Below are 72,089 nucleotides of genomic sequence, written 5' to 3'. Positions count from 1 at the left end.
CTCGGCACGAGGACCGCAAGAGAGCGCTTAAAGGCGTTTGGGTGTCAGAAGAATTAAAAAAGGCAGTAGAAAAAGGATATTACGATATCAAAATATCTGAAGTATGGCACTTCGATCGATATACAAAGCGTGACAAACGGGAATGCAAGGGGGGCCTTTTTGCAGAATATGTCGATACTTTCATGAAAATAAAGCAAGAGTCGTCGGGCTATCCAGCCAGTGTCAAGTATAAAGAACATGATCCCATCATAACCTCCTTATTGTTTTAAAATGTCTCGTCGTATCAAGACACATGCAGTTCTTCTGAAGACACTGGCTCACTGTACAGCTCAACAGCGAAGGGTATAGCGGCACATAGCGTTCCGCAGCGTTTTTTGCTATAAAACAGTATCCGCCGGCAGATCGTGTCCAAACTGCTGATACTGTTCTGAAGCACAGCTATCGGTAATATCGTTGCTTCTCGCTGTGGTTTCTTCTTTCTGCTATTGATACTTAGTGTCACGCCTTGTAGACTATGGTTCACAATAGCATATCCTATAAAAAAAAAAATAAATAAAGATCATCTAATAATACATTTGTATCCACTCATATGCTTTCCCCCCATGGAGGTGGAAAGCATCTCGTTCCATGTTCCTGCTACTACATCTATCAACTTCCAAACTCACAACCAGCGATCTCTGCTTGATGTACCTTGATTTTGCTGAACATAAAGAACAGACTGTATGCCATGAACACAAAAATGCATGATATGTTTTACGCCTTCATTAATTTATGATACAAGAGCCAAAGAAAATATCAAATAGCAAAATTATTCGCGTGCACAATGTATTGAACATCTACACGTCTAGTTGCACTACTGATAATCCCCATTCACTCTGCGAGAGATTCAAGACTTCACCCCCCGTCTGTGTAATAAATATTCATAACATAATCCTCGCCTGCCTACGAAAAAAAAGGCGGGATCCGTGCCTGCGTACGTGGCTTCTTGATCCCATCCCAGGGCACGTGATCGGAAGCAATGCAATGGCGGCTTCGTTTGAAACAGAAGTGAAGCTCTTGATGAGTTGCCTTAGAGAAAACCAAGGAGCTTCAACAAGCTCCTTGGAGGAAACGGAGGGTCCAAAGCGATAAAGAGGAAAGCGATAAGGTTTTGTTTACTGTGTGTGGATGGAGAGGAAGGAGGTAAGAAATTGTACTATATCGGCCCAGTTGGACGTGATTCAACGACCTCTGACAAAGGGTTGATAGACGCCATTTGCGAATGCATCATTAACGGTAATATCAAAATTTCACCAACACAGAAGTGAACTCTGTCTAAACATACACAAAAGTTACAAAAGCTCTCTGATCGGTCCACATCATTACTGAGAAAGGAAGAGACTTCTAACTCATCGCGGTGGATTTCTCTTACCCCTATTGATGAGACTCGTGGTTCCAGCGGTGGGAGCACTAGCAACAGCATTTAACGGAAAGAAATGATCTGTAGACAATCATGGAACACGCACGGAAAAATGGTCCTTGTTCCGCCTGATATGTTACAAACACTGCAAGCAGCTTCTTCATCGTCATCGAACCACCACTGAAATGAACTGGATGAAAAGATGCGCTTGGTGTTAGAGAGGAATGATTTGGACGTTCATGAGAAAGCTTAAAATGTATTCGCAATATCTACAGAATTTTTTAAAGTCGGGTGAAATTGCGAGGAAACCATTGTCTATTGACGTTCGAGACATTTCGTCCGCAGATTCCCCCGACCAACCATCGACTGTGACAGAAACTGAGCCCGAACATGCTGAACCTGATCCGCTTGAACTTGAAATTATTCGACATATTCCAAAATCTTACGTCAACCGAGCCTCTCATCTTCTACAGAAACTGAAAACCAATCCTAGCATTTGTTGGACTTCTGCGGGCCAGCTTGTCATAGATGGACGCCCAATTCGTGGGAGTAATATATATATTTTTTAAAAACTTATTGTAGCCTTAGACCAGGCGTCCACTAGGGCGCGGACAAGACGCGGACAAGACCCGGAATGCAAATTTGGTATTCCGCACTCCTTCGGCAACCTGTCCGCACGTTCCTGAACGTGTCCGCTCACTGTCCTAAACATGTCCGGGCGTTTCCGCACCTTCCGGAGAGAGAAAAATTTCCGCGTCCAAATTTTGATCGAGACCAAAATTTGGATGCGGAAATGAACTTCCTGACACATTCGGCGACTTGTCCTGACGATGTCCCGAGGATGTCCCGCTTGTCCGGAACCCTTCCGCTCCTTCCGCACACGCTCCGGAAAGAATCCCGCGGTGTGGGGAAGCTTCGCGAATGAAAGCGGAAGACACCAGGAATGTTTTAGGACAGCGCGGAGCGGATGCGGATCTATATATGCAAGTGTCCGGAACCGATGCGGAAATTTTGCGATCCAGACACGAAAATGTCGACACTTTACGCGAGCGTCACGCCAATGAAACGCAAAATGAGCAAGAAGGGAGGTGAGGCCCCCATGCAAATATCCCCATCACAGGCACACCTTTCGTCTAGTGATGAAGAACAGGTAAATCTAAGGAATTTCCGGTCCCAGAAGGCAAAGAAGAAGGTAGTATAAGAGACTGTGCCAAAAGCAACCAGAAAGAAGTGTAATCAGCCCACTAACTTCCTAGTAAGTTTATGTTGTTTTGATCTTTTCAGAAATTATTTTTTATCTGAGTGACTTCCCTGGTTCCTATTTCTTACTATGGTACATTTTCCTTTATGTTGTTTTCGTATTTTATTTGCAAACAAACTAGGTTGTCCCATGTGACAGCCCAGCTGAAAAATCACAAAAGTAGGTGGAAGTACACTCAGAAGAACAAAGTATAGAATTTTTAGCTAAATGTTAATGTATTATATAAACATGAACAAGCTGTTATTCATACGTAAATGCTTTCTAATGATACAACATATTAGAACAAAAGACAAATTCATCACACTAAAAGGCATGAATTCAATTGCAAAGATATACCTGTGGTCTCATTACAATGTAATATCTTTGAAGCCCAAAATAACAATGAAAGCTAAAGATGATGGAGGAAAATGAAGAATTTTCTGTCAATTCAAAATTCAAGTGAAATGAGAGAAAAAGCAATAAATCATGAACTCGAAAAAGTATTTCTGTCTTTCTTTCTTTTTTTGCTGAGTGTATAATTATATTTAAGTACACATTAAGCATCACAAATCGTTCCAGGAATCTTCTTTACTTGAATGATTTTCGTAGTTGTTATTACCTAATGATTTTATCTTCTCTTTTTGTTTTTGTTGCAAATAAACTCGATTGTCCAATTTGACAGCCCAGCTGAACCCCCCCCCCCTCAAAAAAAAAGTAAATTAAAGTAGGTTAAAAATATTTCCCCATTTTTACACTTCATTGACAATAGGCTAGTAAGCTCTAAGCATGAAAAAAAAAAACTTCTCGGACTTGAATCATTGCAAAATGTTCAAAAGTGATCAAAATAAGAGAGATTTAGAGATGCACAAGGGTGAAAATGAGAGAAAGAAAAACAAATTGAATGATTAGGATTATTTTGACATGCTCTGCAGAAGTATCAGACAAAACATGTATATACTTCAAGATGGATAAAGCACAGGTCTAGAAAAAGGGAATAAAGAATATGTATACTAGTATAATATATATATATATATATATATATATATATATATATGCAACCCCCACACCCCTAATTGTCTCTAGGGGCCGACCAATGTTGTACAGAGGCGGATAAATTTTGGTCTGGTCTGTTAGCTTCTCTCTGTACTGGTCGGGGGTTAGCTAATCACATAGACACCAATCATCAACAAATTTCCAAAAATCAGAAAGAGACTAAATATTGCTTCACAACAACAGTGAATATAAAATGTGGGAGAAGGATAGAATTTACGTTCAAAAAAATGTCAATGCTGCCAACAGCATATTTATTCACCGACCTGCCTTCTCGTAGGTCTAAAATATAGATACTGATTACAAACACCAATTACTTTCAATTGAACACATCATTTTAATATCACTCTACTCTTCTACACCTGTGGAGACCTTTACTTCTTTAACACTTCTTAAGGGAAGGGGAGGGGTTTTGTTAGTAGGGATATAATGATGTTAATGGGTGTGGCCACTTATCTCGACGTCGGCATGGTCGCGGGATGAGGTTCTCGCCTGCATGTCGATCGAGCTCGTCCAAGGGCTGGGGCGTCTGTTAACCGGTCTGCTTTCACTGCTTCCTTAAACAGTTCGTCACCATTGCCGTCCACGTTAAGGCAACCTGACAGGACGCTTCAACATCTCTGATGACACGTACCAGTCGACTATTTGGAGTTCATTACACCCAAGATTGGTGTAAACCAAAGTTCTGTCTTGTCGTGGTATAAAGTTTCTCAACTTGTTGTTCACCGTTTAACTTATTAACTCTTGGGCAGTCCAACCATGATCCTCGTCTCATTCACAGCGTTGATAGAGTTTAGTTCATTAATATGGAGGGGAGCATGATGGATAAGGAAAGGGGATCTCCTATTACTCTATCTCAGATGTGGTCTCCAACTATTCATGGCCCTTCTCTATCTCTGCCGGTCTCTTTAATCACGCAGCTCCTCTGTTGTGTCCCCTCTCTTCTATCAATTATCTAACTCTCCTCAAACATGGTCTTTTATAACAAATTTACTATTGGCATCCTTTCCCTAAAAGTATTTCATTGGCTAAATCTTATTTTGGGGTGTGATCTTCACTGGAAATTAATTTCTTATTGGTCAGATCTTCCATTAGCTCCTCCCATTCGTTTCTGTGAAACTCCGTTTTCTCTGATTCATCTCAATTTCTGATTAATTCGCCCACTGTCTTTTAGTTTCTTTTTTTCCTTCTTCTCTGTACCCACTGGTCAAGACTTTAATTGTTTCTTGGATAATAAAATCATAAAACATATGAATGTTAGTGTCCTTATGACGTCCAACGTCATCGTCATCATATTTCTGAGTTGTTGTCCCTGAATTTGTCTTTGGAATTCCTGTCTGACCCACTCCACTAAAGTACATCAGAATAAAGGAGAAGTTGTGGCTGGAGAACGACCTTCTAGCCCAGCGAGGGTCATTCATGTTTTAGGGATCAGAGGGCAAAAACACGTCATTCCCGTAAATTGGACAGGGGGCTTTGGGGATGGAGAGTGCGGAGAACTGACCACTAGCTGGAGAAAGTAGCCAATGTCAAACTCATAAATTCCTAGGACCAATAACTTTTCCTGGGAGAGGAGAATTGACAAAAAAAAAGGAAGTCTAGCTGGAAGCAAAATAAAGGGTTTCATAAACTCCAAGAAGGGGAAAAGACTGATTCATACTGACGTCACAGGGTGACTTGGAAAACAACTGTAATGCTTCTGTTTTCTTTAACTTTCTATCCTCTTCTATTCTATTCTTTATTATATGTGCTAGTAGCCATCTGGGCTACATATATATAAGTAACAGAACTGCAACAAAGTTCATGCTGTATTCACCAACGGTAAACCGTTGGTGAATACAGCATTAACTTTGTTGCAGTTTTGTTACTTATCTTTTTATCTTGCCAATACGTGGACTACCTTATCAACATATATATATATATATATATATATATATATATATATATATATATGTAATGTATATACATTTTCATTTTTATGTATATTATATATATATATATATATATATATATATATATATATATATGGTTCAAAAAGTTTGCGAATATATCATCCATGTGACTGTAGGCAGAAAAAAGATTGTCTTCCCAGATGAGAAAAACTATAACAAAAAATGAGTCGTCAGCCGACATGCAGACAATCCTATTCTTCGACTTTTGGTGGTCACATTTTTATGAAATAATATTGACCAATCATATATAATATCAGCAGCTACTGCGGAATCACAACAAGGAGCATCAATGACGGCTATATCTACAGTCAAATGAGGAAAAGTCAAAGTCAGCGCCAAATGTATACCTTTCCATTTTCCTGGTATTGTCCGCAGTTTGTCCGCATGCCTAACTTGTGTTGTCCGGAAGGCATCCTGATTGTCCGCGTTCATTCCTGGTGTAATCCTAGATGTTTCCGCGCTGCCCGGCTACGATTAGCATATTCCGAGGTATTTCGCGCTCTTCCGGAGTGATTCCTAGGAATGTCCGCAGTCAGTCCGCGGACAGTCCGCGGACAGTCCGCGGACAGTCCTAGGAATGTCCCAGGACAAGCCGATTCACAAAGTTATTCCGCGTCTGTCGCGGACAGGATGCCGAAATGACAAAATTTGCTTCCGCAACCCTTCCGGGGCTTGTCCGCGCCCAAGTGGACGTCCGCCCTTAGGAAAATTCAGCTTGCCATTCTAGAAGGCAGGAACTTTGTTTGCAGCAAGATTTTGCTCATCACTTTAAGGCCGGGAGAGTTCTGCCTTGAAAGTGTGCAGGAAAAGGTTCAGGAGGAGTTAATGACTCTGGATGACCATGTCATCCTCGACTCAGGGAACAAGCAGGCAAGACTTAAACGTAAAAATTCAGTGAATGATGCAGTCAAAACAATTTTCAGGTCGGAATGGTTGCGAAATTTTAAGGGGGCAGGAGTCAATTTTGTAGTATACATATAGGGTTAACCATTAAAGGTTATCTGAATCTGACCCTTGCATGCTGGTTGATGTAGCAGTCCTAATTTTGTTGACTATATTGCATGATTAATCTTTTTATTGTTCAATTCTGTTTGTTGTTTGTTGTTTTTTTGTCTATTTAGAGTTTGTTCATCGAAGGACACCAAAGCTTTCAGAGCAGCATATGGCAAGCTGGGAGAAGTCAGGGCCAGACTGCATTCGTCGATTCCCATCATGGCTTGACTGCAACTGCAATAAAACAGATTCGACATGATGTGTCTGATAATTTGGGACTCAGAAACTTTGTGCTCATAGACCGGTTGCCAGAGAGGCACAACATCAAACATGTGGTGCTGAAATAAAAAAAGAACGACCTGGATCACTTGTTTAAGACTCCGTTTACATCGCCTGACCACTTTTAGGCCGGCCCAAATTGCGGTACTCGGTGTGCGTTTACACAGAATTTGGGCCGGCCTTTATATAATTATTCTGACTGCGCTCTGCATGAGTATGTGAACAATGATTTCATTGGAGCCCGCCCGCGGGAAATGCGTAATGTTCGCTGCATTTTAATTTCACGAATTTCGTGAGCGCCAAGATTCGCGAAATTAAAATGCACGCGAAAGTTCTTGTCTACACTATATGCATTGAATGCCAGTGGCAGTTCGCGAAAATATCATGCCGCAAAAAAGGCCGTCGGCTCCAATTTGTGAAAAATTCATGCCGCGAATATATCATGTTTTACAGTATTGTATACATATGCAATTCTGTGAACGTGTTCGAACCTCTATCATATCGATTCAGATCTGGGTACAGCACGGATAAGTTTTACTTACTGGTCTTTTGACGGAGAATTACAATGGATAAATATCAGGCCTCGGTCTCCGAATATCACCGTTTGAGAAGATGCAGGAGAGTTCGTTTTGAAGAGGATCGCCGGCGACATCGTCAAAGTGCACTGATGCTCGTTTATAAAATGCAATCATTCTTGCATGTACCGTGGATCGCGGGATTTGGTGCAAGTACCGTTCAGGCCATTTTTGGCTTCCAAGTCATGAACGAGGAATTCACACCTCAGGATTTCCGAGAAAACTTTAGAGTAAACAGATCGACTTTTGAGTTTTTGTGCTCAGAGCTGGATCCCATAATCGGGAAAAAGGACACAAACTACAGGTCTTGCATAACAGTGGAAAAGCGAGTCGCCATTACTCTCTGGAGATTGTCGACCAATTGTGACTATCGTACAATCGGACATCTTTTTGGGGTGGCGAAATGCATGGCCTGCATTATTGTAAATGAAACGTGCAAGGCAATAGTGGATGGGCTGCTGCAGCGGTACATTTGATTCCCTAAAGGAGATAGACTCCAGGAAACCATAGCAGGTTTCGAACGAAAGGGATTCCCCCAGGTCGGAGGTATCATCGACGGCACACATATCCCAATTCTTGCCCCTGAAAAATTCCACACTGACTATTTCAACCGCAAAGGATGGCACTCGGTGATCATGCAGGCTGTATGTGATGACAAGAACAGGTAGATATTTTCCATCTTAGCGGCAGCAAAAAAAAAAAAAGAGATAAAGATCCTCAGCTCAGATACCCAGTAGGCTAACGGCCTAAGCAAATTTTCGCACCCCTACCACCAAGGGGGGGGGGGGGGGGGGGGGGGGGGGGGGTGGCAGCGCTCTGGCCCCAAAAGCCCCTGCCCCTCCCCCCCCCCCAATGCGCCTATGTAAAGACTTGTATCAAATGCCAATTTGTAAGCCAAAGTTCGAAGACTAAAGAGCAATGTGATGGTAATACAAAGTTTATATTTATATTTTTTTATAATCAGGTTCACTGACATACTGATTGGATGGCCAGGAAAATGCCATAATGCCAGGATACTTGCTAACTCATCGCTGTACCAGAGGGGTCAATGCGGGGAGCTCTTTCCAGATGTAAGTAAAAGTATATATTTTTCCTGAAAATGCTGGGGAGCTTTAAGAAGAAAAGAGACATGTAGACCTCTACTGTGCAATACAAAAACTAGCAGTTTTGATGAGTCAATCTGTTGGCTTTATCATAATTATTTATTTTATTATTTTTATTATTTTTTTTTAGGGAGGGGGTAGTTCTACATAAAGAATTCATTATGATCTGTGATGATTCACAGGAAAAGGCTATGGAATCAAAAATGGGAATGTATTAAAAACACCAAAACTAATTTATAATTTGCCCATTTATGATGAATATTAATGTGGTTATATCCACTGATAATATCATAATGGGAGTGAAGAAACATGCTTGGCATATTTTTAGACATGATATATTTATTGTTTAACTTTCATAATTTCAAATGTATTTTTTTTTAAATATTATGAATATTTTGCATTTGTATACCCACCACAGATGACAAGAAACATTGATGGAGTGGAAGTCCCAGTCTTGATATTGGGTGACCCAGCATATCCATTGCGTCCCTGGCTTATGAAGGGATTTTCCGTCAATGGTCGTTTGTTTTCAATTGATGAATAAAAGCAAACAAACAAATTGATTTTGTAACTTTTGGATTACTGCACTTCATTTCTGCTGAGTAAGTACTATGACTGCACTGTGCATTGAATGGCAGCATGTCATATACTCAATTCCTGTGACCCAGCGACCTACCTGGACCCCGACTTCGTGGACCGGGTGGTGGCGACTCAGGACGGGGGCAATGCCTGGAGGCTTGCCCTGGGGATCCACCCCAAAAAGGCCCCCACATTCACCAACCAACATTGGCGGGCCCTCTTACACCATCTGACTCAACCCTGGGTGATCGGGCCCAGTGAAGTCGGATTAGACTTCACTGTGCCCCCCCCGGCAGTGGCCAGAACAGGAGAACCTGCTTAGGGCCCTCCTTGATTTGGGCACGAGAGGGAGGATCCTGATCCTCCACCTCCGAGGTGTGGGTGATCAGACGGGCGTCCATGCCATCAGCCGGCGCCATATCCAACGAAGCTGCCCTGGGGACCAACGGAGCCACCTCCACTCTTTTAGTGGAGATAGCCTCCAGGTTAGGGCCTGGACGGCCCGATTTCCCCACTGCTATTTTGGGGTGTCGGCGCTTGTCCGGTCCCTGCCAGATCCCCAGCGGACGGCAGTGAGGGAGATCCCCCTAGACCGTCTCCTGCTGGAAACCGATGCGCCCCACCTCGCCCCTCACCCCGGTATGCGTTACAACATGCCATGCTTCCTGGGTGATGTGGGCAGACTGGTGGCCGACATCCGGGGTCTCCCTCTGGCCCGGCTGATGGCAGTGACAACTGCCAATGCCCAGCGTCGTACGGGTATTAGTAGCGTTAGTTTATAATGGTCTGTAATGTAATGTTCAAGGGAAAATCACCCGTGAAAATTGTAGAGTAAGATTTGAATAGAATGATAATGTTATAAGAAAAAGGGAAAGTTACCCTTTTTGTAGGATAAGGTTAAGAAAGGGAAAAGTTACTTTTCAGAAACAATGATTATTCACTGTGCTGTTTTTTGCAGCTAATGGTTAATAATAGGTAGTTTATATATTTCCTTCCGAGGTGGGATGGTAATATTTTCACGGGTACCTGTCATGGTCGGTTGGAGGCTTAGGCTGACACCATATAATTTTCAGAACATACCTCCCAAGGGTCTCTGGGTTGTGGGCTTTGTGTGGGCTTAGCCGGAAGCCCTTTCATGTATTTGAGGGGACTAGGTCTGTTTTCAGGCTGAGAAGTCTGCTCGACGTACTGAGCCGGACTGTCCAGAGAATACGTTCCAAAGTGGAAGGTCACTTCACAGTCGGTCCTGTGGACGCCCCTCTAGACGACTAAGGGCAGATATGGAAAATGTTAGCCTTTACGGTTGGGATATCGAATTATGAATTTGGTTACAGTATGTGTTATTAGTGAAAGTCACTTGTGACAGTTTTGGATGTTGCCCCAACTGCTGATAAGCTATTGGCTCCGGATGCACGCCGCTGGGAATATATATTATATAACCCCGGCAATTTGAAATTAAGAATTATATTGCATGTAAATGCAGGTTAGGTTGGGTATTGTTTAAATACATTAATGGTAAAATTGAAATTTGTAATGAGTGTTATGGGAACTCATGTGGATATATGTTTACGTGGGTTTCTTTATAACGAAATCGGAATGATGACGTAGTTATATTGAAAGATTTTCGAGTAAAAGATATTGTTGAGATATTGGAGATCAAGAACGGAAGGATCTCTCCGAAATGACGTGGGTACGTTTTCTCACAAATTGATCAGTAAGTGGAAAGTTGATGGGAATTTTTTGGAGATTATATTGAATAAGTTGGTGGAGGATATTTTTAAAGAAAACAGCAGGGTTTTAGAGCTGGGAAAAGTTGGCCTTAGCTTTGTTGGCCGGGGGGTATGTAGTGAAATATAATATATGATTATGTATCCCCATGTGCGGGTGCACGTACGTGCCCGTATAGACGACACGGATGAACGACCCCGAGGTGTCAAGGGACGCCCGGACGGATCTACTAAGCAGACCGACTGACACTGAGACAGAGAGACGACCCCCCATCTCAGACACTGACCGCCAAATCGCCAACCGGGCTGATATCTACAAGCCAAGACAAGAGGTGAGTAGGCAATATTGGCCATTTCACAACACTAGTAACTGATCAGTGGGAATGCTGGAGGATGACTGTTCCAATCCTTGTGGGATTCATTTAAGAGTACATTATCTATTGTTGTGTGAAAATTATTTGCTTCAGAACGGTCTCATATTCAAGTAATGTGCAGCTCAATGCCCCGTCACTGACCAGGCATGCTAACCTGGAAACATTAAACTGCACATTACTTGAATATGAGACCATTCTGAAGCAAATAATTTTCACACAACAATAGATATATAACGTACTCTTAAATGAATCCCACAAGGACTGGAACAATCGTCCCCCAGTATTTCCACTGATCAGTTATACAGTTCGTCACAAAAGTCGAGAAATTTGGAGGAATTTCTGAACCCAGAAACAATTACGGTCGCAGAGGCCAGAGGGAGGACCGGGAGCAGGAGCAGATTCACACTGCTTTCCAAAATTTTGGAGGTACACAGCAATAGCCACTACTGAAGTGCGAGGTTTCGCACAGTCTTGGTCTCCACAACTTTGCTACAGCGGTGAGTCATCAGATAGGAAAAACGTCAAGCATGTTGTGTTAAGGTCACACACAAGAGATTTTGACTCTATGTTCAAGTGGCTGATGAATGACCTACAAGACAAAGGATGTGACTGCCAGAAAGACCAAACGACTACATGATCCACTCTCAAGGACCGTTACGGACGAGGATCACAGCTGGCTACCTGATCAGTTCAAGTTGTGTGGCCAATCTAAAGGGATGTACTGGCTGCTCTCCCCTGAACCACTTCATCAACAACTCCAAGTGCCATCCGTTGAGGAACTGATTCTCTCACCACCATTCCTGAGCAAGAACTTGGACATAAATCTTCTAGAGAAATTAAGACTCACCAAGGAACAGCAGAGTGCCATGGAAGAAGCAACAAAAAGGCCAACAAAACAATCCTGTATGGCATCAACTTCGAAAGGGTAGACTGACAGCAAGCAATTTCAGGGCAGTCCTGAAAGCAAAACGAGTGACGCCATCATTGATGAAAAGGCGTATGGGCACCTACGACTTAAGTGAGTTTGTAATTTATAATTGATGGGTGAAGCCATCAGTTGTGTGATATCACAGGACACTGGGTCATAGTGACCAAAATTCAGCTTGCTGTTCAAGCTCTCTTTCACTCACTTGCTCCTGTACGTTGTAAACACGCACCCACACATAAAGCTTTATGTTACTCTGGTCTTCGACGCTGCACCACTGATAATTGATAGTATAGAAATAAGCAATTTTACCATTTATCAATATTGAGTTTAGGGTGTTTTATCCATTTTAATGGCTGAAGAAGAGGAGTTGTCTATCAACAAAATCAAGTTGTGGAGCTTGAGCAATTTTGAAAGACTTTCTCCATAAGAGAAATTTGAAAGTCAGTGGAAGGATACATGAGCTTGTTGCCTTAGTTTTCAGAGCAAAGAAGACGACCAGGCTTGCTGAAATTGAAATTGGAACAGAAAGCCTCAAGCCATTCCACAAATGAATGAAAAGTAACAAAGAATATTTCAAGCATTGCAGTGTCTTGACTGACAGCCAGGCCAGACCAGACTGGCGACCAAAAGCAATAAAGTGAGCTAGTGAGGCATACACAGGTAAGATCAGGTAGTCCTGGCAGGCAGTCTTAGATGACCTTCGGTTAATTAGAAATAAGATCATATGTCAATCACTATAAAATGTATGTCTATCAAATGTACAGGCCTGTCAGTACATATACAAGCCAGATCATCAGTTGGCTGCCAGACCTCAATAAAGTAAGGACACACTGCAAACTTGCTCTAAATACATGTAGTAATTCTTTGTACTCAAATGTGAGAGAAGAATACTTCAAGCATGAAAAAAAAATCCACACAATACCGTACAAAAGCTACTGAAAACCCTGGTCTACAACAAATAGTGAAATTACAACTCTGTAAACAAGGTGCATAGTTTGCAAAACAGGGAAACCTCAACCAAACATCATTGATTCATGAATACCCCGTAGAGTTATTGGATTTCATTTGAGACTCCTCCATCGATGTTAGGGATATTCTTTAATATACTAAACAAAGATGTGACTAAAGCAGTGCAAAATGTCAAAATGAGGGCTTCATCAACTATGGAAAACTTCAACACCAATTTTCTCATCACCATCACATCTCATCTCAATGATCTGCTATCAGGTATGGCCAGATTAAAATTGTATTCCATCCTGAAGAAATTAGGCAATTGGCTAGTACGATTTAGATTTTGACACTTTTAAGACACACCCCGCATTTGCCCTGTTGCATTGTCAGACCAGTGCTTACAACTTTGTACTATTACAGCTGTATTTCTTTGTAAGTGATCTCAGAGATGAAACTGACCCTAAGCATAAAGAGTTCATACAGATGTGAATGTGTAGTGGACTCAAGAACTAACAGTCTACTTTCTACCAACCATGGTAACACCATGTGTGAAATCAGGAGCTTTACACTGAATGTTACAAATACCCTCTTTGAATGACACTTTGAAAGACACTTAAAAGAAATGGTTAGGAGTAACAAAGGTCCATTTTGTACCATAAGAGAAAACAACGTAGTGAGAGATGTGAGAATCAGACTCCATCTTCACTATATCCACACACAAAAAAAAAGGATTATAAAGAGGCATTTACCAAATGGGTTAGAGTTGGTAATGGGCCTACCCTGCCATACTGTCAGAAGGACATGAAATGAAACCATCATTCTTTTGTACTTTTATCATTACAGACTGGTAAACTGTATTTTGTTAGTCATACAGTGCAAGGTCTTCTACTGATGATTGCAGAGACAATTATGGAGATAGCTTTTGACATTATACCTGACCAACATCATTTGGAATCTGTGCAAATGGCGTTACAGATATTTTTGTGATTAAACAAGCGGTTTTGATCTCATCGTAAATCAGACCAAAGTTCATTGTCAGCAAAATGTAGTTTTTGGACTACAGTAATTGTACACATTCTAGAGGGGGACTTTGCAAATTGATACAAAAGCACAAGTGTTGATGAGACTGTTTTGCTAATTACTGTCCATATTCAAATAACTTCAGTAGATCAGATCTATTGCAAGATGTAATATATAAATCCCATTATCATAATGAGGGAAAGGGGGTGCTGGTGAGGCTTGTCAAGAGAGAAAGAGTACAATGTACATTATAGGGAGATGCTATAAACAAAAAAAAAAAAAAAAAAAGAACATCATTCCATAAGACATTGCTGCCTTGGACCACAAATAATAGCGTGGTACACACGGATTGGCATCTATTGCCTGAACAGCCTAGGGACTGTGTCTTTCAAGTTTTACCCTGTTGAGGATGAGTCCCCGAGTATAATTGGCAGGTGCCTGTGAAAAAAGGCGTGTTGTGGCAAAATCAGCCCGTCCTCAACAGGTTAAAGAGCGTGTCAGAGAGCAGTGTAAGATGGTCCTGTGCTTCTTTAATTGTGTGCTGCATAGATGAGGTCTTCGAATTCGGATGATGGACATCTTATTCCTTCAGCTAATTTTTTTCATTTTTAAAATTATGCTCTGAAGCATGCTTTCCCACTGTACTCACATCTAAGACATGTCCTGCAATTTGAATTGCAGCCTTAATTTTACTCCTATTATGGGTATGCTCTCAATTATTCCACGCATTCATTCATCCACATTTTTACGAGTCTGAGCAAAACTCTACAATGAAAAAAAAGCTGATGAGGTTTAAGGAACCTGATGCTTGACAAAGGTACGTAATGATTGTGACACCACATATTTACAAGAGCTTCCAATAGAACTTTTCTAAATCTATGCACAAAAAAAGAAAAGAAAATAAACAAGATCTAAATTTTGCACACTGCCCCTACTTTTAAATAATGTAGTACTTAATGCAACTTCTAAATACTCTCATGAATAAAAATATCTATGAAAAGAATGTCATTCATCTACAAGAAGCAAGGTGTTTGTTTTTTTCTTCAGCTGTTTGGTCTTTTTGTAATGCATGCATGGTTACCCTATGGCCAGCTTAGATCCCTGTACAGCATACCAGTAGTGGTAAATATCCCTTGGATTCATACATGTAATACAGGTACCACATTTTAATAGGCTCCTAACACATATCACAAAACATCACATGAAAGGCAATTGAACTAAACATACAATGTATGCTTGTACACGTATGTTTGTTGTACGCTTGTGCACTGTAGCATGAGACATATACAAGTACATGTACTATAATAGCTCACTTCCACACACTCTAGATAGCTAGACTTTCCTGGCAATTGAATACACTGTATTATGCTGTAAGAGTGGTGTTATCATTTCATTTATGTGATTCACCCTGCTAGCATAATACAGTGTCATACACTGTATTCTGTCACATAAACCTTGAATTGTAGTTCTCCCTTTACACCAATACCCTGTGCAGATTAAAATCAACTAAAGTTTAAACAAATATGTGAAAAGGTAAAGATCATGTCACCAAGTAATTAAAGGAAAACCCCTCAAATCAAGTCATGCTAGAATGCTGGCAACTATCAATTCCCCCTTTTATTTTGAGGGAGGGCCAAAAGGCAGACACTTGATGCAAAACAAAACAAGGAAAATTCTGCATTATGACAAATGTGCGGAGAACAAGATGTGGGGAGATATTATCTAGACTGTGCATGTAAAACACTATTGAATGCACTCTGGGAGTCACAGATGATAATAAAATCACCAAGATCCTCCATAAATATCTCCCAGGAATAAGTACACAATACAGCATCCACAACTCTCATTTCTTTTGTACACTGGAATATATGGCAGCAGCTTGGGTGCCAGAGAAATTCAAAAATACCCATGCACACTTGTACTGTATGACAGAATACCTTGGTAAATGCTACATGGAGCTCCAGTGCATGGCTGAATACAGTGGCATCCTAAATTCTCATTTCTCTACCAAGGCAAATAGCAGCAGCACCATCAAATCACTTGTCACACACAGTAAAATGGTGCATTCAAGTCACATAAATTTCAAGAGAAGTCAAGCAAAGTTGTGCGTACATATTGTCATTTCAAGAAGACTACGAGTTCCCATAATTCTATCTAGAAGTAGTTTACTTCTGACAATGCCTAAAAAAGGTCAGTCATTATCAAATGGTGGTCCTAGATACAACTTACACGCCAGACCACAGTTGTGAGCTCGGAGTGCCTTCGGCATGGGGGACCCAGTTGTCCATTCATTGGTGGATGGATCGTAGATCTCGGTTGAAGAAAGCGATTGGTAGTTATCCATCCCACCTGACACAACAACCTTACCTTGCACCGATGAAGCTGCAAAGAGATGTCTCTCTGTGTTACACATAGGCACAGGCTGAAGAATCGCATTGTGCTCCACATCATACACCTTGATGCCTTGCCTGCCGAAGCCACTCATCAGGTAGATCTTGTTCCCGTGCGCTACAGCAGGGAAGTGGCAGCTCGGGATGGAGATGCGAGTCAGTATGCGCCAGCTGTTGAGAGTCGTGTTGTAGCACTGGATGTGCTCATAGGCCATGTGCATTTCTGTGCTTCCCCCAACCACGTAGACCTTTTCCTTGATGGACACCACAGCAGGATCTGCAACTGCTTGTTGCAGAGAAGTGACAACTGTCCATTTGTCCTGTGACCTGACATATTGCTCCACTGCCCAGTCCATGCCATTTTCATTTTCTCCTCCTATGACATACATCTTTCCGGCTTTTGTTGTAGTGGCACCATGCAGCTGCCGAGCGCCATTCAAATCTGCTCCCTTGGTCCATGTGTTAGTACTCGGGTCTAAGATCCAGCAAGCACTTGTAATTGTTCGATTAACCTTCCCTCCAGTCACATAGATCTTGTCCTCTAACACTGATACAGCAAAATTGCTGATGCTATGAGGGAGCTGGGCAAGATTAGCCCACTTATCTGAATCAGGCGAATAGTACACAACGTCTCTTATGCTAGAGTAGTTCTTGCCATAACCACTCACCACCACCATCACCTCCGCATAGGTTGACGGACGAGGCATAGGGCTGAGGCCTTCAAGGTTTGACTTACACTGGTACTGCTGCTGCATGGATATGGCTGCAAGAATGTGCTTTGCACTTTTGCTGTGGTCCCCGATGATGGGATTGGACAGGTGGCTAAGGAGGACGTTGGGCTTGATGTACACGAGGCGGACATTCCCTAGCACCTGGTGAAACTGCTCAGCTCTGTCATGGCTAAAAGCACACCAGGCCATGCATGCTTTCAAGATGACCTCTTCCTTCTCCACATTCAGGTCGTCAGAGGAGACATAGTCTACCAATTCCTCTGTGGAAAGCCTGAGGAAATCCTCCTGCTCACTGACAGTCACAAAGTTCTCCTTGCAATACCTGGAGGCAGCATCCAGTAGATCTTGGCAGGAATAAGTCTCGGCCAGATGTTTGATGCCCAGACACGTGGAAGGATTCAGGTGCCGCTTGAGGAATTTGCAGCATGCATCCACAATGCTCTGGTACTGAAGATGGCAGGCTGCCTCCAACAGCTCCTGAGCGTTTGATGTGTTGATTGTCAACTGGGATGTGTAGGAAAACTCAATAATCTTGTCCACCACCTCAGCACCCATGCCCTCCAGGGTCACAACCCCTTTGACTTTTTCCAGGAAGTCGTTGCTGAACATTGCATAAAAGTAGGGGCTGCTACATGCAAGGATGGCTCGATGGCAGGTGAAGTTACTGTTCTCCACTTGGACGGTAATGTCAGTCATGCTGCCTGTCTTCCGCATGTCATTCAAGAGGCCAAAGACCTTTGCAGGATGTTTTGCCTCATAGAAAACATACTCCTGCTGACTAGCACAACTTGCACTATGAACTATGGCAGCCATGATTGTCTTTGTTCCTCGGGTGCATAGAGTCCTAGCTGCCTACGCTGAGCTGTGATGCACTGTCATCTGGCACCTGTAGATGAAGTACAGTACAGTAAACTCAATTAACACACACACACACACACACACAAAAAAAGACAAGTGAAGCTGTATATCTATTATAAATCATTCAGGGTGGTCCACAACATGAAATTTGAGCATGTTGCAAGCTCTGAATGTGAGAATATCATGGGGGGAAGGGGGGGGGGGGGGGGGCTTGTCCTTGCGGCCAGGGTCGGTCTAAGGTGTACTCTCTGGTGCTATCTAAGCTGTACCTTGACATGGGATTATTTTATTCTCATTTGCCTTGGAGAAATATTATTCGACACATTGTGCAATTATTTTGCAGAATACAACCTTTCCTCTCTTGTGAATGAGGGACATACCAATTTTTGGCATTGAGAAAAAGTTTATGAGGAAGAAGAAAAAAGCAAACAACAACAACAACAACAATTCACTAAAATCTTGGATTATTCACCTTACATGACAAAATCAATTAACAAAGCAATAAATTTCTCTTCATCATCAACATTAGTACACCCCATCTGGTTAGCCCATGTATTAGGGTGTTTGACAGTATCCAAAAAGGAAAAAAAAATCATATTGCACACAGGGGATACCGACAGTACTTAATTCGATTATGCCAACCACAGATTGCTTACACAAGAGCACTTTTATAGATGAAAGAAATTTCCCCACACTGTAAGACAATGGAAGAAGCAATACATACCAAGTAGCAACTCAAACAAGGTATGGATGCATTCATTTGCATGTATCTCGGAATTGAGGACAGGTGGGGTGAGAGCCAAGAAAGGTATGAAGGCAGACTGTGTGTGTATGAAAGTTATGAAAGGAACTAACTGTTGGCACTTTGCTGCCTGTGTTGTGTGCTAAACATCTGGGGACAGGGAGGCAATATTTGGTGACTTAATTCCCATTGTGCTGCTTACTGTACACCCAATGTTTTGAATCATGTTTTGTGCACAAATTTTCTAAATGGTTTAATGTATCTCAAGTTTTGCATATACATTTGTATGTGTTTTTCACATGTTTGATTACATCTTATTTTGAGTCTATTTTTCTCTGTTCATATTCAACACAAAACAATGTCTTGAATATGAACAGAGAAAATGGATTGTGTGGGTTGGCCTTTGTGGAAGGGACCAAGTTTTTGCACAGGTGGCCATGTTGCAGGTTTTGAACTATGAAATTTACCGTACCTAGAATTTTCCCTGAAGGCCACACCTTGCTTTTATAGTGATGAAAGTACATCACTGTAAATAGTATGGTGGGAGAGAAGGAGAGTCCAATGGGACTCATTTATAAACCAAGTTTAGATAATTGTCTTTTGAAGCATAGGAGTGTGGGGGCATCAATAGCCATCTGTGGTTAGTTTGTTCCGGCCACTGACAACTCTCTGGCTATAAGTTCTTCCTTTTAGAATGTCAAGGCAGTTTCTTGTATTGGTTAGCTTTGTGAATGACCTCCTCTTCTATCAATTCTGGCATTCTCGAAGTAGTTCTCTGGTTTGCATATATCAAATTGTTTCATTATCCTGCAAGTTTGAAGGAAGCCTTGTCTCTCTCTTCTTTTCTCCAGAGTAGTTACAAGTTTCAGTTCTGCTAGTCACTATGGCAGATGTTGAATGTTTGGGAGGAGTTTTGTGGCTCTTGCCTCTAGTTTGAACTTTTTCCAACACCTTTTTAAAAGGAAAGAGGAAACCCTAAACACAAACCTGCAGTCATGCAGGTTGGCCTGTTTTATTTGACCACATTCATTGACAGATCTCATCCATTCCAGTGAGACTTAGAAAAAGTGCAACTTGTCATTGTTGTCTTTAAAGTTAATGTGCTCAGTCATGCCTGCCATTTATCAGCGCAAGCAGGTACTGATGGAAAGGACAATAGTTCTCCTTTCCTTACAATCAACATTGCAATCTCCATACCGTAGTTGATAATTATGAAACAAAAGCCCTCTAAAGTTGGATTACTCTTTTTTTTTTCTTATATTATGCACTGTAGGCCTAGAGCAAGCCACCCATTTCGTCCATAACAGTAAACACCATCCAAAATTTGAATTTTGGACGGCATTATGATCAGATTATGGGCGGCTTGGTCTTGATCTTTATGATAATGTTACAGCTTTGGTTGGACCACATGCACATACGCATTTAAACTCTGGAGTCTTAGGCCAGGTGATTTTTTCTTTTAGAACCAGTATCCATGGCGACGAATGGCCAGCAATAATCACACTTTGCTTAGCAGGACTAGGAGGTATGTTTACTCATAGATTATTTACCGGATATCAAAGGCAGTGCATACAACCACATGCGCGTGTCTTAAATTACCATCTAGCCACAGCCATAGCCATGGCCCGAGTCACGGGATATACAGTCTGTAGCCACACTTGTATCCATACACACAAAGAAGATCGATATTGCATACAGAGAAACCCATAATGGCCACATCAACACACAATGTAAAAACAACTGCAAAGCAATGAAGCACAAATAACCTCATTACAAGACAACCAGGCCCTAGATGTCTGGGACCCCGTTTACAGTGCAGGGCTGGGCCGAGCCGCGGCCGAGCGCGGCCTCAATTGCGGTACTCAGCCCCGCAGTTTTGTCCATTTACAGTGCCGGGCTCAGCCCGGGCTTTTAATTCAAACCTTTCAATATTTTGTCGTAACAAATGACTATCATTGGGAGCGCGCCGATTGCAATTTGGTATAGTCTGGTTTCCAGACCCTTTGCCAACTGGACCCTGCGACGAAACCGCCACCTTTACAAAGACCAAAACCACCTTAAATTATACTAGTTTTCGGCGTTAAGGGCGTCAATATCCTGAATAGTGAAATAGTACGGGCAGAGGGTCTAGAAGCCAGACTAAATTTGGTACTGCATCAGGCCCAGTTTGCAGTTACATCACATCACGCATCCAGCACATACAGACAGCGCGCAAGCTGTGAGATTTTGAGATTGCGCACGCATCCTCCGGTGCGTGCACAAGCTCGCTCTCAAAATCTCACAGCTTGCGCGCCGTCTGTAGACTCTATGTGCTGGATGCGTGATGTGATGTATTTGAAACGTCGCGTCGCGGGATTCCAGAAAACAAACTGGAAAATTACCCACCTACTCTATCAGTGTGGAATAGTAATTTGGAATATATGAACAAGATCAGGTTAGTACTGATGTTATTTTTCTCATTACGAATTTTTGTAAAAAGATGTAAGACTTCACTCTTCGGCTTCACGAGGCTGATACGTGCGCAGAGAGGTGAGAGCCGCAGAAAAAAGCACCGAAAATATTTAGTCAGATCAGGCCGCTAGATGCGGCAGTCTTGCATTGTGCGAACACGCTGGCGCCTGTGTTTTGATGGGTCGCTCTGCATCGGTTGATTAAAACTTGTTTTTTGAAGAAAAAAACAGAATTTTTTCTTCTTTTCATCATGGATAGTGGACATGTGTGTGTAACAAAAAATCACCGTGCAAAGTTGTAACAATGTATACGTCAGATGTGAGATGAATAAAAAGTGAATGGGGGGGGGGGGGGCTTCTTGAGGCCCCCCGGGATCGGGAGGAGGCCTCATGCCTCATGAGGCGGGGCAGTGCTCGTACGCGGAGGCAGTCCTCGTGAGCGGGTTTCCCAGACTGATATCGCCCCGCGGCCCCAAGGGCCTGTCATGGCCATGATGGGTACCCTGGCCATCCCATGCTCATGAGCATGCCCCACCCTCACTCCCCCCCCCCCCCCCCCCCCCCCCCCGAGCGAATTTCCCGGACTTGCCTACTGTACTATTATTAACTTAAATCATTCCATGCTTTAATTGTCGGCACAATTGCCGAATTGTCTTAGTGAGTCTTACCCGCTAAAACATGTCTTGCTTGGTCGATTGAAAACGAGCCGCCCGCTCAACTGCTCAAGCCTCAAATTCACTGGCCGGGCACGGCTAAAACTCACTCTGCTCTGTCTTCACGTTAGACGTCGCGTTTTATATGTTCAAAAGCTCCGCTCCCGAGCTCTAGGTCGACCTGCGATCTGTTCAGATACTGCATACCGTGGTACTCTTTCAGCACTTTTGGTTTGCGCTGGAAAAGCTTTTCAACTGAAAACGCAGGTACACATACATGACATTCGTGTCGATGGTACACGACGTCGTTGGAGTTGTGTGTATCGACAACAATGGTGGTGCAGCAGGCAGGCGAACAACAGAGTGCATGCACACCACACTCACCTGCAAATGTCAACATCATTGCATGCATGGCGAGGTCAACAGTAGTGCTCGCTTACCATGCGCCACACGCAAGTTGAATGGGAAATCACGTGACCAGCTGTAGAATCTAGTCAAGACGCGTACGTAAAATAAAACTCTTCTACTTACTATTTATAGGTAATGTAGCCTGTAATTTTCGTAAATCAAAATAATAACAATGTAAAATAAGTGTTATTAATTGCTTTCATTTCAAATGATTTCATTTTTATGTTTTTTTTTTTGACGTGTGACATGGGTATACATAATTTATATCTTTAAACGTCTTGATTCACGGATCTCCATTGCCTAGTTCATCGTAAACAATATGGCTGAATTTTCGACGCTTTTCGAAGACGGCGTCCGAGCAAGAAATGTCTTCGTGCCCGATAGGCAAGAAGAACATGATGATCAGTACGAGGAGGAAGAAGAGGAGAAATATGCATTCACCGATGAATCTGGACCAGAAGAGGACACGTCCCTTCCATTTAAGGGGAAGGTTTATCTCGCTCGTCGCAAGAAACCCGATACCTGGCTCACAACGATAATTGAGGTAGTTATAGACAAGCCAGGAGGCCAACTACTAGTATTACCCGTATAAAACGTAACCCCCCCCCCCCCCCCCCAGGCTGTCCACTGGCACTGCACTGTACTTAAAGTGTTACGTGTAAACCATTTTTACTAACGTTAGTAGTAAATGGAGCTACACATGTGATGTAGCGTTAGTTGGGTATCCAAAACATGTTTGACACTTAACTCACTGTTCAGTTCGGGAAACCCACTCACAAGGGGGGCCCCTCCTTATAAGTAACCCGTCCCCCTTATAAGTAACCCCGTCCCCCTTATAAGTAACCCCCGGGGCACCCCTTATAAGGAGTCTACACGCTTTTTTGCAATGCAACGCGAAAATGAAAGGACTGCGGCAATTCGCTTGATTATGTCCATAAAGCTTCACAAGTTTCCTAGTTACTCACGAAATTTGAGCAAAATCGGTTTGAGGCATCATATCTAAAATCATGGATTTAAATGCGATGTCAAACGACCCATGCGAATGCTGAAATGCGAGCGATTACTGGCGTGAGTGTCGCCAGGCGCGGCGGCGCGGCAATGCTTGAGTGCAGACCACAGATATAAATAGGTAGATTGATCAAGCCCATTCACAACCCATGCGTAGCTTTATAGCCAGCTGCGCGCACATTGCATGCCGCCATTTTGTTAGTCTTCTGTTACGTCACGGCTTGCGATGAACAGGGCCAGGGGAGGTAAAAAAGAAGAAAAAAAAAGTCAGCGTAGGCCTGCGCTATGCTGTAACCCTGCAAACCCTGTTCTGCGCACGCAATCCGTGACGTAACAAAAGACTAACCAAAATGGCGGAGATCGCGTGCGCTGGCTATGCTTTCAGACCCCACTTGATCATTCTACCTATATAGTTCTGTGGTGCAGACGTGGCGACTGAGTGCATGCACACCACACTCACCTGCAAATGTCAACATCATTGCATGCATGGCGAGGTCAACAGTAGTGCTCGCTTACCATGCACCACACGCAAGTTGAATGGGAAATCACGTGACCAGCTTTAGAATCTAGTCAAGACGCGTACGTAAAATAAAACTCTTCTACTTACTATTTATAGGTAATGTAGCCTGTAATTTTCGTAAATCAAAATAATAACAATGTAAAATAAGTGTTATTAATTGCTTTCATTTCAAATGATTTCATTTTTATGTTTTTTTTTGACGTGTGACATGGGTATACATAATTTATATCTTTAAACGTCTTGATTCACGGATCTCCATTGCCTAGTTCATCGTAAACAATATGGCTGAATTTTCGACGCTTTTCGAAGACGGCGTCCGAGCAAGAAATGTCTTCGTGCCCGATAGGCAAGAAGAACATGATGATCAGTACGAGGAGGAAGAAGAGGAGAAATATGCATTCACCGATGAATCTGGACCAGAAGAGGACACGTCCCTTCCATTTAAGGGGAAGGTTTATCTCGCTCGTCGCAAGAAACCCGATACCTGGCTCACAACGATAATTGAGGTAGTTACAGACAAGCCAGGAGGCCAACTACTAGTAACCCGTATAAAACGTAACCCCCCCCCCCCCCCCCCCCCCCCCCAGGCTGTCCACTGGCACTGCACTGTTAAAGTGTTACGTGTAAACCATTTTTACTAACGTTAGTAGTAAATGGAGCTACACATGTGATGTAGCGTTAGTTGGGTATCCAAAACATGTTTGACACTTAACTCACTGTTCAGTTCGGGAAACCCACTCACAAGGGGGGCCCCTCCTTATAAGTAACCCGTCCCCCTTATAAGTAACCCCGTCCCCCTTATAAGTAACCCCCGGGCACCCCTTATAAGGAGTCTACACGCTTTTTTGCAATGCAACGCGAAAATGAAAGGACTGCGGCAATTCGCTTGATTATGTCCATAAAGCTTCACAAGTTTCCTAGTTACTCACGAAATTTGAGCAAAATCGGTTTGAGGCATCATATCTAAAATCATGGATTTAAATGCGATGTCAAACGACCCATGCGAATGCTGAAATGCGAGCGATTACTGGCGTGATTGTCGCCAGGCGCGGCGGCGCGGCAATGCTTGAGTGCAGACGTGGCAGACCTGAATAGTGAAATAGTACGGGCAGAGGGTCTAGAAGCCAGACTAAATTTGGTACTGCATCAGGCCCAGTTTGCAGTTACATCACATCACGCATCCAGCACATACAGACAGCGCGCAAGCTGTGAGATTTTGAGATTGCGCACGCATCCTCCGGTGCGTGCACAAGCTCGCTCTCAAAATCTCACAGCTTGCGCGCCGTCTGTAGACTCTATGTGCTGGATGCGTGATGTGATGTATTTGAAACGTCGCGTCGCGGGATTCCAGAAAACAAACTGGAAAATTACCCACCTACTCTATCAGTGTGGACTGAGTCTGCCACTCAGTCGCCACGTCCGCACTCAAGCATTGCCGCGCCGCCGCGCCTGGCGACACTCACGCCAGTAATCGCTCGCATTTCAGCATTCGCATGGGTCGTTTGACATCGCATTTAAATCCATGATTTTAGATATGATGCCTCAAACCGATTTTGCTCAAATTTCATGAGTAACTAGGAAACTTGTGAAGCTTTATGGACATAATCAAGCGAATTGCCGCAGTCCTTTCATTTTCGCGTTGCATTGCAAAAAAGCGTGGAGACTCCTTATAAGGGGTGCCCCGGGGGTTACTTATAAGGGGGACGGGGTTACTTATAAGGGGGACGGGTTACTTATAAGGAGGGACCCCCCTTGTGAGTGGGTTTCCCGAACTGTGTTGACAGTGTTTTGCCTGAAACTTGACTCACATGTTAAGAAAAATTTTTTGGTAGAGGGTCTACTCTGAATTCACAAGTCAGTGTGCATTAAAAATGCGATTTGTGGTACACGCTCGCTCCAAGAATCACAAGATAACTGCCACATTAGCGTAAACTGCTACGAATGTGACGTGTGGGTTGTTATTTTGACATAGTCTACTCAGTTGCGCCGTACTTTTGAAACCAACACCCTTTACCTTCGATTGACAGTACCCAGAGCTACCAAGTCTCACACATTCTGCGTGAGACTCGAGCATTTAGGGTCTGTCTCACAATCTCACGCATGGCACCCATTTTTCTCACGCATCTGGTGAAGTCTGCAATTTGGGCCAAAAATAAGGAGCATAGCTCAAAGGATTGAAGTGATAGTTGCAATTGAAGGTATATTTCCCTTTTGCCTTTCAAAATTAATAAAAAATAGTCACTAAAGTATGCACCAGATTGCATCATTAAGAGCTAATAATTTAAAAAAGCTCCCTACCATTGGAGGGGGACACCCTCCTCGTTCGCGTGCGCATGCGCGCGAGCGCCGAGATGCCGAGTCATAAAAATCTCACTCATAAAAGTTTTTTGAACTTGGCATCTCTGCAGTACCGGTACGTGTGAAATGCACGTAATACCTTTCCAATGTGCATTTGTAATCTACGGTATCATTGTTTTGCTGTTGATCTTTTTTTATTGTCGAGCTGAATTATGAGCTGAAGTTAGAAGCCTAAAATAATATAGCCTCCGAAAACCCAGGATTGCCAAGAATTCCATAGAATTTCCTGTCTTTCTTAAGTACACATTCCCGTTTGTCATGGTAAGTTTTGACTTGTTACTAACTTCACAGAGGGAAGACTCAAGTGCTCTTTTGTTGTGCGAGAAATGTGAATGTTGAATTTTCTGTAGGCCTATATCATTCATAACTTTTTCTAGATGTTCAAAGTTTGAAGGGATTGTCTAATTTTCTTCAACTTTCAGTTTCACTGATGTGTTCAACTTATTGCTGCATTCACTCAATCCACATTCATTGTAAATGTCAGTATTTTGGTATGATTAATTAATAACGTGCTGAGCGGCTCAAAAACATATTCGCGGATTGTTGAATTCACGCTGCACAATTGTCAATCCATTCACAATGTGCAGAGAAAATATGAAGATATTTTCACAGGTTTTAGAATTCTTGCTAGCCAGAAGTACCAGTAATGCCAATTACACAAAAATTAATATACCGCTAAAATGTCCACAATTACAGTGTATGAAGGTGAACTTGTCCTTTTACTGGCATGTCTCATGGTGTACTGTAGTCACTCAAATACACAGGTAAAGTTTAGGCAGTTGAACAGAGCAATGTAAATAACCCAAGAGCTTAATATGTTTCACACCTCGGTGCATCCAGAGTTTGCTTATATTATTCAAATGTTTACATGCCTTTCAGATCTTGGTGGTTATTTTTGTGGCATGGTTCATCTACTTCTCCTACTACCACATGGACAAGCTGCAGTTCCATGTCACCCACTTCTATGCTCACCTTGGCCAGCCTCATGCAGCCCACATGGTGGGCCAGAGATACCTTTGGGGAGAAGGAACCCACACTGATGAGGACAAAGCCATGGAGTGGTTCAGGTAATTAGTGTGACTGAAGTGTGCATGCCTATTGCCGGTAAAGTGCTTTATCTTGCTGTGCTGTGCTCTGTGCAGTGAATGGGGGGGGGGGGGGGGGGGGGGGGGAACCAGGATGATTAAACTCTGGGACAAAAAACAGGAAGATTAAACTTTGGGACAAAAAAAAAATGGGATGATTAAACTCTGCAGCAACCACAATGAAGGGATTATCAGATTAAGCTGAGGTCTTCCACATTCATTAAGCACATTCTATTCATCAGTGATTCCATCTCTGCACACAGTAGCACTGTCCTTTCAAATGTCAGAGTTCAAAGTGAGAAAGTGAGGGTGTGTGAAGGGTTTTTAAGAAATGAAAGGAGATCTGTAAGACCTACCTAATTAAATCAAACTGGAAAAAAAATGCTCTAGAAACACTGCAAAGAAAAAAAAAAAACAATCTCTGATTTGTTACTTGATCCCAAATTTTAGAATTATGTAGAAGAATTGTTCTTTCAGAAAATCTATAAAAAAAAAAACCCTGAAGACTGACTACTTGGTATGTTGATCCATGTCATCTACTTTGTGTCCTCATGTTGAGTCAAGGCGAGCAACTTCTTGTTTGTTTTGTGATGCACAGTCATATTTGTACTTCTTCTTTTTTTTTTGTAAGTAACAAACTGGACAGGAAAAGTTTTCTAAAACTAAAGAATACTAAATGAAATGCAAACACAGTGCTAAATATCTGAACCGGTACCATATATCACTTTAACAAGCATTGCTACTGCTTCCTGAATGCAGGCTTGTAGATGAGTATGAATTATTCTTCAGGGGTATGCTATTGTCAAAGTAATGGAACTTACCAGAGTTATATTTCTCTTTCATCCTTCCACCCACACTCATATGTCACTCCTTTTTTTTTTTTTTTTTTAATGACAATGTTAGATGAAAGGCGAGATATCTTTTAGCTACTGATTTCCCAAGTTGTACATTGTCAGTCAACTAGTCAGCCAGGTTGCCATTTTTTAGAAGTTCTGAACTGTGAACCACTGTCAAATGTATACATAATGTACAATGTACAATTCAATGCATGCATATTTTAATTTCACTGGATTAGTAATGTAGTTCATTCCCTTTGACATTATACTCAAAGTAAACTCAACAGAGCAAAAAGAAACACAACACAACGAATGATTATCGTAAGTTTAGGGATAATTTGGCTGCTTCACTAGGATGGTTCAATATTCCAGCTTACTCCTTTAGTCTTATGTCAAGTCATTCTTTTTTTTTGCTTCATGTATAGATATGCTGCTGACAGAGGGCATGCTCATGCGTCTCATAATCTTGCGATTGGTCATCTCCATGGGTACAAGACTGATGTCAAGAATAAGGAGTAAGTGCGACAAGTGTTGTCCACATGATTGATGTAAAGCTTGCGTTTGATTTTCTCTGTCTGTCCTCTGTGAAGTCAATATTATAGTTGTATGCTTAGGTTTTCATGTTATTTCCATGTTAGAGTTAGATGAACAAAGTTACAGGCTTAGATGTCATATTGTCATGTCATTTGCCTTGCAGTCATTTAAATCTTTGTACATATGTATGTATATTACACATTTTGTCTGTCTCTCCACTTTTTGTTTTTGCATACATGATTGATTTATCCGTGTACTTCATACAGTGCAGGATTGTATTTCTTCCATATCCTTCTCCCCCAAAGAGTGACATTTTCATTTTTATTGTTCTTTACTCATAAATTGTTAGCCTGTTGGTATGATGGCACAGCCGTGGGTGTAATATAGAAGAGATTTAATGCTGCACAGTGCTGATTAGGTGTCTGCCTGTTTTTCCGAAACATACATGACTGTGTACTCACTCTGTCTCCTTCCAGTGAAGCCCGCACTCTGCTGGAATATGCGGCCGACAACGGTGTGCACGAGGCGCATGATGCACTCCACCGGCTCTGCCCCCACGGCCAGTGTTAGCTGCATGCAGACTCCTGAGCAGCCATCAAAAATGGAGATCATCCTTCCTCACAGGCAGTTTTTCATGTTATCAGAGCTGAAAAATCTCTCTTCTGTTGGACAAATTTGACACAGTTCATCTTGATAAGTCAATATTTATCTCATTGTAGAAACCTGACGTTAACAGATTGCACAATTTATCTATGCTCTATGAAATTGCTACTCTTCTTTGAGTTGGCAGTTTGTACTTAGTGTAAAGCAATCCACACAATGCGAATTTGCCTACCTTCTAATCGTGCTGTCATGACAGTCAAATATAGCAATGGTAAATTATTGTTGAATTACAGTGTATTAGCAAAACAATTCTCATGATGTACAAATTTGTAGGTATTTTGTGTTTCTTCAGGGATACTGTATGTGTACTGCTTTTCCATATGAGGAAAAGTTTCTCTGCATGGAAATTATGTTTATCCTTCATATACTGCACATATTTTCCTCTGTAACAAGTATTTTTCAGAAAAAGCCATTTGCAAAGTTTTTGAAACTTCAAGGAAATTGTTAAATTCTGCTGTTTTACAATTGACAAGAGGCATGAATGGATGTACATTGTATTTGACAAGAGTGCTATGAGGTCCCTCTAGCTGAAATGTTTAACAATTACAGCACTGAAATATAAAGTTTTTTCTGCTGAAGAGAAAACAAATTGCATCCATGACATGATGTACTACAGAACCTTACAGGTGTTAGGTAAGAGCATGTTTGCTGATTGTTTAGTGGGTTTTGCATTTTTTTCCTCTTTTTTTTTTTTTAAGCATTCCATGATGGCATAGAAAAATAATTTTAAGACGATCATAAAGATTGTGTTAACAATAACCTTATTTATTATTTATAGCCGTGTCCTGTGAGTATAAGAGGAGTTTCTCTGTATATAGTATGTGTTGTGTATTCTTATTACATCAAATGTCTTTCAGATAATAGACACCTTGATATACTTATGTATGTATTACATTCCAGTTCCCTGTACGGATCAAATGTACTTTAAGTGCGCGAGTCAATATTTGTGTACTCTTTGATGTGAATATTCTTTACAAGTGACATACATTGTATGTTTACATTTTCAGCGATATTATGTAGAGATAATATGCTTAGCCAGGAAGTCAATTCGTAATTTGCGACTTGAAAAAGAGTTCTACTAAAAACAGTTCTTCTAGAAAAAAAAAATACAACATATAAAACAAACGAACAAACAAAAACCATGAATAAAACTTACTGCATAATGTACATGCATTACTTTACCTCGCAAGTCATAGTGTGGCACTAAATCACCTGACAACCACATTATTTGTTTGTTTAGATGTCCATGAATGGCCAAAATGCTTTCTTTGAAGTGATTTTAGCATCATAGGAGTGTATGACATAAGTTTAGACAATACATGATGCCATAGGGTATGATTTTCCTTTAATCGTTGGTGTGTTAAGTAGCAATGTGCCTTTTGACAACAGAACTGTACATCAGTTTGTTTTGAGTTTGTGCAATAAAGTTTTTGCCAGGTTCTAGTGAATAGTATTAAAAGTCATCTGCCTTTAGTGGGTCCATCATTTCTTGTGTGCACATCACCGTTTTAGTGATTGTATTCTCAATTACACATGTGTACAATGCGTTGGATGAAAATGATAAGGGCGTTAAGTTGCCACTAAAGCCAGAGTGTTTGAGACAACTTAACGCCATTCTCATTCAATCTGTACATATACTTACGTACATTGTACATAACAGTACGGGGACCATGAAGTGCTGCAAAGAGATTTCACAATAGTATTTAACTGTAATCAGTTTGAATGCTTTACTCATGAAAATAAGATTGCCAGTTCTCAGTTCAGTTGTATAGTATACTGATATTTGGATATAAGATTATTATCAGTAAAAGTGACAGATAAAAAAAATCAAATAAATACATAAATGCATTAAAGGAAATGCACTGTAATGCACTGTGAACATTGAAAACAGTGCATGTTATATAGCTATATATTAGTATGTGTGTGTGTGTGTGTGTAGTAGTAGTATTCCAAGTGAATCCAATAGCTGATACTGTAGAGCTACAGTGTAATTTTGTTTCCTGTTTATTAGTTTCCAACTGTGGAAACTTCAGCGATTATACATGTATTTGCATATTTTATAGATACCTGTTGAAAAAGGGCCCTTTGTATCAAAACAGCTTACCTTCAATCTTGTGATCTGCATGATTGTTGGTGTACGGTGAGCAGCCATAGGAAAAGCTCCTTCAAAAGAAAAATGCATTTCCAGCCTTCAACGTCAGCCTTTTTCACACTCTAGCAAAAGACAACCTTGGAGTTGGAATGAGCGCACGTGTGGTATAGACTCATTTTGTCTCACCTCCCTGACTCATTCAACCCCTTCAGCAAAGGCGTACGGTGGTCTACTACCCTCAGTTTGGCGTGTTCCCCTCTCACCACAACTCGGTAGCCTTTGACAGCCCCCAAATATTGCACCTAATGTGAAACTCCTCCGAAACTTAGCAACTAAAAAACATCTTCAATGTACAGTGTTATCACATACAGTAGAATGCTTCACGGCTGACTGGACTCCCTGTGGAGCTCAGATGTTCGTGCATATCTGGCTACCCACCAAGCATAACGCTTTCAAAAGAGTAAACAGATTTAATTGAAAGGATTACTGATGTCCCTTCGAGGAGTCGAGGTGATAGTGAATTTGAAACCTAATGGAAAGGACAACATTGTGTGCAATAGACCGTTTCTTTCACCACAAAGCTAGGAGACCAGCCCCACCCATAGCAAGTGCTGATGAATGGATTCCAGCTTACGTAACTTGATTGGAGAGAAAAGAATTAAAAGCCAAGAGTCTATTGAACTTCAACAGGAGATTAACTTTGAATGAATCACAATGCCCTTTCAACTTCTACTTCCATACGGTGGTTCTCGTCAAAGCCTGTTCAGCAACTGGTTTGTGGTGTGTTTCTGACAGTGGATGCAATTTCTGCTTTGTGCTCTTTCGAGTGTACAATATAACTTGATACACACTTACGCGCACAGCACTATGCAAAGACGTCAATTTCTGCATGGTCATATTTCTTAGGACTATTCTTTCGTATTTCTGACAAATGAAGTTTCATGGTAGCATCCAGAGAAATTGACCGAAAGATCGGTCTGTATTTTGTCGGGGATATGTTCCGCGGAGACTGTGTCTTGCTTCACAGAATCCCTTAAATGTCAAAAAAGAAAATGATATGACGGATTTTCTGTCTACCAGAAAAAAGCACAAATTGAAAATACATGGACCTGTGATCTGAAAAAAAAAAATCCCAATTCATTTAGTTATACAATCTTACCTTATACTTCAAATTCAAAAACAAAGTTGATGGATGCATCGTTCACGGCTTCAATATCAAGTTGTCCATTTGTCTGCCGTGATCAAGTTAGGTGTTTTGTCAAAGTTATATGTAATTGTATATAAATAAATAAATATATATATATATATATATATATATATATATATATATAGTGCGAGAGATAGTTCCCTGGGTCCCAAACGTGCGCGGTGCCTCATTGTCGGATGCATTATACTGAAAGAAATTAGACTGAGGCGGACGTTGCTCTCGATCTTGAGTCTCCCTTTTATTCAGTCAAGCTTTCGGCCAGTCATTAGGCCTTCCTCAGGATCTACCAACAGAATACATTGTAGTTATTATCTGAATAACCTGATGTGTCATAATGATATGTAATGCAATTTCATATTTTACCAATCTTCTGAATTATTTCCTTTATATACACAAATCAATCATTCAATTCAATACAAAAATCCAATCTAGCCTCATTATATCGTCAAAATAACATCATATATCCAAAAATATATATATGTATATGAATAGATTCTTATATCAAACTGTTGAAAATAATCACAATAACCATATTTTCTCATAATTCTAAACATATCAATTACAAACAATCTTATACATATATATTATATTCATAATATGTCTATTTGCATTGCGTATACAGTGTATATGTATACATACACACATACACACACACTCACATACATATGCACACACATACATATTCACATACATACACACACACACACACACACACACACACACACACACAACTCCTCTTAATATTATACTATCTAAATCAACATATCGTATATATCTTTTATATTACCAAATTATAATAACCTTATGATGCAGGACATCACGTCAAATGATACACGTCTTATATGCAGGTAAATACTATATAGAATGTTGTTGTTTGTTATATTTAACAGTTGATATATTTTGGTAGTGGTTAAGGTTATTATAATTCGGTAATATAAAAAATATATACGATATGTTGATTTAGATAGTATGATATTAACAAGAATTGTGTGTGTGTGTGTATGTGAACATATATGTGTGTGCGTATGTATGTTGGTGTGTGTGTATGTATGCATATATACGCAATGCAAATATACATATTATGAACATATATGTATATAATTTTGTTTGTAATTATTATGTTTAGAATTATGAGAAAATATGGTTATTATAGGCCTATCAACAGTTTGATATAAGAATCTCTTCATATATATTTTTGGATATATTATGATGTTATTTTGATGATGAGATGAGGCTAGATTGGATTTTTGTATTGAATTGAATGATTGATTTGTGTATATAAAGGAAATAATTCAGAAGATTGGTAATACAGTGTATATTGAAATTGCATTACATATCACATAAGGGAGGTGAGTCACCTCCCTGCATATCATCATGACACTTCAGGTTATTCAGATAATAACTATTCTGTTGGTAGATCCTGAGGAAAGCCTGATGACTGGCCGAAAGCTTGACTGAATAAAAAGGAGACTCAAGATCGAGAGCAACGTCCGCCTCAGTCTAATTTCTTTCAGTATATATATATATATATATATATATATATATATATATATATACATGTGTGTGTGTGTGTGTGTGTGTGTGTGTGACGTGTGTGTGTGTACTCGCATACTAGGAACATATAGAGACATATATGACAACATTTCAATCACTCATTTAAAAGTAGCAGAAACATATACTGGTATTGGAACAAATGTGGTATCATGGAGTGTCAACTAAAAGTTATTCGCTACATATTGTTGGATCATCGATTTTGTTGTCTTCATTGTTTTGAATCAAGAATCAAAGTATAAGACATGGCTGATGTTGCGATCGTCTGCAAGTTAATGACTGCGGACAGATTGAACATCAGTTTTGGCGAATGTATCAAAATCAGCTGAATCACAATCAAAAGCTGTATTTACCATGTGTGTTTTTGTGTGTGGGTGTTCATTTAAACATTACTGTACAACCCCGCAGAGATACTGAATATAAAACAGTATTAAAAGTATACATCTCATGACTTACCCTTCCCTGTAATAACTGTGTGTTAATGCGCAAACACTGTTGCATTATAATCAGTCAAGACTTGCGCCAGAAAACAAGCGTACATATTTGCTAAAGTACCCATGCAGGTTGTTCTAAGAAATTAGAAATACAAATGTGGGAAAATGAAAACAAGTTAAATTTGTAAATCTGAGACGTGAAGGGGTTTCATTAAATAACTAAATTGTCAGTGTTAAAAGTGACAAATTCTTCATATTGTGCATAATTATTTATCATTACCCTTTTATAATATTTCAGCCCGGAGTACATTTTCAGAGAATCTTCTGCTTCTTCCTTTTACCGTCGTCTTTATATATATCACCGTCATCATCTTCTTTTCAGCATTCCAACAAAACGGGACATTGCTTCTTCTTTTTTTTTTTTTGTCTAATGTACATTTTCAATGGAAGATGAGTCTCTCTGTTCAACTTGATCTTGAACTCCAGCATTGCCTTTTTGTTGCTGATTTATGCTGCCTATATAGAATCCGCTCGATTTAACAGGGAATAGGGAAGGTACATTTACTCATCTCTTCAAAACCGAAGTTTCAACAAAATGATCGATTTAAAGCAAGCAACTGAGAATGGGGCTGATGACATCGTTGGTCATGATCAAGGCCATTTGTTTGTATAGAAGGAAGAAAGCGATTTTGTCAAATATACGAATCTAGGCTACCGATCGATGCATAGTCAACACACTGATAACTAAAAGTTTACAATGTTTAAGAAGAATTCTGTGTGGGGAAATAACTCCAAATGATTTCATACATATCATTATTACAGATAACCATGTGTGTACTTTCCAGAATTCTTTCCTATGTTCAAATGACATAGAATGAAATAAAAAGGACATCAAGAAGTAAGATTGATCACCTTTATAGAAATTTCCTGACAAGTGTTTGTCAGTTCTCAATGAATCTCATTTTATAGGAGGAGCATCCAGTATGCTAAACAATGGAAGTGAACATTTTAAGCACTAGGCCATTACAAATGATTAGTGCTTTTTGCGCATTCACTGAGATACAATTAAAAAACAGAAAGACAGGAACTTTTGCAATCCTAATTGCAATTGAGTAATCCCTGATGTCGGTAAATGCGATTGCTCGACGCAAGAGAATTTTAACGCTTTCTGCGATGATGATAATGAAAACACGATCATACTATAGTTGCGAATTTGCCAAAGGTATTGTTAAATGGCAATAATTGCAGCAGCAATAATGATAGTATATGACAACATAGTATGATAGCAATGCACGCACATACCGACAGAATTTCTCCATGTTCTCGCACTATCTGTGCAAAGTTTCATTGACTGTTTCTCCTGGACGAGGTAAAGTCTTTATAAACGTTACTTCCTTCTGTCACGTGATCAAAAGTTTGTTGTTGTTTTTTTCACGTTCAGGAATTGTTTATGACCAAAGGACCTGAAGTGTTTCTCTTTTTTTTTTACCCTTCAAATTGTCGCAACTTTCTGCATCCGATCACTTTGACACTGTTGCTCTGATTCCATCAATATCATCGAATACGATATTTCCTTTAAGACAAATATGTTCCTCAAACATATTTGTTACCATATTGATGGAAAGTGCAAGCATCATCGTTTCCATGACAACAGCATAACTATATACACGGAATAGAAAATGAAGATCAAAGCCAAACGATGAAAAAAGCCTAGAAAAAGCCAAAATCAAGGAACAGCGCTGCGATGGCAAAGACAACCCTGTCGATTGATATTTTTGTTGAGCAAACTAATCACGTTTCGTACAAATATGATTCTGCCCATTTATTTGCTTCATGCCCTCAATGCAGCATCAAGTCCACAAGAAGTCCTGGGTTGAGCCAATCGACAGCCAACAGCTGCCTGCACTTTCACGTTTGCTTGCTTGCTTGCGGCGGCGAGCGTAATGGAACTGATTTTATCGCGGGAAACTGATTTGAATTAATCCATTACGTCTGTTCTCACATTTCAAAGTTATTCTTCAATCAAGGGACAGTCAGAGAAGAACAAAAAATAAAATCAGCGGGCAGACACAGATGGACAATTGGTTATTATCTAAAGTGTGAACAATTCAACAAATGTTTTGAGCTTACAAATATGTAAATCGAAGGAATATTATCAATTAAACTGTAGAACTGTCTACGCTGAATCAGACGATCTGTTCTGCGGACGATATCTTGATAGTATCCGAGTGATTCGGTGCAAAAGTCTCAGTTTGCCACTTTAAAACATAAAGAAGGAAGCACTGGTTGGCACAGACGCGATGGGAACTCCAACACGTTTCTGTGCCAGGCATGCAGACAACAGAAATATGCTTCTGACATTCTTGTATACAACTGCACATTATTGATTTCAATCGGATGTAATTAGACTTTTGTCCTGCTCGGTTGACGACGTGCTTTATTCCAGCAATTCTTGCGTTGTTCGATTCTACGATACAAAATTCTGCAGAAGGGAAAGAGGAGGAAAACCAGGAGGAGAAAAAAGAAGGAAGAAATGGGTTGCAAGAAGAACAATGAGACAGAGAGGAAGGAAAAGAAGAAATTAAACGTTGGGCAATGACTCGATAGTTTGCACTATAAAATCTATTTGTCGCGATCACTGAAATTTCGTTCTGAGGATCACATTCTATAAACATTTTGCTGCAGCTGAAGTTTGATTTCGCCATATCACATACGGATGAACGATGGTGCACTGAGGGTCTTTACGCTTTTCGGGATAGCCTAAAGCATCCGCTGGATTTACGATGTGTCAGTTTCAAATCATTTTCCTCCTACTCATTTTGAATGTAGGACTCGTGGTTCAGATGCCTCCCGCTGTACCCCGTAAGTTTTCATTAATTTCCAAAGTGTGTGTGTGTGTGTGTGTTTGTTTGTTTCATTGATTATGGCAGGTGATTTCAGTTATCCACATACGAGAGTCGGTGATAAATAACAAGTTTTACACAAATTCTCGAAATTTTGAGTAGAGAAAAAAAAAATCTGTGTAAAATGCATGTGGTCATCGGTTATAGGCCTATTGGAGTTTGTATATTGATGGATGCATGATTGTGTGTTTATGTGGGTGTGTAAAACTCTGGAAGTTTGCTTTGTAGTTCAAATTGTAAATTTTAATTTCTTTCTTCCCTTTTCTGGATCAGAACAAAAATGAATATCACGTCGTCAAAATATTTCTTAATGAGTCATCGAGCTTTATTTCATTTCGATCTTATTTCAATGTATGGTTATTTCGTTAATACACGTGGTATTCTTTTTTAAAGAGCTGTTTCACTGAGCAAATTCCATTTTTATCTGTTTGTGAGAATTGGAAGCAACGGCTCTTTATACCTGAATGCTTCTCCTTTATCCGTTATAACGTACTAACATGTTTTTACAACAACTATTAACTACAGCGATGTCATGAATCATTGTTTTCGTGTTGAAAAGTTATCTATATAGGCCTACAGTTTGTGTAGGATGATTAAGACTGATATTCAGGTATACAGATAAATACATAATTTTGCAATCACTCCAAACAAAAGTAGATGGAAATGGTTAAAAAACGTGATGTAATGACAGATGGAAGTCCAATGATATTTTCGATAAGGTTTATTCTTTGTTGTTGTTTATTTTTTGTTTCGTGTTAGCCTGTGTGAGTAGGCCTACATGTTATTTCTTTCTTTTTTTTTACAATATCGACAGCTTGTAAAAGAGCACTATTAGCGGGATTTCTTTACCAAGCAAAAAAGTGTCTCTCCTTTATGCGTTGGTCAATACAGGAGTATGCGGCCAATTCCGTGCACATGATCCCGAGCAATTAGGCGACACCTGTCTGCGAGATCAGTTTGTCATCAAAGAACTCCGGGTGCGATCGACGACGCGGTGCGCCGCGGCCTGCCTCCGCAACCTTTCCTGCCATTCCATAGACGTCTTTGAGGACGTCGGGCAATGTTCGGAGCCAAGATCTCGGGGGAAGCGGTGCCAACTGAATTCTGTCTCTCTATTGACACATCCAGAAGGGGCGGTCTCCAAACCGATTGGATGCTGCCGACACTACGCGCTCTGGACGGAGGAGACGTCCGAAAGAAATTTTCGTCGAGGTCCGGGAAAATCGCCGAGCGCGGGAGCGAGAAAGGGGGCGGGATCAAGTTCAAGCACGGTAGCACCCGACACATCGTCTGTTTCATATCCGTGGGCTCGTGTGAGTGTGACACACTGGAATGGCTATCATACCACCTACCATGGAATCACACGCACCAACAGGGAATTGGCAACGCCCGGGGTAACGCCGTCTACAGAATTACCACCAACCCCAAAGAGAGATGAGACCGATGGTGAGACAGATGATGACAGTAAGGATGATGACAGTAAGGATGATGACAGTGATGACAGTGATGACAGTGATGATAACGATGAAGACGACAACTAAAGGGTAGGGATGGGTCATCCTGTATTACATGTCTAGATGATGTAGGCCTAATACAGGGCGACTCCTATTATAAAGTCTCAAGGACCGGCCAGTTTCTTTCGTTAGAAGAGTTGGTTATAACCGAACTATAAAGTATGTAAAGATTAACTCATACATAATAATTTGAGTAATTTTGAACTTCATTAACCGTGTTCGTTATAACCAGAGTGCGCAGTAGAAGATACGTTACTGTTACCAAGGAGCTTGACTTCTGACGTTCACATTTCCTCTTTTCGTTTAGTGATGTAGTTTCTTCTTTATCTCGGTCTGTAAGCCTCTCGAAATGATTACCATGATATAGCATGTATTACAGAAAATCATCAGTGTGCAGTGAATTCATTTTGTAGAACATTTGCTCATGCCTTATGTGCTTCTTGTATCAAGGCAGTGCCAAACATGAAAAAAAAAAGAGAGATAACTTAGATTTTGGATAACGGCTTCAGTTATGTTTTTCATCATTGTCATCATAACTGGAAATGATGATGGAGATGATAATCACTGTAGTAGTGTATAATCATCACCATCATCATTATTGCCATCATTGTTTCATTTTTTACTTAATATCAATAACAATGTGACAAAGGCATAAAACTGATTACACTTTGATTGAACAGTGTGGTAAAAACATGATTTGTTTGGGAATTGCACTGCCACCATAAAAAAAAAAGATAAAAATTCTCATGAAGACTGAAATCAAAGGGAACAAGATGAAAATATCTCCCCCTAAATAAAAAGAAAACAAAAAGAGAAAGATCATTGGCAAAACTCGTATGCCAACCTGACAATACTTTGATGGACCTTTGGTCATACACTATCAGTAACAAAGGCCATCTTCAAATACAGTTTAGAATAAATGTATGCAGCAATGACATACACGTGAATTCTACCACTTAACCCACACAATCAATGTGACATTGACAAAATTAGGTGAAGGAAATATGCCTCATTTGGCTATTGATCTAATGGCACTAAATTAGGTTAATAATGTCTGTGGAAATCAATGCAACATTCGTATCACTGTTCGTATTCTATGTTGATGACAACACTGGAATAAATGAGAGGGACACAAGTACCCCAATGATTGCTATTACACATTTCGACATTATTACATTATTACTCAATCATGTCATTCTTTGTGCATGTATACTGTATATGCCATATATATATATATATATATATATATATATATATATATATATACAGCAAGTCTAATTTTTGCAAATCGGAGACTTCCCAGAAGAGAAGAAAGGAGAAATGTACACGTGTATGTGTAAACGTTGCATTCATGGCAGGATCAAAGCTCATATTTCCTCATGACGTAAAATTCATGAATAGCATCCGACACACGAAACTCATGAAATTATAAAAACGTTGTGAAGCATATGAAGTGTGCAGTATCAGTGTTGTTTATCTGGTTCTATAAACTACAAGTCACATCGATTTTTACATTTCTGCACTGAGAAGGAGCTGCTCGTCTTTCCAAATTCCTGTACAATTACATATTGCAAACACGATCCTTGGCATTAGGTATCTACAGAGTTTAGAATATATACAATTGATTATTTTTTTTATTAACTGGTAACACAAGGTCAAGGTATACAATGAATGCACTTTACAACTCTTAACAATGTGTCTAAAATCTTTGAAACATGATTGCAATGAGAAGACATTCGCTAAAAAGGCACTTGTCACAAATTATGTGACACAATTCTGACAAGTACTTCATCCATATCAGTATAAAAACCATTCCATCTTTCCATTATGAAGCACATGATATCTGCGAATGCTTTGCAACTTAGAAACATTCAAAATACCTCAACAAAAATCATTAAATGTGGAGTTTGCAATTAACCTGCTGTCATTGTTATGAACTGACAGCACACAGTGAAGGTGCACAGAATCCTTCCCGGGCCAGTCAATACAGTTACTTCAGATATGTCCTAATTAATCTGTTTGTCAAAAGAGCTGTCAAGCCATTCTCAAGCTGCAGTCCTTTGTATGACTATTGTATCACATTGTATACTCTATACATATTGTTGCAGTTCATTGCAAACACAAACAAAACAAATCAAAACAATGTTTTCACTTGCACGGCTACTGTATAAGCTGTTATTTTCGTGAATCACAGTTGGATCACGAATTTAACAACACGCGAAAATGTCTTGATGCACTTGGGTGATAGCGCATTTCATTCGCGTCGGCATCAGTTCATGAAAATAACATCTTGTGACCTCTTCATTCGCGAAAATATCTGTACATGAAAATAACAGCGTATACAGTATTTGGCCATGGTCATCTAACCGGTGCCGTATATAAAGACAGTTTGGCCAACTCGGTTTTCGGCTTATGAGTTTTGAAGCCTATGATTGGGCAAAATTGGTCGTGTGATCTTTGTGGAGCCATGTCATTACCAAAATACGCTCATACGCAGTGCCAATTGTTCACTACCCCTTATTTGGTAGGTTTTCATTATTACGTCTGAGCGTACACTCTAACCATGTAATGTGTAATACGCTGGGCAACGACATGGTGTCCAATTTACGAGTTGGCCAGACTCTCTTTATTAAATATACGCCACTGCACCTTACATTTCGCCACCATCTCTCACACATTCAATAAATCCTCAATGTCTGATTCTATCATAACAGTTGGTATTACTTGTATTCTCTACTTTCCTTTGCATGAAATCAAAGCACTGGTAAATCTTTTGCCACTACTTAAGTATGGGAACTATATCCCAGAATGATTGTTGACAAATGCTTTTCTGGAAATGACAAGGTAAGAGGACATGGAATGGAACATGCACATATATATAGTATCTATATTGTAAAAATACAATTCAATATCACTGACAGATGCTACTAGTGTATTGCAACATGCACAAACATTCTTTGGTTGCCAAAAATAGTGTACACTTTGGTCGAAACATGAAGGAGACAGAGATTTAAGAACGTTGGAGTAAAACATAATCTCATGAATACAGATCTCCATAGTAAGATTCCTCCTTTGATCTGCATTTTAAGGTCACAAGGGGGAGGCACTGGGAGAACAAACAAACAGGAGGGAATAAATAAATCGCTGAGAAATGTACATATTTCAGCTCAGAAGCAGGCTCTATGATCTGGAATGAAAACTACATGTCTCCTAGATCTTCTATTGTTTCAAGATCTCAGTGGCTACAGTCACCTATGACATAATAGTCTGGTCATGTTATTTCTTTAGAGAGTACTCTAAGCAAGCAAACAGGTATTTAATTGTATTTCTAGGATGGATTGCTTCCTGTTGGGGAATCATAACAAGTAAACTTTTACAGCTGCAGCTGCACTGAATTAGGCAGTTTATCACTCCAAAGTTTCATCCTCCTTTACATCACCAAGATTTAAAACTTCTCATGCACACGACAAAGCTTGAACACATTTCACACTGGATTTCAGCGCTTGCATCAATCCATATATCATAACACTTGTAATCAGATCAAGATGATTGTCCCAGCTCATCACACATAAAGTCTACCGTAATTAAGAATGATAGGACATGGGCAAGGGTAGCGATTTTGATTTGATTGAACTTTGGTGACAGTTTTCATATTTGCAGCATTATGAAATGTAGTTGCCCTCAACTACAAAACATTACACAGGTGTCATAAAAAGCAGGCTTCCTTTAGCTTAAGTGCCAGCTTACACTGTTAATATCACTCAATTCACAGTCACCATCCATCAGTTACTTAACATTAAATACCAATTTCTCTTCAGATGAAAGGTGCTTTCACTATGCAGAGGAAATAAAAGTCTACTTTTGTCATTTCCCAGGACTATATATGTGCACAAATTGAGATATTTATTGGGTGAATGTTTTCCTGTAGCATATGCCTCATTAACAGGATAATTATTTACCACATTTTTAAACATATCAAGACTAAGAAAAAAGATTTTTGTCGTTTGGAACTGCATCTTAACAACTTAAATCACTCAAAGTGAGTGTTCTATGACAAAATTTAAAGATATTCATTCACATGAGCCTGATTTGAATGTGCATAACTATATGTTGTGGATGCTGATTTGTGTTTAAGCCTCATAATGTATAAATCTATGACTAATCTTTGAAATGTACCCATATCTTGATTGATTCATTATGATCTTGTGCAGAATCAATAAATCCATTTAACTAGGTTTATCTCTCAAAATATGCAGTAAAATACAGTTACAAAGTGATAATTTGTGCAGTGAAATTCTCTCAGAGCTCGATGTATCAATTGCAAGATATCTTGCCAAAATGGCTACTAGAAATTAGATAAGGAATTCCATTCTGAGAAGGTTTAAAGACTCGCGATGCCTGCCCCCAAGGAGAGTACTGCAAACAGGGATGGGAAAAGGCTCACAGTGGACCGTTTTCGAGGAAGGAAGTAAACATGTGAAGTGCCTCGGCAGGCTTATCAGCCGGCACCATATGCCCCGCCCCTTTCACCGTCACCAAGGAGAGATTCTCGAACTGCTTGAAGAATCCGGCGATCTGGCCGTTGACCTTCCAGGGCACTCGCTGCTTCTGCACCTTCAGCCCGAGGGACTCGACAAACCACTCATCACCCAGGAAATTGCATGCCATGTCCGTGTCGCCATTGTAGACCATTCCACGGTACTTGGTCAGTAAGGTCTGGTACTGGTCGAACATGGTGTTGTAGATGGTCGAGTATGGAAGGTTGCTGTAGAAGAAGAGAAGTAATGCACATGAATTGTGTGTGTTTAACCCATTGAGGACAGGCTGATTTTGTTACAACACGCATTCCCCATGGCATAGACACTTGCCAAAGTATACTTGGGACTCGTCCTCAATGGGATAATCTAAGCACCACCAACTAGCATTGAAATGCTCACATTTTGCATGAAATTGTCACAGAGTAAATGCTGTGTTGATATCACAGACAGCATAAATCTTGGAGAATACACACACACACACCTACAAACACACACTTGTGCACAACTTCATAAGGCACATACACCAACACTTGCATAAATCAACACAAAGACAAAAAAAAAAAAAACAATGTTTTCTTTTCTCCTTGGATTCCGAGTAAATGACAACTACACATATTTTATCTTAATTATTTCTAGCCATGGGTGTATTATCAAAAAAAGCATGTTTATCAATCATCTCTGCCATTGAGTACTGCTGTTTCTCTTCAGAGCAGTTGCTTTATAAAATCTTCTTAACAATTCTCCTCATGATGGTAATATTCCGCATGCATTTATGTGCATTTTTTTTAATATATAACATGCTATTGTGAACAACAGTCCACAAGGCATGACACTTAAGTATCAAAATCATGCATACAATACTGTGCACTATACATGACAACCTCATGGCCTAATTAAGGGTTTACAGCAGCTTTAAGGAGGAATAATGATAAAAAGATGATAGTGGGGCCTAATAACTAATACACTATACAATCTGCAGAATGTGGTTATGGATGCGACTCTTGCAGGACTGAGACCCTTATCATATCCAAGGAAAGTGTTTGACAAATGCAAAGCAATACATTCTGGCTGGGACTGAATTGAGTGGTGCATGATATGTGGCAAAATATTCACCTGCAAAGTTCCCAAGATGGTGCCTGGTCAGAGATGTGAAGGGCCTTCCGGACACTTGGTAAGTTGAGGTAAGCAGTTTCAGCCGTTCGGTTCACACATGGGGGCATCAAGTCAAGACCCTTGCCAGCTGAAGATGCCTAATTTTGATGGATTAAATTGAAACGTATGTTGGAAGGAGAGGGCATGAGGAAAAGGATTATATTTATAAAAACAAACAGCGTCAGAAAACTTTTTGATAATTGAATCACCAAACTGCATTAGCGTATGGGAAAACCACAGTACTATAAAAAAGGTTTCTTTCGCGGTGGTTTTATTTTCGTGCTTTGAGGTTGAACCGCAATTTAACATCATGCAAAAATGTTTTGAAAAGTCGCACGAAATTAACCATGCAAGGAAATGTTTTGAACTCGCCGCTTGTTACAACGCTATTGCGCACATGCACACATGAAGATTTTGCGCATTGAGTGTATTGATGGTCAACACACACAGCAATACCGCGCAATGTAGGTCAACTCCTGTGCGCGTGCAGTCATTGTACTGTTAATTACGAGTAATTGGGAGTGTGTTAAAACAGAAGAATTCATTCATGTACAGCAGTGTGCATTTTAAGAATGCATACAAACACTGTTAATCTCATTCACGTCATGTTCTCTCGCGCATTGTCTATAGTACTACTTCTTGCCATATTTTACACAAGATTGGATAATATCAAGGAAATTTATTAGGGATATTACAACTTTACAATCATGTTATAAAGTGCTCAAGAGATGGGATTCCAGGTAAGCCTGCATTTAATTTCAATTTCTATTTAATAAATAAAAGAATAATTGGATTATAGTTTGGGTTTTCATGTGCAAAATAAAACAGTTTTTATATTTGAAACACAAGCGAAAAAGTCGGCACCGATGGAAACCGCGAAAGCATCTGTACGCGAAAGAAATCACTTTTACAGTACTTTTTTTTTCTTACTGCCTGGAAAATACAAAGCTTCAGTTATCATTGTGGCATATAATCGAGTGATTAAAAATCTTGCATTAACAAAAAGTATTATTTGGTACAGGCAACAAATATCAGCTTTCTCACACAAGCATATCCATAGTAATCAGTGTAAAAAAAGGTTACATGAACCTCGGGAGGCAAGTAAGGCTCAGGCCCCCCACTTTTTTTGCATAATACATAGGAATACATATAGGATTTTATCAGTTGATCCCCCATGTATTTTTAGCCTGGAAGTGGCACCAGAAAAATGTGAAGTCTTTTCTTTCTTTTTTTTTTTCTGCTCATCAGATGATTCAATCTGGAAGTGGCACCAGAAAAATATAACTGGGCCCCCTCACTTTTAAAAATGTAGCGCCAGCCCTGATTGCAACTGTAGAAGTAGTAGTAGTAGTAGGTAGTATAGGTAGTAGTAGTAGTAGTAGTAGTAGTAGTACTAGTAGTAGTAGTAGTAGTAGTAGTAATTCTAAGACTAGCGGTAGTGGTAAAAGTGGTAGTAACAGTAGTAGCATTAGAAGTAGTAGTTGTCACAGTAATAACAGCAGCAGCAGTAGACATAGTGGCAGTATTTGTAGTTTGTAGTGGTGGTGGTGGTGGTGACACTAGTGGCAGTGATGTCGTGTCCTTACCCGGTAATACTTTGGCGGGGTGGTTGGGAAATGGCCCAAGACGTGCATCATGTCAAACTGGTAGCGTGTCACAAGCGGACTCTTTCCAGATGGCCCCGAATAGCAATCAGCATAGAGGGAGTACTCATTCAGCCCAATGTTGTATACAATGTTCAGAGACTCACCAACCTGGAGAAAAAAAAAAAAAAAAAAACATACAAAGGTTCATCTATAACCGTGGCCGCACTTTGCAAAACTATTTTGCTTCCCAGTATAACCACAAACTTTTCAAGAAGTTACCAGTGAAACTTCCCACGAAACTTCCTACGTGCACTCAGAGAGTTTCTCACTTCTTGCAAAACTATGTGTAGTTTTGGGCAGTGTGACCGCGCATGGCTGTCACTTTAAAAAAACTTGACACAGGAGTAGATCAAATTCATGTTGTTTAAGCACGCTGCACATCCTCTTGCAGACTGTTGCATTTTTTCATATTCACTGAAGGTGCAAGGTTATTTTCCTCCATGGAGAGTACGTTTTACCATGGACCTACAACAAAAGGTCCATGGTTTTAAAGACCAAAACTACAGATGATTTTGTGTCACTGAACTACACATACTATTGTTGGTAGTATGACCACATGCTCAAACTTCTGGAAATTAACAGGAAGTTAACTCATTCTATGATCAGCATGGCTCTGACTCTAGAAATGATTACCAGAAGCATGATAAACTTGGTTTGAGAAAACAGTTCTAGACAGTCTTTTATCTGAAGCCACTTTTCACAAAAATTCAAACTCTGATATTTGTTATCACTTTTAACAGTGAAGATCCATATGACTAGTAAAGTATTCAAATTTTTGTTCCACATAACAAAGGCTACATCAAATTGATACCAAATCAAATGCATTGCATCATTTTCTTATCATCTACTGTTCACGCACATGATGAGGGACTTTACATCCTCACTTATCAAATTAATCAAGGACAAGTATATTCATGGACAGCTTTCATATTGTTCAGGTTCCATGGAATTGCTCTAAAAACAGGAACCCTCCCCCCCCCCCCCCAACATAAAGCACAGCCAAAAAGCCCAGCTTGATAAGAAGGTTAAAGAAGCATATCAAAGATGTCATATTACATGATATACACAAAGAGAGAGAAAGAGAGAGTATACGAATAAAAAATCACTTTCATATAAGATAAAAAATAGCACTGAATTACATTCTACACCTTGCTTTGCAAACGAATTGCCTCTGACAGACTGGCACTTACGTTATCATCACTGCTAGATGAGGTCTTCCGATAAATTATTATAGGTGTCAATCAATGTGACAAGAAAATACACACAAATGTGATATTCATAAATCAGTATCTATTTTTTTTTAATCAACTTTTACTAAAAGCAGATCCTAGTGGTCTGAACTGAATGTCATTGTTTTTTCCAATTTAAAATTGGTGCACAGGAGAGTGATACAGAGTAAATATGTGACTTACGTATGTGTAACACGTGCTACTCGTTGTCTTCGAAAAAACACACTTGGTTCCATTGCAGCAGTTTTCAGTCAGGCTCTTCCATAAGCTAGTAGAAGGTGTGTGTGTGTGTGGGGGGGGGGGGAGATATCAAAGTTCATATCATATAAATGATAATATCTAAACATGAAGAGACAGTAAAGCATGTAGCTTGCATACTGTAAAACAAGGAATGCTCACGTGCATTTTGATTTTGTGAATTTCGCGAGAACCAAGAATTGCGAAAATTAATATACATGCGAAAGTTCTTGTCTCCACTATATGCATTGAAAGCTAGAGGCAACCCGCGAAAATTTCATGTTGCAAAAAAGGCCGTTGGCTCCAATTCACAAAAATGTCATGCCGCGAAAATATCTTGTTTTACAGTAGACGGATCCATTGTGTTATCAAATGCTACAAATAAATTGCAATAAGTTTCTATATCATGTGAACAAAAAACAAAGGTGGGTAATTTTTTCGTAGTTTTTAGTATTACATATTGTTGTAACCTTCTAATCCAGCCATGACTGCACCAGGCTGGAATTAAAGATTTGCAAATTTATTTTACAACTTCTGAACAACTTCTCCAAATTTCCTTAAAATTCACTGGTGTGTGCGATTAATTTTTCGACACTAACTGAATCTGACTGTACAGTGTGGTAAATTCCCCTATACTAAGCTGTAGCCTAGATATATGTTAACATGACCCCAAACAGTATGCTGTCAATGATTGTACCAAGTTTTCAGATAATCTGATACAAAGCACTACATTCCCTACCCTGCAGTTGCTGTTCATTTTTTAATCCCCCTTTGTTCCATACACTATGGATGGCAAGTCAGTGTACACGTACTGATCCTTGACTTCATATCCAATTTTCTCAAGTAGCATTCCTTTATGTTTACCTTTCAGTCACATACATGTATTTCGGTGGGCTAAGAACAGCCAAGTTTGATAAACAACATTTCATTTTACAGCTGAAAATCTCCTCTTCAGAATCTGGCATTGACCAAAAATTGTGAACTGTTGAGGTTTTCGAGGTGCTGGGCCAGTTATGTCTCTTGTGCAGAAATATGACACCAGTCATAGCAATTTACTAAAATGTATGAAGAGCTTTATGTGATCACATTGTGAGATAAAAACAGCTCCTGGAAAAGGCCCTCACTGGATTCTATTTTCATGACTCACTAGCATTCCATTCACCATCATTTTCTGACTATTTCTGAACAGATATCTCATTTGACTCAAATATCTTTATCTCTTCTTGCTTCTCATATATTGCTATCAATCATAATACCAGTAAGTATCCTTTGCTCCAAGGTAAACATTCTCCTTTTAGTCATGTACAATAGAAAGACTTAAACACTATCACATACATTGTACTTCTAAGGGTACATCTTATCATCTCATTTTTGGTGCAGAATCAAGGTTTCCACACAAATTTCAGGGAGTTTTGGGCAGTTGATAAAAGCAGAGCTGTTTTGATTGATTATAGAGCTAGAAACATGTTTCTGACATGGCAAAAAAAGTGTGATTGCAAACATGTTTGCGCCAAACACAAATTTCTGTAGGGTTGATAAACGTGTTTACAGCTCAGACCTGCCCATCCCAACCACTGCCAACTACACATCTCCGCTCCTTGGGTCAAACTGCAAAATGGAGCTGCACAATGACAAGGCCTCCCAATCGACTCACGACAGATTTGAGTTGATAAGTGCAACAACTCAAGAAATGCAATCTGAAAGACGTTTGCAAATGCATTTTGACAGTGGGTATTGAATCAGGCTTCAAACATTGGAAAGTTGATAAACACAGCAAAAGGCAATCCTCCTATATTTTACAAGCATGTTGACAGTCACTTACTCAAGCCCGAGGAGGCCGTGGTAGTAGGCAAAGTAGATGAGGGAATCTGTATTGGTATCAAAGTTGGTGATTCCATTCCCAATAGCAAAGCCCTGCAATGGTTAGGAGAACATGCAGATGTTTGAGTATGACTTTTGGCCTGTGAAGGAATAATTTTTTTTTTTTTTTTTTTTTTTTTTTTTTCAGGAAGTCATCATCTCTAAAAGCTGATGAAAGCAACTTCTGACTCCTTCGGATGAGAAAAAATGTAAATGTCTGTTATCCCAATCTGAGATTCCTTGACTTTCTCTTCAAAATACCTAAACATGAGAGCACTGAGAACTCAAGCACAAACCCTCCCTACTTGCTCGCTTTTAATACATAGTTGAGCATACACATTGGAGTATTTCTTGCTCTCCACACTCAGCACTGAAACACCCTATACACATACATATGCCACAACATTATTAAGAAAGTATGCTGTGAAAGCATAACTTTAATCCATACCACATACATGATTTGTACTATTTATAAATCTGAACAGAGAGTATGCTGATATTACAAAGTGTTTTGTTTTTGAAGTCTTTGATATTTCACACTTTACAAGTGGAGCATTGCTGAACATGTTACTGGGCAGGGAGCTACATAAGCACTTGCCCGATTGCCCTGGGCAAGTGAAAATCCAATTCGGGCAAGTGTTTTGGAACAATGAGAACAAATGATTGCCCTAATTGGGCAAGCAAAAAAGATTTAAAGCCATCTTTTTTTCACTTATTCCCCCACTAAACCCACAAAGTCAACCATACAAAAGCCCAAAGACAATTGGCTGTTTATTGATGCAACACACTTTTATATTTCACTGCAACAGCTTTCCATTACTTAAATGAAGAAGCCCTAATGCAATGCAATGCAATGCAGCAACGGCAACACTTAATCGGACCAAGTTTGTTACTCCATTGTTAGCATGCGAATCAATGTGTGCTGTTTATTCAAATGACTGTGCTTTACTAAGCCCTTGACCAACACATGATTTTCTATATTATTTCCTTATATCTTGGACTTTCTTTTCAGGCAAGTAAAACTAATATCCGGGCAAGTGTTTTGCAGCAAATTTGAAAATCTCCTTGCCCCAACTGGGCATGTGGTAACATAAAGCTATGTAGCACCCTCCTGGGTATTGACTGAATATTATATTATTTACCTTCATATTGATGGTCGCATTCCCTTGAAGGATACGAAGAGAGAGGGTGGGCACGTAAATTCCCGCATAGCTTTCGCCAGTCACATAAAACTCATTGGAAGCATACTCGGGGAATTTCTTGAAGAAACTCTGCAGCGCTAAGTAGTTATCCATTGACACCTGGTCGGATGTTTCCAGAGAAATAGAAAAGACAACAGATATAAACAAAAGAAAAATTTAAAAGAGAAAGAGTGAGAGAGGAAATTAAAAAAAAAAAGATAAGGAAACAGATAGAAGAATAATAGAAAGAGAAAAATCGAAGGTGAGAGAAGGTAAACAAGAAACAGGACAAAACAGGAAATGAACACCAACACAATGGGGCAATAAGCATGCTTTCACATCTTTTGTTCCTTTTATATGAACAAATTGCACAGCACAAATAAGAGAAAGTACTGCAGTCCATAACAGTCCACTTAAAATAGCTCTTCCTCTTTGTTTTCAGTATCGTGACCTACTTGAGGCACAACTACAGTACGTTCTTGCATCATAAACGTACATTGTGAGATATTGTACATTGTGAGGTATTGTGAGGTACATTACCAGGTATGTACTTGAGATGTACCTCATATTTCAAGGTTAACTACGTTCTGAGACTAAGACAAGAAAAAGATGTAACAGTCATTAAACACAATCTTTCCTCTAATCTTTCCTTTTCAATGGGTTTCGCTTTCACTTTTGCATATGCAATTGTCCATGAAATACAATTACTGACAACAAAACAACTAAAAGTGTAGTCTCAGAAACACACATCATGCAAATGATTTACCTTGTCATCATCAGTGGCATACTGTTTGTCAGGAGAGTAAGAGTACCCCACCCCAGCAGGAGCCTCAAGGAAGATCATGTTGGCCTTGGTGCTCCAGCTGTACTCGTTCATGTACAGAGTTTCACCATCGGGATTCACCTGTTGGGATAGTAGGAGAGTTTATTCATCGATGCGGAGCTCTTCTAGACTGGTTTACTAACATATTCAAATTTCATGCATGATGCCTTTCTGACATTTCTTCTTTTTGACAACCTGTAAGCTTGCCCAACGTTTGCCCACTGTAGCAACAACTAACGTACACAAAGAGGAGTCCAAGTATTGAAAAGCATTTTTGATGTACGGGTTAATAGAATAACTTGTTATTACATCAGGACGGAATGTACATCCATAGGTACAAATTTATGTTAGTAAACCCTTGCATTATAGTAGATCTCAATGGAAAGTCCTCAAAATTTACATGCAACCCATGTGTCACTAGCTGAACAGGAATTGCAAAAAAAAAAAAAAAACTGCTTTTAATCATTCACAATTTCCAAATATATGTTTGGTCTGACTTTGATTTTTTAAAATACATGTACCGATATGTTGTTCATTTAATTCTACAGTAATTTGATTTCTACTACGAGGAACACCCACATGAAAGGGACCGAGCTCGGTTAGCATGCCGTCCATGGAGCTGCAACCAGGGCCCCCATTCATCCACAGAACCACAGGGTCATTAGCCGGGTCATTCTGAGACTCCACAAACCTGGTAAATAGAGAGCACAAAAAATAATGACTCAACTGCTATACACAATTATGGGGGGAAAACCCAATCATCTGTAATAAGCTCAGGCAGGGTGTCATTCAAAGCCATATAACAATTATGTTGACTATTATGACTTCTTATCCTGTATAATAGTATAATGCTTGTTTAGTTTGTTTGTTTTTTATTGTTCACTTGGTAAAACTGCAAATGCCAAATAAATAATCATAAAAATATTACTGTGATATATTCATCATTAAATTATTAAAAAGAGCAACATCTAAAAGAGTGGAAAAAATGTCACTGAAATCAGTCAATAAACTAAAAAATTATGGAACTTCATCAGTTGACACATTTCCTAGAAATGATACCATCGGTCACCGGTCAGAACCACATAATAATTGTGTGCATAGTAGATGAAATGATATCACCACCTGTGTTCCCCTCTATTGGTTTCTAAATCTCTTGAGAATGATATTCACAGAGATGTTGTTTTTGAATTTTGCATAAGAAATTTGTAATTGAAATAAAGATATCATACATCCCATGAAGCATCATCATGCATGTTTTTGATCAGGCAAGCTAGGCAGACAGGTATGCTGTGTCCTAGACCAATGGTATCTGTCTCTACACAGGGGGCTTCTTGTCTGACATTGGGACATGTATGGTCAGCCCCCCTCCCCCCCCCCCCCCCCCCCCCCACGGTGACCATACATGTCCCAACGTCAGACAAGAAGCCCCCTGTGTAGAGACAGATACTTCCAGTCTAGCTGGAAAGAGCCTGTATTCATGCATTGTGTGCACTCGAGCTTTGCGCTTATTATATTCATTGTGAAATCTGGATAATGTGACATACATTTCATAACTGACATAAGTATACATTTTCAAATTGGGACTAAATTTTACAATACAATTTCTTAGCTTGGTTGAATAAGACATTGAGAATGATCAGATGATAGTAAGGGCATATATAAGAAATACATGTAGCTATAACCCAGCACACCCCCATACATTCCATAATGAATAAAAGAATACATATGAAAGGTGAAGATATCAGTAGTCGTCAGTAAACAGGGTTCCAATGAGTTTAGAGCACATCCCTGATGTCTATACTTGCTGACTGACCAGGCCATGCCTAGTGCAGTGAATACCATTTTATATTTCATCTTGAAGTCTTGGATAAATCAAACTTTGATGTCTTTGTTATGTTTTTTTTTTAAATTAACAGGTAATCATTAAATTTCCGAGGATTGGCATTCACTGCAATGATTTGGATCATTGCGGAAGTGATGTGACAACAAAAATTGCGACAACACGGTTTAGACTTTGTCGCTATGATAAATGAATGGTGTGGACCCTCAAATTGCAACATGCTGAACGGCTAATTAAAGAAAAATGCAAACTATAAAATAGTGGGGGAAAATAAGAACTTACCAGTAGTGGAGCTTCTTTTCCGCCGATGCATTCAGGTAGCCTGAGAAGTGACGAAAACTCGGCTGGGTCTTCAGGCCGGGGAGATTAGTGACTTGGTCGGGCGTGTACGCAGCGAAGCCACTGCTCGCGATGATGGAAAACAACGCGATGCCAAAAAGTAGACTCATCTTTGTTTCTTTGAGCCTTCTAATCTATCTCCTCGTCCAGTATTTTGTACGTGACACACACTACCTTTCTCTCTCAGCTCTCGTCCAACTCTCGATCGACTCGGCATAAGATTTATTTACCTGCTACAAGTCATCAAGATTCGGAGTTCTTGATCTGAGCTTCCTTTTCGCTTTCCTATGGGCCTAGGGACTAATGAGCATGGCCATGGTGGAGAGTTGAGTGTGCGATGCCTATGCGATTGTGCTGTCTCTAATCACATGATCCCGTTTTACAACAAACCACGTGCCCTCCCACCAGTCATGTGACACTATACAAACGATAACAATGGAACGGCTTGAAGAGCGGGTCTTTCGTCGGAGATTTATGGATATTCCTTCCACAATAGCATATCAGAAATTCAGCTGAGGCGAACCTACGTATGCACATAACTGAAAGATCTGGACAAAGAACTAGAGTAATCACGATATAATGTAGTGCATGTTCAACATAAAAAATGTGGCTCGTTCTTGCTAATGGCTGCGGATGCTAGGTACCGGTAGATGCTAGTACAATGTACCGGTAATTCATTTTCATCTCTCCCCTTGACAGAAATCGCGTTCGCCGTGTACGTATCAGACCCGTTCTTCTGAGATGGGGTCTTCCTTCCAATATAGCACGTATCAAGCGATCCTTTTATTCTTGTAATCTTACTTTTGCTCAGAGTCGCTTTTATTTGTAAGTTACTGCGTAATGTAATCTGAATGCAGTGCAATAATTACATGCAATACAATAATCAAACACGTCTGTCATGCAAAAAAGGTACAGTACGTATATGGAGTTTCAAAGTTATGACATAAAATCAAAGAATCAGCTGCTCACATGTCGAAACATGTCTATCGTGATCACAAGTGCTTACTTTTTTTGTTATTTTGATTCCTATACGGCGAGTATTATTTATTTGCAAATATTTATGCCTTTGATTTAAAACTTAGAAGGTAAAAAAATATAAATTAAATAAGAAAAATTCCACATCAAGTGCAAATTACTGCTTGCGAAGATTTCAAAATGGGATCTCAGACCGGTTTGTACGCACACACACACAAAAGCACACACACACACACACACACACACATATATACATATATATATATATATATATATATATATATATATATATATGTGTGTGTGTGTGTGTGTGTATACTATATAACATATATATTAATTTTTGTGGTTTTTGGTTGACTATGATTTGGCGACTACAGCAGTCCTACCTATTGCTTAACTCCTTCTGAAAGTCATAATTGCTATGTGACGACCGTTTTATATTTTGTGCAGTATCTGACACATTTATGAGTATACAAGTCATTCTTTTTGAAATCATTAAGTATGCACATTCGTTTGATTATTAGTTCAAAGAATATTTTGTTTGTGTGTAATTAGGATACTGCCGAAGCAATGAAATCACCGAATTACTCACATTGGGTTTGCATAATCAGTGGTTGCAACAGAGAACAGATCAGTGAAAACATTGTGAAACTGAAACTGAAAAACACAGAAACTCATTAGTAACTAAAAAGTAGAATAAATGGGTTATAAAGATAGCTTCAAAATAGCTCTGCTACAAAACAAAGACGATTCAGGCGATTTGAAATTGGGTTTATTATCCCTTTTTATCATCAAAACGAAAACGCATTCCAAACCTTCCCTCAGATATTTCAGATTAACATCTTTCATTGTTTTGCCAACCCATTGCAGGAGTTGTCACGTTTAAATCCATTTATAACTTAGCCATACAAATCATATACATGTAATAAAATCTGATCGAACTCCCAAATGACTTAAAAAAAACTGGACGTTTACTATATAGTAGCTCCATAAATGTGAATGTGTTTACAATATCAATTTTAGCTCATCCATTAGGACGGGATGGCTCAAATTTCAATACTTTATTGATGCTAACGATGTATAATAATCACATGTATATTCATCTCTCTCTCCCTCTCTCTCTTCTCTGTATGTATGAGTGTGTGTGTGTGTGTGTGTGTGTGTCGTCCGTTCCCGAATGCCTTTGTCATACACTATTAATGTTTTAGTTTTGTAGGTGGCATAATAGGTACCTATAGTGCAGAGTTCACGTTTTAAGAGATCGCATTTTCAAGAGACAAAAAAGCCACAACTCGGCTTCGATACAAGTTTACAGGTGTATGGGAAACTAAAAAAAAAAATAATAATGGTGATTGCAAAGGTCAAGCAAATTTGGATAAATAAGATCATATGATTGAGATACATATTTTCATCGGTCGTTGAACTCGTTTACTGACCTGTATCACTGCAAAGATGCATTGAAAGCTTAACACAATAACTTGTTGTAATCCTATAATTCATATCTTGGTGACGATGCATAATGATTGTGCAAACAAAATTGGTGCCTCTGCAAATTGCAAATGGGTATTCAACTACTCTGGACATCGTGACCTTTGAAATCATATACGAATGATTATCTTCGATATCTAGTAAAACTCTGCCGACCGATTCATAACGTCAACTTATCAAATCTAACACTATACGATATAGAAACAACTTTAGAAAGACAGAAGGGTGCAACGCAACCATACAATTTTTAATCGTATTACAGTGGTCAAAATGTAAGGCACAATGATGATTGCATATATGTATAATGCATATGTTTTTGTGTTAGTGTATGCTAGTTTGTTTCTTGTTTTGCTTTCCCTGTTTCACACACACACACACACACACACACACACACACACACATATATATATATATATATATATATATATATATATATATATTACAGTATGTAGAAATATATATACAGATATATACATTATACTTTATACATATAATATATTAGAACTGTTCAGATACCAAATCAATGGCCAAAAGAAAAACGGCGACACCACGTTAGGAGTTACCAAAACTTTGCTGAATCCCATGTATATGTATATATATGGGATTCTATAGGATAGTTAAGTTCATAATTGATTGTTGTGTAGGCGACTAGATACACCCCGTTATTGCCATCTACAGGGTCTTGTATACAACCTCACCCTCCCTTATACTTAAAAATACATTAATCGTATTGACACACTTGGTGTTTGGTTAGTTTGACTAGTTAGTAATACAGTATGATAGCTGTACTAAAATATTGCATCCTGACGTTCTTATGGGGTTACTGGATGATAATTATCCTCGTTTCGCCATTGTTTTATGTGAATATCACCATAGGGAAGGAGGAGATGGTAAGAAATGGCTGAACAAAGGTATCTGTAGTCAAATATACGATGAAGTTTATTCGAGGCACGATCCTATTCAGTTTTTGGGAATAACAAAAGAGTTGTACAGGAGGGTTTTGCATAAGAGTCCCGCGAAACTTTCAATATCGAGGGATCACGCCCCAGCTCGTTAACCTGTATATACACTACATTATAGAAACGGATACAATTTAGACAAGTTCTTAAAAACACAATGCATAACGAAAATCAAGCGATATTTGTGCAAATACACGGTGAAGCTAATGTGAGGTATGCAGGGTGCCTGTGTTTCAACGAACATGGAAATAACAAAATATCGTTACAACGAATAAATATTCAGGTCCAAAAATTATTCAGATTCATGAAATTCTTTTGTCAAAATATTGTCATTGCAACTGATTGACGATTTGCTCTATATCGACGTAAATAAGCACTGAATTGATCAGTGTTTTTAGTAGGAGCCGTGATAAAAAAGAAATTATGGGAGTACGTACTCTTGCAGAATTCGAACCTACGACCTCCTGATCTCCGGACAGGCGTCGTCTCCACTAGAACATCGAGCTTCCGCTATGAAGACATCAAGTGCAGCGTGTACTGCGTGATTATTCAAATTCCTCTTCCGTCAAGATATTGTCCGGAGGTCAAGAGGTCGTATAGATTAGAATCTTGCTCGAGTACGTATGCCTATGAGTAAATCTTTTATCATGGTTACTGCTAAAAACACTGATCAATTCTGTGCATATTTACGTCGATATAGGGCAATTCGCCAATCCCCAAATTATCATTAAAGTCTGTTGTTAAATTCCCTTCGATATTAAAGAATTTTGCTAAAACGAAAGAAAACTGCGGGTCTCGAGGACTTCGTCACAACGGGAGTCGGCTATCGGCCCATCCAGTTAACCTCGCTAAGTAGAATCCAAAGGAACCGCAGAAACGGCTCAAGTAAGTTTCGACTTGAAAAATCAGTCCGTGTTTTCAGCCATATGGAATAAAAGTTTTTTAACTTGTGCGAGGTCGACGGTTATTATGCGCATCAATGCGAATAGACATAAACATGCATGAGTTTGATCAGAGGATGCCCACTGGAGAAAGCTCCTTCAGATTCCCTTGCTTGCACGAAATTGAATGATATCTTTATTGTTTCCCCTTCGTCGTCATTGTTTCGGCAATTAACCCATAATTCTTCCAAAGTTACAGGTGTTTTTTTTTTCTTCTTCAGAAAAACCGTTGCATCGCAGTTAATGCATAGAAAACAGCCATGATTTAAAATTGTTGAATCAAAGACATTTTTTTAAAATCATTTTCATTCTTATTCCATATCCTGAGGTAACCGAGACACTACACTGGGCACGTAGAGATGTTTACTTGTCTTTGCGTGTTTTTCGCTCTACACCAGTGGTGGCAAACGGGGCTTGATGTGTTTGACTGAAGTATGTCTTATAGAAGAAATCGATGAACAGTAGACAAACGCTCCCGTAACCAAACGATCCTACAACAACTGCGAACAGGTCTAGGTTGCAAGGGGCCCCTCCCTTAAAGAATATCCAAGCAGCGTAAAACTGCACGTACGTTCCTATGATCAGCTGGATGATTTGAATGGTGGTGAGCACCATGGCAAGACGTTTGGGGACCCGAACTCCCAGTATACGGAGGAGGTAGTACGAGTACATGAGGGAATGTACATACACGTTCATCAACGCCGATATGAAGAGGGTCGGGTTGCTGAAGGCAAACGTGTGAAAGCCTACGAGAAAGGTTAGCATGTGGTGGAAGTAGTGCAGGAAGATGAGCTTGGTTTTTCGTAGAACGATGAAGATGGTGTCGCCATACTCTGTCACCTTGCTGAGCGCGAAGAGGAACAACCAGAACGCGGAGTGGCCTCCGCGCGCGTAGAAGTCTGGACCGCAGACGAGGGAATGCCAGGCGTTTTGGCGCGACACTAACTCGTACGTGGCGATGGACAATCTCCATGCCGAAACCATGCTGAATACCGCGAGGGAGGCGTTCCAGATGAGTAGTGGTTGCCTGAGCTGGTATTTCTCACGGGTGTGCATAAGTCTCTCTCCGCCGAAAATGAAGACGAGGTAGAGAAAGGTACAGGCGACCCACATGGTCTTCCCGTAACGGTCCATCCACTGTTGCCATGGCAACGGATCAAATTGCCTCTCAATTTCCCATGTTGCTGTGAAAAGTGTAGTCCATGTTGAGTTCGTTGCCGTCATTGCTTGCCAGATATCTGATTAAGAGAGTCATGGTTAGCAAAACGATAGTTACATTATTGGGGTTAATGTTTGGATAACATTGTTAGTGTAGATTATTTTGTATACATGCGTGTTGCTTGTGTGTCATTATTATGTAAGATGTCAGGTCGTTAAAATATTGCAATTATGAGATGTTTATATTGTGAAAAAATATGATTTTTTTTTCTAGATGTACATGTACTAGAATTGTAAATACCGAACGGGATACAAGGAATTGTTAAGCAATAAACTTTCATTCATCGCTTCTGTGATAAGACAGTGTTCACTGGTAATTGTAAGAGCGCCATAAGTACAGATACCAGAGAGAAAATGTAATGTATTATATTGTATTCCAAAGTTCCGCAGTTTAAAGCTTCAGTTGGAGTGTAATCATTACATGACGTATACTGTAAGCATTATCGATTAACATCAAATATTAATCAAGACGGGAAATCAGAGCGTTTACATAACGGTTGCCATGGAACCCGTCAAAAAGAATTCACAGGTCCACATTCAAACTCTACTAGGGTTTGATTACAAATAAGCCATTCGAGTGCAAGCATTTTTTTTTTAATGCGAGCATGGGCCTAATATACACATGAACGTTAATCGCTCGTTGATATAGGTTTTCCCGGTTAATTTCATACTTTTGTCATTCAAGTTCCTATTCTGAGCATTCAATTTCACGCATTCCACGTTTACTGAATCAGCAATCAAATAAAAAATCCGGTCATTCGAATTCACTATATAGCATTCAAATTCAAAAAAGAGGAGCATTCATTATTCAGCAATGAGCATTCAAATTCGTGAATAGGCAACCATGTTTCAAATAACGGCATTCAATATAAAAAGAGGTCCTGAATTTAGTCAATTTGGAGCCGTGTATGTGTGTCTTTTTCATTTAGCATTGAATGTATTGGTATTTATGATGGAGATTATTTATTTTGCAGTATAGGTCCACCTGTTCATTCTAAAATTTGAGCTCGGGCTTGACGAGAAGGAATATACAGACATATTATAGATTCTAAATTGAATGCAGTTAATTGGAACATGGTTGCCTATTCACGAATTTGAATGACCGACGAGAATTCGTCAACAGCTTGACATGAATTTCAATGTTCATTGCTGAAATGCGTGCTCCTTTCTCAAAGCTGAATTCTCCCATAGTGAATTTGAATGCTCCGATAGTGAATTTTAACGACTGCATGGATTTTGAATTTGATTGCTGATTCGCAGTGCTGCGAGCGTGGAATGCATAAAATTGAATACTCGGAATAGGAACTTGAATGACAAAAGTATGAAATTGACAGGGAAAACCTATACTGATCGTGCACCTGCATGTTTCTGTCAAAGGTGTCATAACAGCATTTAAAACAAACTTTCCCACTTTGATCATCACCGCCGACAGTCAGCCTGGATAAAACAAGATGACACTTTGAAAAAAAAAAATCTAAAAACTATATATGCGCAGGAGGTAATAACTCTCTTCAAGAAAATCAAGAAAACATGTTATTATGTGCAGTTGAAAACAATTGGTATAAGCAGAGGGTGAAGCTTGAGGTGTGAAAATTCTTCTTCTACAAATTAAATTTGTAAGATCGCAACTGTCGGAAAAAGGAACCACGGGACAGATGACAGCTAGCTTCCAATTTTGTGCTACAATGTATAATACACCAATACTGTATATGATTTCGTTTTCCCGGGCCCTTCCCAACACTATGTTGGGGAAATGAAGGGGAAGGGTACTGTTAGTAGTAGAGGAGGGAAGTGCACAACCAATGTACGTGTACAGGCTCGCCCTATTATTTAGTAGGCCTATTGTGTAGTATAAATGGGGCCATACTCGTATCCGTACAGACTCGCCTGCTATGAACGAGTTCAGGGTAGCGACAATTCGCACGGCACGCTGTAAACTTGGTAAAGATCGCACACTGTTGAGATGCCGCAGTGTGGAGATACGTAATCGCAAGGACTAGGCAAGCTTGCCTAGTACCACCTTGGTAACCGTCTGTACATTGAGCTGTTGAGGGTCACAAACTCGGTATGGTTGTTATAAAACTACAGTACTACTGTCAGTCTAGAAATATGAGAAGCTGCCTTATAAATTGAAAACATACACTGTATTCCAGCCCCCCCTTTTTTTTTACATTGACTAAATACAGTATTAAGTACCTCTGGTCTGGAATCTAAATCCTTCTGTTGCCAGTTTCTATTCATGAGTGGAGCTGGTGTCGTGAATTGAGCTGACATTTAAAACCAAACAATAGATCATTAACCTGTAGTGCGGATATACTCGGATGCTTACATTACCTGCTAATTGTAGATTCCTGAAACTCCTTCACTTGGTCAGAGCGTCGGCACACAACTCCTGTAAAGGGGTCGTCCTTATACAACTGTACACTGTACACGTATTTACTAAGTGTACTACGGTTGTTCACCGTTCGCGCGATCCGCACACTGCATTGACAAAAATGTTTACTTAGGTATGTACACCGTGGTGTACCATAAGACCAAGGAGGTATAATACAATTGTACCTCCTTGATAACCACCTCTAGTTGTATGTACTGAAGCTTTGAAGTGGCATTATCTTTCGTTATCAGTGGTTATGCGAGTTTGCGTATTCATTCGTGTCTTCGACCAGGCGGGACATTATCTTTTTCTTCAGATGGCTATAAGGATTTTATCGTGAACAAGGGACGCGGAGCGTTTTTGTTTTGTTTTGTTTTGTTTTTCAAGGGGGGGGGGGGGCTGTTGGTCATGTCCGTTAAAATGTATAAGTAATGCCAATGGTTTATTTTAGCGGCCGTAGCGTAGTACATGTATGCCCCTAATTCTAGATTACCTACCCCTTACTCTAACAGAGCTAATAGGACCATAAATACAGTTGAGTCCTTGAAGTATTCAATTAAAAGCTATCGTGACATATAAAAGCCATTCTGACATGCGTTCACTCTGTGGAATGCAACTTTATTACATGTACGTGAACAGCAATTATGACATCATAAAGCATTTTACATCGCGCGTTATTTTCGAACGCTACGATCACTCACTACTCCTTACGCAACACTGGCACACCCACCACTACAGTACAAGTATTTGCCTCCATGGACGATTTTCCCCCTTTTTTATTTATCCCAAATGTAAAGCAAGAGTACTCTTCCCACGTTCGACTTTGAGTGCCTCGATCGATGCCTCAATAAAAAAAAAAAATAAAAATGATATTTTGGAGTCACCTCTGCCACAAACATTCAAGGCAAAGCAGATCGATCTATATGAGTTTCTCAATTTGTATACAGTTTATATTAGTATCGTGTTTGTTTGTTTTATTTGCGCAAAATAAAAATCAACATATTCCATACAGTTAGAAGAATGTTTTAGATAAAGGTCAAGAAAAAAAAAACATACGGAAAGTAGCCCATTACCAGTAGTGACAATGATTGTCACTTCTGGTCTTCAACGCGGGCCCTGTTTATAAGAATTTCACGGAATCAGGGGCTGATAATAGAATAAGAATATACTTGTAACACAATCACACATAGAACGGTACAGTGTTATTACAACATTGTGATTACATAAAAATGTACCATATATTACATAATTGTTCATAGGTTTGGAGCATAAAAATCAGGTGGAAGGGATTTAGAACTTAAAAACGGGAAAGGAGGAAAGTTGACCTAAATCATCAGGTATGTTATTATAAGCTGCTGCAGCTCTGTATGAGAATGATCTCTTGTTTGAGGCTATAGTGACTGTAGATCGTTTTGATTACGGAGAGAGTATGGTGATGTCTTGTATATGTACTTAAACATTTCTCTCATATATTCGGGGCCATGTCATTTATAATCTTATACATGAATAACAGCAGATGATTTTTTTTTTTCTTTTAGTTACTGTATTCCACCCCAAACTACAATGAACATCACTGGTAGTAATATGAGAATAACAGTTAACTTTTAAAATCGATCTCCCGGCTCTATTTTACATCTTCTGGAGTTGAGAAAGATAGTTACGGTTGACGGACTGCCATATACTACATCGCCGTAATCAAAATGAGGTAACACAAAGAATATTATCAATTCAGTCATATTAACAAATTATCTTAAGCGGCCCATGTTACCAATCATTTTACTTAACTTGTTACATAGCTGTTCGATCTGAACATCACGGTTACTTATCATCTGCAATAATTCCCAGATAGTTAAAACTTTTCAACTGAAATACAGTGTAATTGCTTTCCCCTAAATATAACATTCAAATGCTGTTGCCTTCTTAGCATATTATTTGTACCAAATAACATACAGTTTTATCAAAATTAATTTTTAAATTGTCGTCAGCCATCCATGTTTCCATACTAATGAACTCTTTGCAAAACATTTTCCACAACTTTCGGATTTTACGTGAGTATTAAACGACCGTGTCATCGGCGTATAAATGGGTCCTGCGGTCAGAAAAAGACAAAACCCCGAATTGATATCATTAACAAATACACTAAACAACTACGGTCCTAGCTACGATCCTTGTGACGCTTCTCTTGTTAGTGATCTTTCTTCCGAGAGTATGGGTACGTACTGGTTGAGGTGGGGATTCATGTTTTGAACATTCCTAAGTGAGATAATGAGACACCTCTTATGAAATATGAAATGATTCAACGTTTGTTTGATGAAAATTAATTTTCAATTGGCTGAGATATCCAAAAAAGTGATGACAATGATAGGCGACAGGCCACGCCTTTTATTAGAATCTCTTTGTTTCACCTTATTTTGGGATATCTCAGCCATAGCAAAACCGCTTTTCATCAAATAAAGTTTTGATACCCCTTATGAATTGCATGCTCTTTGACATCTCATAGAGTGGTTTCTGAATATCTTGCAAGTGTACAGTTCTGGTCGATTAAAGTCCTTATTCTCCGGTTTGAGAGATACAACTCTGCACCAGTGACACCCATCTTTTCAAGTTTGGAAAAAAAGATAAGGTGATCAACCATGCATGTCGAAGGCTCTTTGCAAATCGACAAAAAATGGCGCCAACGTATCTCACTGGCACCTTTCTCAGTACAGCGGTCGGCGCCTTTTTCGCAAAACGAAAAAAAAAAGTGCGAGCGGACGTGCCAGTCGACAGTTGCCGTAGCAAGTGCAGTGGAGTGCCTGTGCTTGGGACGGAACCCTGACTTGTTTCGGCTAAGCTGTAAGCTGGAGTGCAATCTTACATAATCGAGTAATGCATGTAGGCCCTACATGTAATTGCTTTTGAAGAACTCTTTCCATAACTTTAGAGGCACAGGACACTAAAGCATTGCCTGGGTAGCCCTATGTAATTATTGCAATCCAACCATCTTCCCGTGTAGAGAGCTCTGACAGCGCCTGTCCCCGTCTCCCCCTCCCCACTCTCTCTCTTTCTCTCTCTCTTTATACGTACTCGAGATAGTAAATAAACCCGAGTTCAAACATCAATATAGAGTATTCTCAGAATTCTTTCTGGATAGATTTGGGGCTCTGAAAAGAGCCTTTAGGGTTTGGATTGGAGCCAAACAATTTAAGCACGCTCGCCACGGATGCGGCGGGCAAGCTGGATGTCCTTTGGCATGATGGTCACACGCTTGGCGTGGATGGCGCACAAGTTGGTGTCTTCGAAGAGACCGACCAGGTAGGCCTCGCTGGCCTCCTGAAGAGCCATGACGGCGGAGCTCTGGAAGCGGAGCTCGGTCTTGAAGTCCTGAGCGATCTCACGGACCAGACGCTGGAAGGGCAGCTTGCGGATGAGAAGCTCGGTGCTCTTCTGGTAGCGACGGATCTCACGGAGAGCGACAGTTCCAGGCCTGTAACGATGGGGCTTCTTCACACCGCCAGTGGCTGGGGCGGATTTGCGAGCTGCCTTGGTGGCAAGCTGCTTGCGAGGAGCCTTTCCTCCAGTGGACTTGCGAGCGGTCTGCTTGGTACGTGCCATTTCGTCTGTTGTATAATTTAACTGATAAATTCGAAATGACCGCTCGCCCGAATTTATACCGATGCGGTATACGCGCCGATTGGCTCTCCGTAGGTCGGTAATTGATTGGCTGGCTTCGACTATTTAATATCCTTATATGTTTATGCATAAGTATTCGCAATCCGACAGTTACGAGCAGCGGCACATATTTCGTTTGCTTCTGCATGTCTGATGGATTTTAAACATAAACATTAAGTGCTTGCAAAACATATATACTCAAAAAATTGTATGTACAATATAACTTGTTAAAAAGCAAGCTGGTTAGCAAAGCAATAGCACCAAACTGTGAGCTCCACGTTTACGCTCCGCAGTTGTAGTAATGAATATGCATAGCCCTGACTGCCCAGCGGACACTCGACACGACCCCCAATTTTATTTGAACACTTCTTGTGACAGATTTTAGAGAAAAGTAGGTGATTGTTTATGCTTATGACGTATATGTGGTTGCATTAACTTCATAGCAATTTGCCAAAATTCATATCATTGCAAGTATATCTTGAAACATTCACGGATCTCCGAAAAGCGGCGTAATCAACGAGCTATTGCATTATTCATGATGGGTAAACTGGCGGCAAAATGGACACTTCCCGCGATGTACGCGTCCTCTATTGACGATCGTACGAACAGTCGCGAACAAAAGTGGCCTTCCCTTCAGGTCCGTATAAGCTCTATTTAACACTGCGATGCTCCATTTTGGAATCATCAGTTTGAACAATTCGAACAAGCAGTCATCATGTCTGGTCGTGGCAAAGGAGGAAAGGGACTCGGAAAGGGAGGCGCCAAGCGTCACCGCAAGGTTTTGCGTGATAACATCCAGGGAATCACCAAGCCCGCTATCCGCCGTCTGGCTCGCCGTGGTGGTGTCAAGCGCATCAGCGGTCTCATCTACGAAGAGACCCGTGGAGTCCTCAAGGTCTTCCTCGAGAACGTCATCCGTGATGCCGTCACTTACTGCGAGCACGCCAAGCGCAAGACCGTCACCGCTATGGACGTCGTCTACGCTCTGAAGCGCCAGGGACGTACTCTGTACGGATTTGGCGGTTAAACAGCCAACTGTCTGTAAACAGACACACCATATTCACCGGCTCTTTTTAGAGCCACCATATATTCAAGAAAGAATCTGAAGGATATGACTCATTTTTTCATTTAGAATTTTAAACATTTAATCAGAACTTGGTGGACATCTAGGCTATATAGCTACTGATTTAAATATTATTTTACTTCTGGAGTCTCCGAAAGAGACTACATTGAGAGACCCGCTTTGCGCACGCGCAGTCATATCGCTTTTCTACGCACGAGTATTCGAACGTAGTTCCCTTATCGCAGTCGAAAATTCTGATCTTTTATCGCATTTTCGCGGTACTAACGGTTCTAGAAACCAGCAGTTAGTGGAATTAGATTCCGCAATCTTCCTATATCGTACAACGAATATTCGGTGCTTAGCAAGGCGGCAAGCACAACCTTTTCTAGCGGCCTCATTCCACGAAAGTCACGCGGTGGCTACGGTGATGGAGGCACAACAGCTCAAAGAACAGCTGCATCATCCGGCTAAGCCCGGCGCAGTGGGAAGCATCAACGTTGTTTGCGAAGAACGTTCCCCTCCGACAGACAAAAAAGTCAAGCCAAAAAAGAAACTAGTTAAGTCGGACACGGTTTCCGGTACTAACATGGCGGGTAAAGTGCCGCAAGCGAAGCAGGGCCCAAAGACGGCCGAAAAATCCTCGGATGTCGAGGACAGACTATCGAGACTGGAAAGTCTTCTGAGTAAAGTGGTCGACGCGCTGCCCAGTGTAAACTCCACGCCGCCGAAACCGGCATCGCGCCATTTTGTGGCGTACGATGAGGCGCACAGCGCCGGACAGTGTGAAATTCCTATGGAAACTGATTTTCAACAGTGCGGGGAGCCGCACGTGCGTGACACGGGCGAAGCCAACAGAGAAGAAGGCGATTTTGCGTCAGACGCGGCAGACGTGCAAGAAATTCCCGTTCTCGCAGCAAAATTTGCCAAGCCGGGTGATACAGGACTACCGGTAGACGAGGACTTAGCCAGCTCTACTACTTACCTCATAAGCCACCCGCTAGAAGAAAAAGTGTTGGAAGAGACGGCATCTAAGTATCCAGCCCCAAGCAACTGTGTTTACCTCGCTACACCGAAGGTGAACGGCCCGATCTGGGATAACCTACCGCAACACACACGCAGTAGAGATGCCAAGTTACAGCGTGTGCAGAAGTCGCTGACGAAGGGCCTGAGCGCGCTAATACAGTCCTTCCCATCACCTCGGCTGACTGACACACAGCAGGACGCATTGGCGTTGCTGTGCAATGCCAATTTTGAACTCAATTCGTTGAGGAAAGAGCTTATCAAGCCGGACATGGCAGCCACTTACTCTCATCTTTGCAAACCTTCCACTCCCGTCACTAAATTCCTATTCGGAGATGAATTGGGAAAGAGAATGAAAGATCTCAAAGAGGAGCAGAAAGCTGCATCAGGAGTGATGAGAAACCCAATTTCGCGGCCACAGTCTAGCACGTACCACCCGTACAGGGGAGCTGCTTTCTCCAAGCGACAATACAGAAGTGCTGGCTGGACTGCAAGTTCAGCTGCCTCAACACACAGACCAACAGCCGGCGGTAGTAGCAGGCCTTTTTTAGGTCAGCGCCCACAGTGGGGTCACAGCAAGCAGCCACCACCCCGCACAGCGAGCCGCCCCCCACAACAGGCTCCACAGCACAGGCCTCCAATGCAGCGCAAGAAATAACTACCAGCATACCCAAAGAGGTAGGTAGTTTCGATTCACATCATCATCATACCTGCTTTCCCCAATGTATTTGTACGTGTGTGCAATGTATTCCAAAGAAAGCTCCAGTGGCAGTCGGAGGTCGAGTGAGGCTTTTTTACAGGCGATGGTGCCAAATCACAGCTGATCCATTTATTTTGGCAGCAATCAGGGGTTACAAAATTGAATTTGGAGAAGCATGTATGCCCCCTAGGAGGGATAAGCCCTTCATTCAATACAAACCAAACCAGCACAATTCAGCTTGTATTGACAGAGAGATCGCAAGCTTACTGACTAAGAATGTTATCGAAGAATGTGGTCATGAAGAAGGAGAATTTCTCTCAAACATTTTCACACGACCCAAGAAAAATGGGGGTGTACGACTAATACTTGATTTGACAGATTTGAACAAGTGTGTGAGCGTACAACACTTCAAAATGGATAACATTCATACAGCTGCCCTTTTAATCTCCCCAGGAGATTTCCTAGCCTCAGTCGACCTCCGAGATGCTTACTACTCCATCCCAATTGACACTGAACACAGAAAATTCTTGAAATTTCCATGGCAAGGGAAATTTTACAGGTTCAAAGTCCTACCAAATGGGCTCAGCACAGCGCCCAGACTTTTCACCAAGCTCATGAAACCTGTTTTCGCTACACTGAGAGAAATGGGGCACATAGTACTAGGCTACCTTGATGATACTCTCATTATCGGTGAGTCAGTAGAACAAGCAAAGGAGGCTGTACGTGCAACCACAAATCTCCTGTCTGAACTAGGTTTCGTAGTCCACGAGGAGAAATCTATGCTAGAACCCCAACAAGAGCTCACTTTCCTAGGGTTTAAGCTGCACACTGGTGATATGACTATCTCCCTGCCAGAAGAGAAAATGCAGGACATTATCACAGTCTGTTCAGACTTGCTTGACAATACTAGACCCACAATCAGGCAGGTGTCACATGTTATCGGGAAGATAATAGCTACTTTCCCTGGAGTCCAACATGGCCCTCTTTTCTACAGATGCCTAGAACGTGACAAAATTGCCGCCCTTAAAGCTAACAAAGGCCATTTTGACAGACCTATGAAGCTGTCATTAGAAGGGAAAGAAGAGCTCAAATGGTGGTTTAATCATGTCTTTGAGGAGTGTGCACCAATTAAGCGTAACAGACCTACACTTGAGCTGCGTACAGACGCTAGTGGGCTTGGTTGGGGAGCCACAAATCTGTCCATTGAAACGGGAGGCAGATGGAACGATCTTGAAATGGAAAGAGCTAGAAAGAATGATATCAATTACCTGGAAACATTGGCAGCCGGGTTTGGACTGAAGTCCTTTTGCTCTTCTTTACATGATGTTCATGTCCTCCTTAGGTCAGACAACACAACAGCAGTTGCTTATTTGAATAACATGGGGGGTATTAAGTCCAAGGACTGTGACAGTGCAGCTAGAGACATCTGGAGGTGGTGCATGGAACGTAATATTTGGGTTACTGCAGCACACCTTCCAGGGAGTGAGAACACTGAGGCAGACAGCAGGTCTAGAAAGTTCAGTGACCGAAATGAATGGATGCTTAACAAGCAAGCCTTTAACAAACTAGTTTCAGTTTTTGGGCTTCCAGACATTGATCTCTTTGCGTCCAGACTAAACAACCAACTTGAGAGATATGTCACTTGGTTGCCAGATCCAAATGCAGAAGCCGTAGATGCATTTACGTTGGATTGGGGAGAATTCAAATTCTATGCCTTTCCCCCATTCTGTCTCATCCCAAGATGTCTTCAAAAAATTAGGACAGATAGAGCTGAAGGCATAATGGTAGTGCCAAATTGGCCCACACAGGCATGGTTTCCTAAGCTGAAAAGGATGTTAAAGGGTGAAGCAGTGCTAATTACAAGGAGTAGGAACCTATTAACGCAACCTGTAACGCATGAACCACATCCCTTGTATGATCGAATTGATCTTCTCTGTTGCAGGTTATGCGGCAGCCCTTCGAAAGGACAGGACTAAAGAAGGAAATTGTGGACATTTTGGCCGCTTCTTGGAGAGCCTCTACCCAGAAGCAATATTGTGTGTACATAAAGAAGTGGAAAGACTTTTGCAAGAGTAAGAAGAAAAGCCATCTTCACTCTAGTGTTCAGTTTGTTTTAGAATTTCTTAGTGAGCTTTTTCATGTAGGAGGTCTTGGATACAATGCACTCAACACAGCAAGAAGTGCGCTCGCATCATTCCTAGTTCTTGAGGATGGTGCCTCTACAGTTGGGAACAACATTTTGATATCAAGATTTATGAAGGGAGTTTTCCATCTCCGAACCCCAAGACCTCGCTATGTAGATACTTGGGATGTAAATATTGTGTTTTGTTATCTCAGAAAGCTGTCACCGGCAAATGCACTGAGCCTACGAGATCTCACCAAAAAACTATGCATGCTCATGGCTCTCATCTCAACACAGCGAGCACAGTCGTTGCAGCTCCTGAATTTGGACAACATGATACTCAAGGGATCATCAGTTACATTTCATTTCAGCGAGTTACTGAAAACAAAATAGACCGGGAAACGCTGGCTACACACTGAGCATGAGAGCCTACCCTCCAGATCGTCGATTGTGCGTTGTCAACTACATCAAAAGCCTACATACGGAGGACTGAGGAAATTCGAGGTCAAGAGCGTCGGCTCTTTATTAGTTTTCGCAGACCCCATGCAAAAGTTACGTCCACAAACCATCTCCAGGTGGATCAAAGATGTTATGACAGCGGCAGGAATCGACACTTCAAAATATAAGGCTCACTCAACAAGAGCAGCTGCGACGTCAGCTGCACACAGAGCAGACTTACCAGTTTCGTTTATCCTTGAGAAGGCAGGCTGGACGAATGAAAAGACTTTCAGAAAGTTCTACAGCAAACCCTTGCTCGATGATGGGAGCAAGTGTCTCACAACTGCTCTACTAAAGAAATGACCAGACGAGGTAAACAATTTACCCTTTTTGGTAAATGACAATTCATAGTCATTTCTGTTATCTTTCTTACAAATATGGCTGCTGGGCTTCAAAAATCTCAATGTAGTCTCTTTCGGAGACTCCAGAAGTAAAATAGAAAGATTAAATGAGAACTTACCTGTTTGAAATTTGATCTTTATTTTACGAGGGAGTTGTAGGAAGAGAATACATTCCCTCCTCTCCCCTCCCAAAGTTTCTAACTTGAAGCTAAGTTCTCCATAATCTTTCAGATATCCAGCAGCCACATTTGATGCTTCGAAAAAATGACTGCGCGTGCGCAAAGCGGGTCTCTCAATGTATTCTCTTCCTACAACTCCCTCGTAAAATAAAGATCAAATTTCAAACAGGTAAGTTCTCATTTAATCTTTCTATTTAATTAAAACCCCACCATTCTTATCATCCCAACTCAAACATTCGAACACGACTGGAGGTTGTGTTTGCTTTTTGCGTGTGCGTGTGTGGGGGGGGGGGGGATGTTGATTTAGAATTCACAAAATTGTGAGCATAAAAAACGTAACTAAACGAAAACAGTCAAGACAAAACAACAGTCATCTATATTTGTGATGTCACACAATTGCTATGTGACATCACAACTAAATCTAATGCTTCGTACGGTCACTGAGAAATAAGCAATTGTGACATCACAAAGTAACTTTGAAATCGCACGCTGCTTCGAAAGATCATTACCGTACTTTGTGATCAGTGTAATCAGGAAATGTAATGTATAACCAAGGAGGTACCCTTGGTATAACCAAGGAGGTATTGCCTAGTACCTCTTTGGTATAA

General features: G+C 40.4%; 7 protein-coding genes across 7 annotated transcripts; 3 read left to right on the top strand and 4 right to left on the bottom strand.

The window, feature by feature from the left end:
- Nucleotides 1-16,361: 16,361 nt before the first annotated feature.
- Nucleotides 16,362-18,107, bottom strand: LOC139740826 (kelch-like protein 24). The gene has a single exon (XM_071651398.1). It carries the CDS (start codon nucleotides 18,102-18,104, stop codon nucleotides 16,362-16,364), a length of 1,743 nt encoding a protein of 580 aa, XP_071507499.1. The 5' UTR covers nucleotides 18,105-18,107.
- Nucleotides 18,108-24,211: 6,104 nt separating this feature from the next.
- LOC139740825 (uncharacterized) lies at nucleotides 24,212-29,313 on the top strand. The gene is made up of 4 exons (XM_071651397.1): nucleotides 24,212-24,436; nucleotides 27,168-27,355; nucleotides 28,635-28,724; nucleotides 29,220-29,313. Exons 1-4 carry the CDS (start codon nucleotides 24,212-24,214, stop codon nucleotides 29,311-29,313), a joined length of 597 nt encoding a protein of 198 aa, XP_071507498.1.
- An 11,262-nt stretch (nucleotides 29,314-40,575) lies between these two features.
- Nucleotides 40,576-54,265, bottom strand: LOC139740809 (lysosomal protective protein-like). The gene is made up of 9 exons (XM_071651382.1): nucleotides 53,896-54,265; nucleotides 52,353-52,464; nucleotides 51,717-51,854; nucleotides 50,912-51,070; nucleotides 49,732-49,823; nucleotides 47,856-47,940; nucleotides 46,384-46,551; nucleotides 44,759-44,895; nucleotides 40,576-43,872 (listed from the first exon to the last, which is right to left on the bottom strand). The coding sequence occupies exons 1-9, from the start codon at nucleotides 54,060-54,062 to the stop codon at nucleotides 43,548-43,550; spliced, it is 1,383 nt and encodes a 460-aa protein (XP_071507483.1). The 5' UTR covers nucleotides 54,063-54,265; the 3' UTR covers nucleotides 40,576-43,547.
- Nucleotides 54,266-58,678: 4,413 nt separating this feature from the next.
- LOC139740813 (very long chain fatty acid elongase 6-like) lies at nucleotides 58,679-59,539 on the bottom strand. The gene has a single exon (XM_071651384.1). It carries the CDS (start codon nucleotides 59,537-59,539, stop codon nucleotides 58,679-58,681), a length of 861 nt encoding a protein of 286 aa, XP_071507485.1.
- Nucleotides 59,540-65,023: 5,484 nt separating this feature from the next.
- Nucleotides 65,024-65,506, bottom strand: LOC139740824 (histone H3, embryonic). Its single transcript, XM_071651395.1, has one exon. It carries the CDS (start codon nucleotides 65,499-65,501, stop codon nucleotides 65,091-65,093), a length of 411 nt encoding a protein of 136 aa, XP_071507496.1. The 5' UTR covers nucleotides 65,502-65,506; the 3' UTR covers nucleotides 65,024-65,090.
- A 753-nt stretch (nucleotides 65,507-66,259) lies between these two features.
- Nucleotides 66,260-66,636, top strand: LOC139740823 (histone H4). The gene has a single exon (XM_071651394.1). It carries the CDS (start codon nucleotides 66,274-66,276, stop codon nucleotides 66,583-66,585), a length of 312 nt encoding a protein of 103 aa, XP_071507495.1. The 5' UTR covers nucleotides 66,260-66,273; the 3' UTR covers nucleotides 66,586-66,636.
- Nucleotides 66,637-66,755: 119 nt separating this feature from the next.
- Nucleotides 66,756-70,802, top strand: LOC139740808 (uncharacterized). Its single transcript, XM_071651381.1, has one exon. It carries the CDS (start codon nucleotides 67,049-67,051, stop codon nucleotides 68,297-68,299), a length of 1,251 nt encoding a protein of 416 aa, XP_071507482.1. The 5' UTR covers nucleotides 66,756-67,048; the 3' UTR covers nucleotides 68,300-70,802.
- The last annotated feature ends 1,287 nt before the right edge of the window (nucleotides 70,803-72,089 follow it).

Source organism: Diadema antillarum, unplaced genomic scaffold, assembly GCF_040938485.1.
Source record: "Diadema antillarum isolate AM-2024a unplaced genomic scaffold, OU_Dant_1.0 seq00000886_RagTag, whole genome shotgun sequence".
Classification (NCBI taxonomy): domain Eukaryota; kingdom Metazoa; phylum Echinodermata; class Echinoidea; order Diadematoida; family Diadematidae; genus Diadema; species Diadema antillarum.
This window is presented reverse-complemented; position numbering and strand designations above follow the sequence as displayed.

Excerpts from the sequence above, each read along its gene's own strand:
- LOC139740826 (XM_071651398.1), bottom strand. The coding sequence starts at position 18,104 with ATGGCTGCCATAGTTCATAGTGCAAGTTGTGCTAGTCAGCAGGAGTAT.
- LOC139740825 (XM_071651397.1), top strand. The coding sequence starts at position 24,212 with ATGGCTGAATTTTCGACGCTTTTCGAAGACGGCGTCCGAGCAAGAAAT. Across the intron at positions 24,437-27,167 it reads GGCTCACAACGATAATTGAG|ATCTTGGTGGTTATTTTTGT; the intron begins GTAGTTACAGAC and ends CATGCCTTTCAG. Across the intron at positions 27,356-28,634 it reads AAAGCCATGGAGTGGTTCAG|ATATGCTGCTGACAGAGGGC; the intron begins GTAATTAGTGTG and ends CTTCATGTATAG.
- LOC139740809 (XM_071651382.1), bottom strand. The coding sequence starts at position 54,062 with ATGAGTCTACTTTTTGGCATCGCGTTGTTTTCCATCATCGCGAGCAGT. Across the intron at positions 51,855-52,352 it reads CCGAGCTCGGTCCCTTTCAT|GTGAATCCCGATGGTGAAAC; the intron begins GTGGGTGTTCCT and ends CTATCCCAACAG. Across the intron at positions 51,071-51,716 it reads ATGCCACTGATGATGACAAG|GTGTCAATGGATAACTACTT; the intron begins GTAAATCATTTG and ends ACATCCGACCAG.
- LOC139740813 (XM_071651384.1), bottom strand. The coding sequence starts at position 59,539 with ATGACGGCAACGAACTCAACATGGACTACACTTTTCACAGCAACATGG.
- LOC139740824 (XM_071651395.1), bottom strand. The coding sequence starts at position 65,501 with ATGGCACGTACCAAGCAGACCGCTCGCAAGTCCACTGGAGGAAAGGCT.
- LOC139740823 (XM_071651394.1), top strand. The coding sequence starts at position 66,274 with ATGTCTGGTCGTGGCAAAGGAGGAAAGGGACTCGGAAAGGGAGGCGCC.
- LOC139740808 (XM_071651381.1), top strand. The coding sequence starts at position 67,049 with ATGGAGGCACAACAGCTCAAAGAACAGCTGCATCATCCGGCTAAGCCC.